Source organism: Pinus tabuliformis, chromosome 1_2 (assembly GCF_031772625.1).
Source record: "Pinus tabuliformis cultivar Carrire ecotype Pingquan chromosome 1_2, CPIR1, whole genome shotgun sequence".
NCBI classification, from domain to species: Eukaryota; Viridiplantae; Streptophyta; class Pinopsida; order Pinales; family Pinaceae; genus Pinus; species Pinus tabuliformis.
In genome coordinates, this window is record NC_142298.1 from 324,197,365 (window position 1) to 324,269,453 (window position 72,089).

Here is a 72,089-nt window from a genome sequence, read left to right on the forward strand (position 1 = left end):
CCAAACCAAACCATTAGGTTGTTACATCACTTAATCATGGCCATAGTAGCCATTAGCTTATGCCAAATAGGTCCAGGGTCTAGATAGTTCCCTGCTTGGCGCCAAGTATGCACCATTCAACCTTTTCATACAGCTTTTTTTTTTTTTTTTTTAATTCTTACTTGTTTTTCTGTTCATGTTTGTTTCCATATAGCATTCCATTCTACCTAGAACTTCACTTGACATGTTCTCCTTCATGCCAATCGAGCACTACCCTCCTTTAGGATTTTGTGGCCTTCCTTCCACTCCAATATCCTTATTCCAAGATCCACAATCATGTGATTCAAAATTTAAAGATCGAAAACCAATGTAAGAGGAAAACAAAGGTAATTATTTCAAAAGGACATGAAATTCACCACAATAATAGTTCACAAAACAAAAGGTAAAACAATGTTGTAAAAAGGACCAAGACCAAAACCAACATGATAGCCAAAAATAAAAACCAATATTGGCATGCACAATTCTAAAACAAAATGATATCAAATTGAGCAACACATTAATCCATAGCACACAAGTGTAAAATAAACAGTCCCCAAATTCACTCCATCTCAATGAGTTCAATATTCATTGCACTTCCAGCCAACATACACACTTATAAATAAAATAAGCTCAGGGCTGATTTACCAGGCTAGTAGCAACCATGAAGCCTTATGTTCCCCAAAAGTTCACATGGAATTTCCCAACACACCCCCCGCCCCCACACACACACATATATGAGTCAAGGAGTTTGAGGGAGTGCCCTCTCCTCCTTCTCAATATCTTGCATTGTTCTTGGGTGTCCCTATGGCTCGTAGGGGTAATTTGTTCTCTTTCTCTTCCCATGGAGATAGTCCCTTTTTCGATTCTCTTCTACACAACACTAACAGGAGAGTGTTCCCTTCTCCTTTTCAACCTCATGAGGCCTCCTACTACTACCATATTTCATTTTAGAGGATTCAGCTTGGTATTTCATTTTCCACAACTTCTTTTGCAGCTCATCATTCCAATCAACTGGTTCTTATTGTTTCTTGGTGATTTTTCTGAGCTCTTCCCTGCATATTTTTAGCTCATCTTCTAGGTCCTTGAGCTTGGCCTCTAAATTTCTGAGGGTTCTTTTCTTTTGGAGGGATATCCCTCTTTCTTGTTCTTGATGGGATTGGTTCATATCCTACTACACCATGCCTTGATACATGTTTCTTTTTCTGCCACTATGCCTTGTTATGTGTTGCCACATACACTCAGTTGTTAGTTCATAAAAGAAATTAACAATACATATGTTGTTTGTTATCCTTAATATGTTAGGCCAAGGATGGAATTTTGTAGCTGTGACACATCCTTAAGATCATCATCAACCACATGTCATAAACCAGGACACTGATTATCACATTCAAAATATTGTTTTCAAAACTTAGCAACACATGTGTATTAACATTGTTTATAATCATCATTATACCAAAGTAAGAGGTAGAGTTCAATCAATACTATTTAAAATCATCCTCCCAACTGAGGCCACATTACTATTTTTAATCAACTTCTTAGACACAAGAATAATTTTACCTTCTTATTAGGGTCAACAACAACCATCGCATGTGCAACTTTAAAGGACTGGTCAGAAAATATCAGGTTATATTGACATTTATCATAGTTGTCATGGATACATTATAGAACCTGCATGCACTCATGTTAGCACATTTCGTAACACTATCCTAGTCAGCGTGCACTCTGCTTATGAAAATGTTCAATAAATAACCATGATCCTTGTTGCTATAATAAATACACGCAACCAAGTATTTATCAATCACTTGGCTTCCTGAACAATGTACAACAACATACCTTTGATCTCTTGAGGCACCTATATCATATATGGGGCATTGGATTTTCCCGTCCACTTAGTGTATATATATATATATATATATATATATATATGAGGCCACATTACTATTTTTAATCAACTTCTTAGACACAAGAATAATTTTACCTTCTTATTAGGGTCAACAACAACCATCGCATGTGCAACTTCAAAGGACTGGTTAGAAAATATCAGGTTATATTGACATTTATCATAGTTGTCATGGATACATTATAGAACCTGCATGCACTCATGTTAGCACATTTCGTAACACTATCCTAGTTAGCGTGCACTCTGCTTATGAAAATGTTCAATAAATAACCATGATCCTTGTTGCTGTAATAAATACACGCAACCAAGTATTTATCAATCACTTGGCTTCCTGAACAATGTACAACAACATACCTTTGATCTCTTGAGGCACCTATATCATATATGGGGCATTGGATTTTCCCGTCCACTTAGTGTATCTATATATATATATATATATATATATATATATAGACATACTCAATAGTGGTAACCATGCCATGCAGCTCAAACATTCACAGAATCATGCAAGATTTCACATGTACACGTGTCTCAATTTGCTAGCATACATAAATACAAAATTTCATAAATACACATAATGCCAACAACATAGGGAGTTTTCGCAAGGTTACTTGCATCATATTATGGATTACATACATATTCGACCAAGCATAGAAGGCTCACCCAATGACCAACATTGATGATGCACTAAACAATCACATACTCAACATGCCACACAACTAGAGTACAATGTGAATGCATTAATCATGTATGGCATAATCAATTATAGCCTACTTTTAACACCTAAACATTTGTTTTATTGATTTTTTCTTTTTAAAGAATCAATATAAGACCCCCCCCCTTCAGGAGTGCCTATTGCTACTTGATCATGATAGAGTCCAATGATGGCTCTGACTTCCTACTTGTGATAAGCCCTTCTAAGCCTAGTGTTGAACTTGGATGCTCTGATACTGCTCTGTAACCTACCCAACCCCTTCTGCCACCTCAAGGGATGGGGTAAATATTTTTTTTCTTCTTCTTTCCCCTCATTTCTTACCATTCACCTAGGCGCTTAGCCTGTCTAACCATTTGCGGCCTAGATTATTTTCACTAATGACTCTACGCCATTGGTCTTGTTTCTACGTGAAATGACCATAGGCTAGACACAAGACCGAAGCTCCTAAGCATGATACTTTTCTATGCCCTTCATTATTACGCCAAGCCCCTTGTCACATTCTTCACGAAATGGCCAAGGGTCGGGCTTAACCCATAATCCCTTCCATCCCAGTGCAATCCTTCGCACCTCCTCTATAATTTGTTGGGGTCAATCTCTCAGGCTACGTGTCTTATGGGATCTGCCCCCTTGTACTATCATCTGTATTACCTGCTAGAATGATCATCCTCCCAGACCCAACGTTATTGTCTTGATGGTATCCCAAGCTACGCATTTGGTTAGCCACCAATTAAAAAAATTAAAAAAATGGTCAACAAATCCTCATCCACCTTAAGTTGAAATAAGAAGCCTTCCACAATTAATTCACAAGTCAAACTTGTAATTTCATGTTTACAAATCAAATTTATAATTTCATCAAATTCTTACAAAATTTAAGACTAAAAAATATCCCAAAAAAAACTCCACAACCTAACTAAAAAACCATTACTATAAAATCTTTTATCATTTTTTTAAATAGAAAAAACAACCTACAAATATATTAACCTTTTGTTCATTCTTCCTCATAATAATTAATTAAAAGCTAATATGAAAAACTAATATCATAATAATTAATTAAAAGCTAATATGAAAATAACAGGCAAATTTATCATCCTCTTGTTTTCTTTTTCCTTTTGTTAATTATTTAAAAATATTTCCTATCCATAATATTTGGTACCGTTATTATTGCAAATTTTTTAATATTTTCTGTTTTACCATCTAACATCTTTGTAACCTTATCATAATTACCTTTTTCTCCTCTAAATTAAAAACTAACAAAATATTGATATATTTAAATGTAGCTCTAATACATTTTGTTTAAATTTAATCATAATATATTTAAATTAAAAAATATTTATCTTATTTTTCATTCTCTTGTTTAGTTTGAAAATATATTTTTTATTTATAATATTTATTAATAATTTCTCATTTCTATTTTAAAATTAAGTAATTATTACTTTTAAATAAAAATAATATATATATTTATCTTTTTTTCATTCTCTAGTTTAGTTTGAAAATATATCTTTTATTTATAATATTTATTAATAATTTCTCATTTCTATTTTAAAATTAAATAATTATTATTTTTAAATAAAAACATTATAATATCATTTTAATTTTAATTTTAATTTTTACTATTATTTTAAATAATATTTTTTTAATAAAAATATTTTAATGTTAATATAAACTGTTCAACTAAAGCTCAAGTCACAAACGGCATATCCCATCATGAAGATATGCCTAAGTCAAGTAAAGACCACTTGAAGCTAATAAAAGCTTCAAATGTTGAATAGTTACTTAAAAACATTATTATTGATTTATAATGATTTACTTTTCTATATGGTTGATCTATTTAATTATATACTTTTTAATGGTGTTTTAATTAAATTAAATTGATTTAAACAAAGTTATCAAATTATCAATAATATTTCGATCTTTAAACTTATTATATAGAAAATGAAAATATAAAAATGAATATGATCAGAATTAATTTACTAAATGATTCTAGTTCTCCTATATTAAATGATTCAAGTATATCTATATATGAAAAGTAAAAATTAATATAATTTGTGTTTTTTAGACTCATATTATTATTGATGTTAAATGTGAGTGTCCACTTGTTTGCTCCATTAATTACTTATATCATGAAAAATAAAAAGTAAATTTGTTTGAAATTTCTTAGGAAGAGGGTTGAAGTTTAGTTGGTTACATCAGATAGAAAAATAGAATGCAAATTTGTGTGAATTTTTTTAAGAAGAAGGGTGAAGTCCAGTAGGTCAATTGAGGTAAAGGTCGGGTGAAAGATTGCATCCATGGTATTTATCAATAAAAAAAATAAAATACGTGTATGTTTTTTCTAAGTTAGATATTTTTATATTACTAGAATGTATGTATGTTTTATTTATGGTTAAAAATTAAAATTAAAATTGCATAGAATGTATGTATGTTTTATTTATTGTTAAAAATTAAAATTAAAATTGAATAAATAAAATAAGTTTGTTAATTGTATTTATCTTTGGTGTTTGGGGAAAATGATTATCATCCTTCTTACCCCAAATCAATTTTTGAAAGTGACTCGATGATATCATAACTTTGAGCCTTGAGAATGATTTGCTTTGTTATAGAGGAATGAAAATAAATAAATAAGTGGTCCCAATTTGGAGAGGAGGCTTCTCTCAACCCTTGAGTTGGAATTTATTAGCAAAATTGGTGAAAAATTCATATTTATAAGGAAATATGGTGTTGGATTCATTTTGATTAAGATCATTCTCCTATAGAGGGTTCCTATAACCTACCCAACCCCTTCTGTCACTTCTTCTTTCCTCTCATTCCTTTCCATTCACCTAAGCACTTAGCTTGTCTAACCCTTTGCAGGCTGAATTCTTTTTCCTAATGAGTCTATGTTGTCAATCTCGTTTCTACGCGAAACAACCATAGGCCAGACACAAGATTGGAGCTCTTAAGACTGACACTTTTTTTACCCTCCATTATTTTGCCGAGCCCCTAGTCACATTCTTCGGGAAATGGCCAAGGTTCAGGCTTAACCTGTAGCCCCTTCCATCCTGGTACAATTCTTCACACCTCCTCTATAACCTGTTGGGGTCAATCTCCCGAGTTACGTGTCTTGTGGGGTTTGTCCTCGTGTACTCTGGTCAGTGTTGTCTGCTAGCACGATCATCCTCCCTGTCTCGGTGTTACTATCCCGGTGGTATCCCAAGCTACATGTTTTGGTTAGACGCTGACCTCTCTACTCTAGGCTTAGCTGGACAGCAGGCCCCTATTCCATCTCCTCTTTGGCCTAATCACCTGTATGCCGCATGCTTCTGCCACTATCAGTCCATGACATCCCAACAACTTCCTTGCGACACTACTTTATTCCGCCTGACGGCGAAGTTGAGATGATCTGACTACGGGCCCATTTCTATCCAATAGGATCACCACTGAGATTACATGGATGGACTATATGGTTGATCAACATCATCCCGCTAGGTCCCTCCCAACGCACTCTAAAGCGCACTATGTATAAACTGCCAGGACTCCACCACCAGACTTGTGTGGAAGGTGGGGTCGTGTGACCTCCCTTCCCGTTGGCCTATCCTCCCACTCATGTCTGCCACCACATCCCTTCCTGCAAGTGTATCGTCAAGTGGCAAGACCCACATCATCCCATCAACTTACCTTCTCAGTGCTTACGATTAACTACCCACTTTATTCCTTCGGGACAAACCCATCTGGTTGACTCGAAAGGTAGGCCAACTTCCAACTAATAAGGTCGTAGTACTAAGGTAGGTCCTGCCATGCATCTGCTTGTGTCATCCTGTCGGGCCTTACTCGACGCCTTCGACTCTTTTGCACCAATAAACCTCCAGTTGAGATTTAGCAAGTTGATGTGGTATGTGAGCCAATCCCCAATGAATGACACCACAACAACAGAGCGGGCCCGACCACATATACCTCCAATGTCATTCCACTAGGCCTTTCCCAACAATTTTGCCTGTGCACCATTAAAAACCTATTGGGCTCTTCTTCCCAGGATGACCTATCCCATGGGCCTCGCCCAACACCATTTCCATTGGCTACCACTCTTTTCACTGCCATTGTGTCCCGACACCCAACACCCAACACATTTTCTTCATGCCTGTTTATTAACCATTGGGGTCATCCCTCCAGGTAATGACATCACTCCTGCTATGTGTCGACCTAATGATGTCATTGTCTACCTTCATTCAGGCCAATCAATTTATGTTACCTGCCATATCAGAGGAGAGAGAGAAAGAGTCGTTTGAGGTTGTAACCTACAATCAATCTTTGCTATAAACCAAACCACCCGATTCTAAAGTCTGGTTCCGACACCACTCCTAAGCGGATTGTGGTTTTGGAAGGGGTGTCGTCGGAGTAGCTCTCCAAAGTTGATCTACATGATCAATTAGGTGGAAAGCGACTTCCAGGACCTCAAATCCCGTCTATCTGACTGCCTCTACTGCCACCAAAATGTCGTCATGTGGCTCAACGCTTTCTATTGCCCCTTCTTCTCATCCCTTTGGGCTATGCATCCAGGCTTATGTGGGTTGTGGGGCAACCCACCCACCAATAACATAATCGTCGGGAACACATCATTTGGTGCGTCATCCCTGTGCTTCAATCTCAACCATCTATCACCTGCGCTTTTGGAAAGGTTTCGAGGTTAAACCTCCAGGCCACGTCAATACTCTCATGACTAATCGTGCGGTTTCCAGGCTAGCGTGTTAGCCAAATCATACAGTGTACGTCATCCCGACTATTCATATTACCAAACAACCAACCCCTCCGAGTTTTCTTCCGGCCACGTCTAGGGTTCGAGTCAGCGAAGGGATAAGGTTGCATGATCCTCCCTCTTAAGTACAGGACTCGATCCCTTCACGGTGCAACTAGTCTCATTTAGATCTCGACCATGGCTTGACTAGAGGACCTCAGTCCTACTTTATGTAACAAATCATAAGAGGATCTTTGTGATCGCTCCACAGAAAGACTCTATAACTGCACAAGGATTCTTCGACTAATCTACCTAATTGTGGCTCTATCTTAGAGGTCAGGTAGACCTTCGGGTCTTCTTCGCTAAAAAGTTAAGGATCTTCTAATGATAATTTAATGCACTTCATAGTGTTACCCCTCCTGAGCTTGGGTGTTAGATGCACTAAGTGGGTTCTAGCCCATGGGTCTTGCCTACCCTTGGGTAGGGAATTCCTCGCATGACAGTGTAAGCGATCATGCGCCCATTATTTACCATGGGCTTGGTGCAAGATTTCGAGAAGGTTCCACTTCACCAGCCACACACCGACAGTTCCATAATCCATGTCAGCCCTGCAGGTGGCTCCTTAGCATTGCTCAAAGGTTTCCATGGAATTTGGTTACTCACAAGGACATGTGGCCACTAATGTCAGAATCCCTGTGGTGGAAATGGAAGGTGTTGCAACTACAAGGTTGGAGGCCAAATGGTTAAGGGTTTCGGGCTTGATCGGCCCCAGGGAAACTACCCTTAACTATCATACACTACATGCCTACTGACACAACAACTCACAAGCAATTTCATCAAATGTATACAATTAGTGAATTTGGCCAACAAAGGATCTTACATGTAAATTGTACACTAATAAAAAGGGTCTTAGAACCCACTTCTTTTAATGGTTTCATTTGAACTGGTTTTGACCTTAAATATATCATTAAGTTCGTTCAATTTCGCAACTGTATTATTCCTGGGTGCAATTAAGCATTTTATTCATAGTAAGAGTCTGCCTCAGCTCTGTAGCTTAGGCATTATTGTTATGGGGTTCTTTTCATGTCTTAACATCAGATACTCTGTGGTTTCCCTTAATTAAGCTATTAAACATATTTTCATTCTAGTTCAAGCACCAACACACATGTACGCATATACATATATTCAACATACAAGTTAGGGAAATGTCCCTCCACGGTTGCACCACAGGTATATGCATAACAACACAATTGCAGTCCCATTTTTCCAAGTCCATTACAAACAACAATGAAAAATAATACATTAAATTAAATAAGTATTCACAAATACTTATCTTTAAGTCTGTAGGGAAACTAAGTCTAGGACTATGACTCTCCATCTAACCATAGACAAATTGTAGCAAAGCAACTTGCAACTGTCACTCCCGAGCTAGATTTTGAGGGTCTGAGGTGGTATTTCTAAAGGGAATACACACTAATCCTCCAGCTGAAAACAGGGACTCCAGAGTCTCCTCTTCCTCCACCCACTTGCTTCTCAACTGTTCACTAATTCACAAGGAGTTCCAGGACCAACTGCCTCACCCTGTAGCTATCCAATGAAGGAAAACAACACCTTAGTAAGTACTAGAAGTGTGTTTCTCTCCTGCAACTCAACTCTCCTTCTGTAGATTTTCAAGCCCCCTCCCTCCGCCCATTGAATTTTGAGTTCTAGTTCTATTTTTTTTTTGCTCTACTAGTTAGTCTCGTGTCTTGCTCTATCCCCCTGAATGAGTCTCCTCTCCTTCCGTTTTCTACCGCTGCACAGTTCCATGCCAACACCCCTATCTCTCATTAATTTTTTCTATCCTTTTAATGTTTTTTTCCTTGTTTTGGTTTCCATGCCAACATGGGCTTGCCCTTGGTATTCCAGCCCAATTAATTTCCAACAACAGTCTCATCCTGTGCATTTAAATCTCAATAACCAACCTTTAATGGTTGTCATATAGTTCAGATTTTCCTTCCTTCAACAAGCACACTGAGTTTCCCAAGAAATTTGACCTCCCTAGACCTCTTGGAATTAGTGTCCCTTACTCAACCCATTTAATCTTTGATAACTCAATTACATGATGAGATTACATGGCCAAATCGAGCCATTCATGGTTGATATGTTACAGACTCCTCCCCCTTGGGGGAACATCTTCCTTAGTGTTCTCTGTCTCTATACACAGAGAAACATGCTAATTAAGGAAATAACTACATACTGTCTTTAGAGCTTTATATTTACATCTCTTTACAACATTTACATATAATAGAAAAATGAGTGAAGCCACTCTTGAAAATGATTTTATAATTCCTCGTAAGTATCGTACTATGGATGATATAATGGAAAGAACATTTCCTGTTGATAGTTCATTATCAGGATATGCTCCTCGTTGGCATAATCTTGTTGTTCGATGCTCTTCTGAAAATGTTCATAACATTGGGGAAACATCTTGCAATCGGGAAGAACGCCATATTGATATTGTGGATGCAAATGTCCACCCTAACCCTTCCATGTGTCCAATTGCATGTTTTTATGGCCAAAGGTTGCAAAACATCCATGGTGGAGGTAATGATGACATTTTGTGTGATGATTTTGATGATAGTTTACTTAACCATTTGTTTGATAATTTGGATCCAATTGCTTGAAACATTAGATCTTCAAATCCCGCTTCTCAAAGTAATGTGGTCCCACCAAGAGAATCAGTCATCCCTGATATCATTTCGCATGGAACAATGGAGGTAACACAATTATATTTTGATTTTCACTGCAATAGTGGTTGTTCTATTACATTCCTATATTTACAAAGTTTTGTTTACTAAACTTATGTTATTTTATTCTCTTCAAATAGGATACAACTTGTTTTAATAGAGGTCTAGAAATTAACTCCCAAAGTGTTCCATCTACTAATATGAGAAGTGAAGATGAAGCATGTCATAATCTTCCTGTGCATTCTCCTGATCAAATTGCCAGACAAATGTAAATTTTCAATGTTTTGATTTGCTTTTCATTTTTTAAATTTCTAGTTGCTTGGACATTGAATTTTATGGCGTATTTTATTTTCTTTGAATAGGACACAAGTCATTTCAATAGAGGCATACAATTAACTTCGTAGATGTTCCATCTACTGATGTTAGAAGTGAAGAGGAACCATCTCATAGCGTTCATCCACATCGCCAAACAAATGTAAATGTTGAGTGCATTTGATATTTTTCTCATTTTTTCATTTACAGTTGCCTCGAAATTATATTTTGTAATCTTTGATAAAGAAACCATGATCTCATCTCATTAGGTTGGAGAATTGGAATCCAAAACATCAAGTAGTAAAACTAATGTAGGTGTTCAATGTATTTGATTTATTTTCAATTTTTGAATCTTTCTTTTTTGGACATTTAGTTTTATAACGCATTTTATTTTTTTGAAACAAGAAACAACTCATTTGAATAGAGGCATAGAAACTACAACAAAAAATGTTCCATCCACTAATATTAGAATCCAAGAGAAACCATCTCATAACCCTCATCCACATGAAGACACAAATGTAAATTCTGAATGCATTTGATTCTTTTTCATTTTCTTCATTTATAATTAGTTGGAAATTAAATTTTAAAGTCTTTTATGACAAAGAGACCTTTACATCCTCTCAGGTTTGCGAAATGCACACCATAAATTTGGAAAGATATTCTCATAGATCCATTCCACATGCTTCAAATTTGCAAAGGGAATCTCATGTTCTTGAAGATGAAGTAAATGCTAGAAGAAATTTTACTTATCCAAATGGTTTTCAACATGGTTCGCCGAGTAGAGATCATAGTCCTTTTGATGAAAACATGATTGCAGTGCATAAAAGGTTTCGAGCAAAGATAGATAGCTTGTCAGTTGTCCAAATCTGCCACATTTTCCAAGAATCATATCCCAAAATCCACGTTGTGAGACATTCTGAAGGACCTATTTGCAGACGATGTAATAGTGAAAGAGGAGCCCATCATTTTTGTCGATATAATAACACGAATCCTGGTGAGCAACCTCATATTTTAAGAGTTCTTAATCAAGTTGAAGAAATGATAATAGCACGTGTGAATCCTATTTTGCAAGTGACACATACTCGAGGTGGGAAATATAAGTATAGTGGTCATACAATTAGCTTTCCTCAAGATATTTCTACAATTGTACAAAGCCCTCCCCGACATGTTCAAGATATTGACTTTCTAATTGTGAGGGGACATGGCGCTCAGTCTAAATATTATGAATGTTATGTCAAAAGATCTTGAGTGATGGCTACAATTCTTTTCAAAATCCAACATGATCAATATTATTGAGATGTTGTAATTGATTATGATTCAGTGAATGCTCTGCCTGAAAGATCAACAGATGTCTCCTCCAGGCTTAAATTTGTTGATTGTGATATTGAAGAATCTGAGATCAATGAAACTAATAATGAAGGGTTTCCTGCTAAGCATTTGCCCTCTCATCCTTCTTCTTTTGTTGCTCTCCTACCAAACGAACGAAGAGAAGTGGAAGAAATTAGAGCATTTCTTGATAATGTTGATTCTTCACATGTTCAAGACACGGATTGGCCTAATATTGGAACCTCTCCAGTGAATGAATATAATAAAGAGGGGTTATTAGAAGTAGATTATCTATTCACAAATTTCACGAATTCATAATCTCTTCCCAAACCAAACACGAATCTTTCGATTCATTCGGCTCTCCTGCTCAGTCCTTTTTTATTCCCCAGGAACGTATACGTTCCCTTCACACCAAGCTTGCCCTTTACGTTCCGTTTACGGAAGATTAGAATCAATTTATAAAAGACCGAGATCTCCGAAGGGCTCTTCCAGCAAAAGGGATTTGCAATTATCAAGAAAGTTATGGAATTCCCAACATTGTTCCCCATTGGTGATGCTAATTGGTTGCAACCACGTATTTGTAGTGTTGAACTTCATGAGTATGCATTGCATCTTCTTAGGTACTATGATCAGAGATTTGGAAGCCATCCTCACTTTCGATATTACCTATTAAACATGATAATGTGGCATCGGAGCCAAGCAACTGCTGCAATTTTTGCAAAGAAACATTTACATGATAACTCACCTACAACAATTGAGGAGTTGCATCACCAACTATCTGATTTACCAGATAATAAGTTGGTTGAGCATCTTATGCAGTTTGGTTCTTCTCTGAGAGGTACAAGGGCATACTGGACTAAGTGTCGATCTGAATTAATGGACATGATTACTCAGTTAGGATGTCCATCTTTATTTTTTACTTTCAGTGCAGTTGACACAAAGTGTCCAGAGTTGCATAACCTCATGCCCATACATTCACATACTCGTTCTTCAAATGAGCATTGTATGAAAATTGAGAATGTTATCTAATAACCTTATATTGTTGTGACATTTATGCACCACAAATTCAATATTTTTCGAGAGGAAGTTATCCAAAAATATCTTAAAGCTAAAGACTTTTGGTACAGGTTTGTGTTCAATTTTTTTCTATACTTTTTCAACTTTTATTATGATTCTATTTATATTGTTTGTAGTAACTATATCTTCAATTTTTTTAGATATGAGTGGCAACATAGAGGTTTAGCACATATCCATGGTTTCCTATGGTTAGAAGGTGCTCTTGACACGCAAATACTTGATTGGTCAAATAGTTCTGATGTACAACCTGCAAAGATATTCTTTGACAAATATGTAACTGCATGGAATCCGCGTGACATACATCGTCGCAACATAATGGTTCCAGGAAGCCTCAATGATGACCCTTGCCTATTGAATACTTATCAGATTTTCTCTTCTAATCCTCATAATGATTACGAAGAATTGTTAAACAGTGTCCAAAGGCACACAAAGTGCACTGTAGATTCTTGTTTGCGCAAAAAGGGCAATATTCTAACGTGTCGGTACAATGCTCCATGGGATCTTTGTGATGAATCAAGATTGTTCATAGATGATCAAGGAAGAAAAAGATATGAGCCAACAATAAATGATGACAGGCTTAATGTACATAACATTGACCTTCTAACAATGTGGCGTGCAAATGTTGATTTCCAGCCAGTTCTTTCTCACTATGCTGTGTTGAAATACATTGCTAAGTATGCATCAAAAGCAGAAAAAAGGTCTGAAAGTTATCATCATATGTTAACTAGAATTTCAGATTCTATTAGCTCTGAGGATCATGCTTTATGTGCATATAGAAAGTTTCTTGTAGAAACGATTGTTGACCATGAAATTGGAGCACAAGAAACATGCCATATGTTACTTAAGCTACCTCTTGTTGTTTGTAGTCGGAAATTTACTTCCTTCAATGTTGGAAGAAAGGTTTTTAGGAAAATATCAAGGGATGGCTTGCAATGTTCATTTGAGAATACTTTTGTTTAACATTATCAGAAGAGACATTTTTTCCTTGAACATCTATCTTTGGTAGAAACAACAAGATCTTGGACATTTGATAGTAAGCATAAACACGATCCATGGAAGCCCAGAGATGTTCATGCTATTGTTCGGGTTTGGCCACGATTTTATTCTATTCCTAGTGAGGCTTCAGAGGAATTTGAAACCTTTTGCTGGACATAATTGCTATTGTATAAGCCATTTCGTGACATTCCTGCAGAAATTGGCCTTTCAGCTGAAATTATTCATGAAAATTGGAGGAATTTTCGATATCGAGCATGGCATGTTGATTGACATCCATCAATTATAGACAATATTGAAGATGAAGAAGATGGTGATTTTTCTAACCAGGAAATGAATCTTGAAGATGATTTTCAAGAATGGTAGATTTTCTCTCGCTTGGTTCCACCAAATGATGTGAATGTTTCTGATCTTCACACCCTTGGTCGAAGGGACTTTGATATATCCTTTGACTGAGAAAGTACAACTATTCTTGATGATGTTACAGAAGAAGCTATTAATTTTATAAGGAATGCAAAATCAATGGGTGATATTGTTGACCTTTCAAATAGAACATTTGCATCTCCGGATTCTTTGTCGGAAAAGCAACGATTTTCTTTTCAAATTATCTTAAGGCACTTTGCTGAATATGAGATTCGTGAAGCTCTTCTTATGATTATTCAGGGCACTGTGGGCACTGGGAAGTCTTTCCTTATCCATTGTATTTTTGAAGCTCTTTCTAATTCGTCAAGTAATGGAAGAAGCCCTTTGCTTCTTCTTGCCCCAACAGGAATAGTTGCTTTTAATATACATGCAAAAACAATACACTCAGCTCTAAAAATTCCAATTAAAGATATGCAGCCACTACAGGGGCAGTCACTTGCAGTATTCCAAGAAGAAATGTGACATGTTAGATATATATTGATTGATGAAATGAGCTTTCTAGGATCAAGGTTGTTTATGCAAATAGATGCTCGATTACGAGAAGCATTTCCAGAGAAAAAGAATTGTCCTTTTGGTGGCAGATCCATCCTCCTCATGGGTGACCATGCCAACTTCCTCCTGTGAGAGATAGGCCTTTGTATGCAGGTAATACAACAGGGAAAGTCTTGTGGAAAAAATTCAACATTGTTGTCACTCTTGACACAATATTTCGCCAACAAGGGAATAATGAGAAACAATCTTGTTTTTGTAGAGTCCTCAATAACATAAGAAATGTAGAACCTGTTCTTGAAGATTGGGAGTTTCTTATGTCACGGGCTGATATGAGGTTGCATCCTAGAGAAAGAGATTTATTTAATGCAGTAGTTCACATGTTTCCAACAAATAATTTGGTCTCCTTCCATAATAGGCATATGTTAAAATCATTAAATTCTCCAATTGCACGATGTGTTGCTGAGCATTCAAGGCGTTCATAAATCAGTGGTGTTGATGATGATCAATTGGACCGTGAAGTTTTGTTGTGTCGTGGTCAGCGTGTTATGTTGACATGTAATTTATGGGTTGAAGTTGGCTTGGTGAATGGTGCACTTGGTTATGTTAAGGATATATTCTATCTGCCTACCTCTAAGCCACCTCAACTTCCAATGTTCACAATTGTTGTTTTTTATAAGTATGTTGGTGTTCCATTTGATGCAAGAAATCCAAACATTGTCCCTATCACCCCAGTGATAACAGGAAATTGAAAAAAAATTCCTTTGAAGATGGCATGGGCTCTTACAATCCACAAGTCACAGGGATTGACTTTAGAACGAGCATTAGTTGATATCAGGAATAAAGAGCAGCAAGGCCTTACCTTCACAGCCATATCAAGAGTGAAATCAATAGATGGTTTACGCATTGCACCACCTTTTTCTTTTCAACGTTATGCCAAGATGAAAGATAGCGCATATGTTACAATTAGGAAGAAGGAAGAGGAGCGATTGAAGTCCATATCACTATGAAATACAACTAATAACATTGTGACCTTCTTTATAGTATGTTTTTTGAATTGCTTTTATTATCCTCTTGATTTACTTTTAATATAATAATCATTTTCATATATTTATTAGATTAATAAATTCATCATATTCATAGTAATATTTGAGAAAGTTGTTTACATCGTTTTTCATGTTGTTCATTTTACTTATTTAATTTTTTAAGTGCCTATTGCTCTTTTCTTTGCAACAGACCATTCAAACATAAACAATGAGTTATATGAACCAATCATTCCAAATCATTTCTATAACTGGTTCATATTGATATTAATATTGTGGATTCATATTACATCATGAAATGAAAAAATGGAGGTTTTGAATATTGGCCACGGTTTTATTCTATTTCTATAGTTTTTTCTATTGTATTTTGAAATGAGGCTTATATTTGTAGAAATTTTTATATCATTTGGTTCATGTAACACTAGATTGTTTTTTTCATGTAACACTATAACATTAATTTTTTTAACATAAATAAAAATGGGGTGTTATGTTTTATGTATATACATATATATATATATGTGTGTGTGTGTGTGTATGCTTATTTATTTGTGCATGTCTTTATTGATTTTGCTTTTGTTTTTGTGTCTTTCAAATGCAAATATGGACAATAATGATGTCATCTATTATTCCAAAACAATATGCGATATTGCTGGAGCTATAAGCTTTCTTTCCTATCTTCGGAACAAGTTTGATAGAAAACATGGGTTCCATCCTACATTTATTGATGATCATATTCGTGAGCTAGATCAAACAAAAACACACGTAAAATACTTGAAACATGTGCACCAGAGGGAGTCTAGGAGGAGAATAAGAAGGAATTGGTTGGAAAGTGTTAAGTATCGTGATCATTATCCTATTGATTTGAATTGGTGTTGCTTTTGTCATCGGTCTAGTTGTGTTTTGGAAGAGGCCGCTCCATAGATGACTTTTGAAACATTATTTGAATTTCAATTTTGTAGTGGAATTATTTGATATAAAGAAAAGAAAAAATATATGTTAAGACTCAATGTTCTTTCAGTGGTTGCAATGTTGGTTAAATTGATTATTTTAAACACTAATGTTGTTTTTATGTACAAAATTGTATATCTCTGGTCTTAAAATGTCCTATTATGTTGTTCTTCTTTAAATCCAATGTGTGCAATTTAGATGTGTTTTTTTCATTTATGTTGCTTTGCTCCAATGGCAGTGTTACTATTTTATATCTTTCTCTTGCATTTCTGATTGTTGTGGTCTTTTGTGTGGATCCCTTCACTTTGTTCACGTCTTTCATAAATGAAAATATTGTTTACATTTATAATATTATTGTTGGGATTTCATGTTCTAGGTGTTTATATCAATATTCTTGAGATTTATACTATTAATACATTCATGTATTGATATCAATGTATTTATGGCTTAAATTCTATTTATTGTTTATAATGTAGTGATATAAATGTGTTATTATTAATGTAATGATGATTTATCATGTTTTAATGCTTTATGGTTTGCAATGTGGTTCTTATATTGGTTTTGGTTTATGTTTTTTATTATTTTTTTGTGTTATAGAATTATTTATGTTTATAATATTGATGTCATGGATTTAGGGCTTAGGTTCGGTTTACTATTTCCTTGGGTTTATAATATTAAATGATTAGGTTTATTTGTTCTTTAAGTTTGTAATATTAATAATTCCTTCAGTTTATCATTTATTCCCTTTGTTTTATTAATCCCCAATATTAAGGTTTAAATAATAGTCCTAAGGTTTAATATTAATCCCTTAAATTTACAATGTTTATCACTTCAATTTATTAACGCACTACTTTCATAATATTAACAATCCCTAGGGTTTATTGATCCATTAGGTTTATAATATTCATAGTCACGTGGGTTGATCAATTGGTTGGGTTTAAAAAATTAATTCCTATTAATCCCTTCTGTTTTTAATATTGATCCCTTGCCCTTTTTGATCCCTTTGGTTTCTAATATTTTTCCATTGTGATTATTAATTCCCAATGGTTTATAATATCAAATTATTAGGTTTCTTCGTTCTTCAAATTTTTAATATTAATAATTCCTTGGGTTCATAATCCCTTGAGGTTTTATTGTTAATCCCTTGGGTTTATATTATTAGTCCCTTTTGTTTAATAATATTCCCTTAGGTTCATAATCCCTTGGGGTTTTAGTATTAATCCCTTGGGTTTATAATATCAATCGCTTGGGTTTATTATTCCCAAGTCGACCATGGTCCAACATGGAATTGTGATAAGGATTGTCTCAATATGAAAATCAATGATGGTCGATCATGTTTATTTTAATGTTTATAATATTTGTCTTAGGTTTTATATAAGTTGGGTTTATAATATTAGTCCCTTGGATTTAATATTATTCCCTTGGGTTCATAATCTCTTTGGGTTTTAGTATTAATTCCTTCATTTTATTATTCCTTTGGGTTTCTCATATCATTCCCTTGGGCTTATTATTCCCTTAAGTTTATAATATCGATCATGGTAAACCATTGTCAATCATAGCCAACCATGCTCAACCATGCTTGAATGTCACATTGTGTCAAGGATTGTCTCACCATGAAAATAAATAATAATCCCTTGGGTTTATTATTCCTTTGGGTTTATTATATCAATCCCTTGGGTTTATTATTCCCTTGGGTTTATATTATTAGTCCCTTTTGTTTAATAGTATTCCCTTTGGTTCATAATCCCTTGGGGTTTTAGTATTAATCCCTTGGGTTTATAATATCAATCGCTTGGGTTTATTATTCCTGAGTCAAACATGGTTTATTATGATGTCGACCATGGTCCAACATGGAATTGTGATAAGGATTGTCTCAATATGAAAATCAATGATGGTCCATCATGTTTATTTCAATGTTTATAATATTTGTCTTAGGGTTTATATACATTGGGTTTATAATATTAGTCCCTTGGGTTTAATATTATTCCCTTGGGTTCATAATCCCTTGGGGTTTTAGTATTAATCCCTTCGTTTTATTATTCCTTTGGGTTTCTCATATTAATCCCTTGGGTTTATTATTCCCTTAGGTTTATAATATCGATCATGGTAAACCATTGTCAATCATAGACAACCATGGTCAACCATGGTCAACCATGCTTGAATGTCACATTGTGACAAGGATTGTCTCACCATGAAAATAAATGATGTTTATTTTAGTGTTTGTAATATTTATATTTGGGTTTACGAATGTTGGGTTTATAATATTAGTCCCTTGGGTTTAATATTATTCCCTTGGGTTCATAATCCCTTGGGGTTTTAGTATTAATCCCTTGGGTTTATTATTCATTTGGGTTTATAATATCAATCCCTTGGGTTTATTACTACCTCATGTTTATAACATCAATCATGGTCAACCATGTTTGAATGTCACATTGTTACAAGGATTGTCTTACCATGAATAAATCATGTTTATTTTAGTCATTGTAATATTTATATTTGGGTTTACAAATGTTGGGTTTATAATATTAGTCCCTTGGGCTTAATATTATTCCCTTGGGTTCATAATCCCTTGGGGTTTTAGTATTAATCCCTTGGATTCATAATCCTCATAGGTGTTTTAGTATTAATCCCTTGGGTTTATTATCCATTTGGGTTTATAATGTAAATAAGTTGGGTTTACTATTCCCTTAGGTTTATAATATCAATCATGGTCAACCATTGTCAATCATAGCCAGCCATGGCCAACCATGTTTGAATGTTGCATTGTGACAAGGATTGTCTCACCATCAAAATAAACCATGTCTATTTTAGTGTTTGTAGTATTTATATTTGGGTTTATCAATATTGGGTTTATAATATTAGTCCCATGGGTTTAATATTATTCCCTTCGGTTCATAATCCCTTGGGGTTTTAATATTAATCCCTTAGTTTTATTATTCCTTTGGGTTTATAATATCAATCCCTTGGGTTTATTATTCCCTTAGGTTTATAATATCAATCATGGTCAACCATGGTTGAATCTCGCATTGTGACAAGGATTGTCTCACCATCAAAATAAATCATGTTTATTTTAGTGTTTGTAGTATTTATATTTGGGTTTACCAAATTTGGGTTTATAATATTAGTCCCATGGTTGAATGTTGCATTTTGACAAAGATTGTCTCACCATGAAAATAAACCATGTTTATTTTAGTGTTTGTAATATTTATATTTGGGTTTACCATATTAGTCCCATGGTTGAATGTCCCATTTTGACAAATATTGTCTCACCATGAAAATAAATCATGTTTATTTTGGTATTTGTAATATTTACATTTGGGTTTACGATTGTTGGGTCTATAATACTAGGCCCTTGGGTTTAATATTATTCCCTTGGGGTTTTAGTATCAATCCCTTGGGTTTATTATTCATTTGGGTTTTAATATCAATCCCTTAGGTTTATTATTCCAACAAGGTTTATAATATCAATCATGGTCAACCGTGGTTGAATGTCACATTGTGCAAAGATTGTCTCACAATGAAAATAAATCATGTTTATTTTAGACTTTGTAATATTTATATTTGGTTTTACGAATGTTGGGTTTATAATATTAGTCCCTTGGGTTTAATATTATTCCCTTGGGTTTTAGTAGGTTTATTATTCCCTTTGGTTTATAATATCAATTATTGTAAACCGTTGTCAATCATAGCCAAAGATGGTCAACCATGGTTGAATGTTGCATTGTGACAAGAATTGTCTCACCATCAAAATAAACCATGTTTATTTTAGTGTTTGTAGTATTTATATTTGGGTTTACCAATGTTGGGTTTATAATATTAGTCCCATGGTTGAATGTCACATTTTGACAAAGATTGTCGCACCATGAAAATAAAACATGTTTATTTTAGTGTTTGTAATATTTATATTTGGGTTTACAAATATTGGGTTTATAATATTAGTCCCTTGGACTTAATATTATTCCCTTGGGTTCATAATCCCTTGGGGTTTTAGTATTAATCCCTTGGGTTTATTATTCATTTGGGTTTATAATATCAAAACTTGGGGTTTTTTATTCCCTTTGGTTTATATTATCAATCATGGTAAACCATTGTCAATCATAGCCAAACATCGTCAACCATGGTTGAATGACGCATTATGACAAGAATTGTCTCACTGTCAAAATAAACCATGTTTATTTTAGTATTTGTAGTATTTATATTTGGGTTTACCAATGTTGGGTTTATAATATTAGTCCCTTGGTTGAATGTCGCATTTTGACAAAGATTGCCTCACCATGAAAATAAACCATGTTTATTTTAGTCTTTGCAATATTTATATTTGGGTTTACGAATGTTGGGTTTATAATATTAGTCCTTTGGGCTTAATATTATTCCCTTGGGGTTTTAGTATTAATCCCTTGGGTTTATTATTCATTTGGGTTTATAATATCAAAACTTTGGGTTTTTTATTCCCTTAGGTTTATGATATAAATCATAGCCAAACATGGTCAACCATGTTTGAATGTCGCATTGTGACAAGGATTGTCTCACCATTAAAATAAATTATGTTTATTTTAGTGTTTGCAGTATTGATATTTGGGTTTACCAATGTTGGGTTTATAATATGAGTCCCATGGGTTTAATATTATTCCATTCGGTTTATAATCCCTTAGGGTTTTAGTATTAATCCCTTCATTTTATTATTCCTTTGGGTTTAGAATATCAATCATGGTCAACCATTGTCAATCATAGCAAACCATGGTCAACCATGTTTGAATGTCGCATTGTGACAACGATTGTCTCACCATCAAAATAAAACATGTTTATTTTAGTGTTTGTAGTGTTTATATTTGGGTTTAACAATGTTGGGTTTATAATATTAGTGACATGGGTTTAATATTACTCCCTTGAGTTCATAATCCCTTGGGGTTTTTGTATTAATCCCTTAGTTTTATTATTCCTTGGGGTTTATAATATCAATCCCTTGGGTTTATTATTCCCTTAGGTTTATAATATCGATCATGGTCAACCATTGTCAATCATAGACAACCATGGTCAACCATGGTTGAATGTCACATTGTGACAAGGATTCTCTCACCATGAAAATAAACCATGTTTATTTTAGTCTTTTTAATATTTATATTAGGGTTTACCAATGTTGGGTTTATAATATTAGTCCCTTGGGTTTAATATTATTTCCTTGGGTTTATAATATTAGTCATTTCTTGTTTAATATTATTCCCATTGGTTCATAATCCCTTGGGTAATAATAAACAAAAGGGACTAATATTATAAACCCAATGTCTACAAACCCTAAGATAAATATTAAAAATACTAAAGCCTAAGAATAATAATAATAATATGAGTTTACATTATTATAATAATCATAAATATATAAATATATAAGAATATAATTGTTATTATTTATATAGTTATTAATTATCTTAAATAATTGGTATTTAATGTTATTATTATAATAATTGTTATTATTATAATAATATAATGATAAATATAATATTATTATTATTATTAGCACTAGTAGTATATAATATAATATAATTATTATAGTAATATAATAATAAATATATTTTATTATTTTTATAATTTTATATTATTATTATAATAATATAATAATAATTATATTATTATATTATTTTAATAATATAATGATAATCTATGAGCTATTTTTATTATTAATTAATATATATTAGGAATTTATATTATTATTATTATAATATTTATATAATAATATATATAAATGTCCTCGTTGTTGATATTCATATAGTTATTAATAATCTTAAATAGTTGGTGTTAAAAAAAATACCCATAATAATTATTAATGTAGTTGATATAAGCTTATCGGCCTATATCAACCACATTGGAAAATGTGATTGTATATATGTTTCATATACAATTATCAGGATTTATCAATTACATTACTAAATGTGGTTGTGCTAGTTTATGTTATGTGAGAACTTGAGAAAGCACATAAACAATGGATTTTTAATTTTTAATTACAGTCCTGTCAACCTCGCTGGCATTTGTTCTAGAATATTGGCATGGGTGGATCCGTTTCTTGGTGAACCTCAGACAAACCAGGTGTCCAGGTTATGCATTGTATATTCAATTATTTTTTTTCAACATGTATGTTTGATGGGGCTTCACAGGCAGGTATATGTGGTTGCGCAGTTTGGATCAAATTTTCTCTGCAGTCTTACTACAAATTGCACTGGCAGGGAGGCAATGGTATTAACACCAAGGTTGAAGTGCTGGCACTGTGGGGTTGTTCTGGTTCTGGTTCGCCAAACTAAAACATATTCGACACATCCACATCTATGGTGATTTCAAGTGGCTCATCAACGACAAGCTGGGGAGATCTAATTTTGGTCCAACATATTTCAAACGCTGGATGTATCATATTTTGTTGTTAAGACGAGTTTCACACTGTAAACTTTTAGCGTATTTTCCTGGAAGCTAATATGGAGGTCCATACTTGGTCTACATGCCCCAGCTCGTTATGCATTTTTGTTTTACTGTAATGGAAGAAGGTAATATGATCATCAACTAATGTCTTAGATATAGTTTTTGGTCTCCATGTTTTCTATATGGACTTACTTGAAACATATATGTTATCATAGTTTTGTTTGGAATTGTTTATCTTAGGGATGATCATGTTGTTTTTTTGTTTTTTTTATATGGAGATTTTGACATTATATTTTTACTGGTCTTAAAGAGGATGAGAGACAAATGATTATATATTTACTGATTTTTCATATACAGAGAAAAGGTGTTTTCTTCTCATATATAAAGAAAGGTGTTTTCTTCTCCTGGCAAACAAAAAAAAAAGAAAAAGAAGAAGGAAGATTTTAATTAAAATGATGATATAAAATTTAATTCAATTTTGATATTTTAAATTGATCATGAGATTTTAATAATATTTAAAAAAATATATTTTTATTTGTTTATTAAAAATTTAATATAAATATTTGAAAAATATTATTTTTATTATTTTTTAGGCCGACCTCCTTTCTAAGGAGAGCATACAACAAGTTATGGGAAGATGGAATATAAGAGAAACTGAAGAAGGAAGGATTCTGGGAACCGATCAACAACATTTCAATAGATAATGGTTCATATGTATGTTTTTGTTAATTTCACTATTTTCTCAAGTTGATGTGTTTTTTCTACTAGATATTTCGGAGGATACAAACAATATGAAAGCAAGTCCCATCACCAACTCCGACCTTTGGAGTTTTGGTGTTTGGAATCAATTTGCAAGTAGTACTACTGGTGTTCAAATATCAGGAGGTGTCACCCATAAGTCATTAGTGTTGGAAGATACAAGCAATATGAAAGCAAGTCCCATCACCAACTCCGACCTCTAGAGTTTTGGTGTTTGGAATCGATTTGCAAGTAGTCCCACCTCTGTTCAAATCTGAGGAGGCCTCACCCATATGCCCATAGTGTAGGAGGATACAAGCAATATGAAAGCAAGTCTCATCACCAACTCTTGCCTCGAGAGTTCTGGAGTTTTGATATAATATAATAAATTTTATTAAAAATAAATATTAAAAAAATATTAATAAATAAATATTACTAAAATTGAGAACTTTGAATTCCAGCTGGAAGATTGCCCAAAATAATTCCAAAACACTCACAGACAGAGTGAGCGCTGTTGCTAACATGTAATGTATGGAAGATAAAAAAATCTTGAAATAAAAACTGATTCCATGTATAAATGAATTCCAACCATAAATGTTGGTCTAAACTCCAATTGGTGTTTGAAGATGATTACTTCATTCGAAATCAAATGTTCCCAAAAAAAAAAAAGGCGAACGGGATTTATAAAAAACTGTTGAGGTACGTTTGGACAGTAGTGTATTGGACATCTGGGTAGAGCTCAGTCGCTTCTTTTCCATCGTCTCCAATCTCAAAATTAGAGAGGCAACCCTCGTAGAATATGTGGTAAAAATGCGTCATACCAATCTGCTCTGCCAAACTTCTCCCTGCATCCATTATCCATATTCACATTAATATGCTTGCATGGATAGTTTATCAATGGTAAAAATTATTACGTATAATTGGACATTTTATTAAATAATATATATTTCGAAAATTAAATTCATCATCAAATTCTACCTGAAAAGAAATACTACCATACTAACCTTTTAAGTATTAAATATTAAACCAGGGTAAGTGGTACTAATATTAAACAATGATAAGTGGTTAAGTGAAGACACAAATATATTATAATTTATTATATTTACCTTTCATCAATTTCAGGAAATCATCGCTTGACAGGTATGTTTTCTCTAAGGTTTTTCCTGTGTATTTCTCCCAAATCTGTATCACCTCTTTCTGAGACAGAATGTTAGCAGCAGGGCGAATGTAGAGGGTTTTGTTCAGAGTGCGTGGATCGTCCACGGTCCTTATTGCATAAGTTGCTACATCATCTTCGTCCACCCAAATAGCTGTAAAATAACATCTCATTATCATCTAACTGTAATATCACATCTAATTAACAAATAATGATATTTTTTCAATTGTAATTAATTGAAATATTTTCATAAATTCCCTAATATCTCATATTTTCATAAATGCCCTAATATCTCGGATCTAATGTCCAAGTGTTGAGGTTGATAAAACGACTTTGCATCAACCCCGACCTTCAAAATGCATTGGACGCAAGGGCCTAATTTTGTATGCGGAGTCATTGTAATTTTTATAAAAATTTTGATATCTATTTTGTTAGGTTTTACATAGTGAATGCAGTTATAAGTATAATTACCAAATTTATATTTAAATTTGATTTGATATAGTAAAAATTGATGAATTAAAATTTAATATGAAAAAAATTCAGGAGTATATATTTTGATTGTTGCTGACACATGTCTCAGATACTGCTGTTTTTTCCATATAATCTTTCGAACATTTCCCTGATGCTGTTATTGTATGACTGATGCTGTTTGATGCATCTCCGAATGCGTCCTTCCGGCGCCTTATATCCTCATTCTCCGAGATATTTCGATCTCAATGTATCTCAATGTAACATGATTCATATATTCCACAATATATTAATATGATGATTTTTTCCTACTGAAAAAAAAAATATATTTTTTAGAATACTTAAATTAATTTTAAGAATATTTTAAAAAATTGAAATAGAATATTATAATATTGAAAATCTCGAATGATTCTTAAAAATTGTTTTTGATGATAAAAGTAAAAATAATTATATACTAAAACAAATTGTATAGCTTTACATTAGAATTTTTGCATTCAAATAATAGATTATGAGAATTTTTGTATTCATCCATATACCCAATTAACTATATGATGCCCAATATAAAATAAACTTTGTACAAATTCCACATTGTGGTGAACAATATAAATCTCAAATCCCAAATTATCAACTAATTTTATGTTTAGAATGTGGTCATATATTATATGTGTATAAACATTCTCTCAAAATATACATTTATATTCCTAAATTAATATTCTTCATTTATGGAACTAAATTAAATTTAATTTTTTTAACAATTAACAATAATATCTATTATTTTTAACTACTAATTATTTATTAATATTTTGAAATTAAAAATTATTTTATATTACAAAATATTAATATTACATTTTGTTTTGTAAATTTAACAAGGCTACATTATCATATCATGCTATGACATGTTTGTCTAAAACGCGATTATCTGCCTTAACCCGATTTCAAAACTTTACGGTACATGTTCGTTCAACAGATTTCAAATTTGTACACCCATATAAGAATTTCTATCATAAAATTCCTATCTCATACAAAATGAGAACGGTACACCCACCCGAGCTTAAACCAAAAGTATTTGCATGGCTACTCCCCATCTAATCACTAAACCATATAAGAAAGAAAGATCAGTTACCTTTAGCATTCCCGTCTCCATAGATGCAAACTCGATCTGCAGGGGGTGTTACACGACCAAGCTGTGCCAACCCCCCTACGAAATACCCTGCAAAGCAGTTTGCAGATACGTAAGTGTACGGGATCCCCGCTGCTTCGATGGCGCGCCTGACCTCTCGTTTGTCAATGAAAGTGACATTTCCTGGTTCCATTGCATGTTCCATTCTGTCCGGATCTATGCCAAATTCAGATGGGAGAAATCTCTGCACACATTACTCACAAGTGTATAATTATTATTGCAAATAATCCCCACATATATATACATTAAGAACTTAAATTACAAGCTGATTTTGCCTTGATGTTGGGAGCTTCTTTAATGGCTTCCACCAGCTTCAGCTGCTGAAGAATTGCGTGACTGCGAATGTGGTTTCCAGCCATGGCGCAAATCACAACATCAACTTTCTTCAAAGCGGCCACAAGGCTCTCATGATTATCAAACGACCCCTGCCAGGTCAAATATTTGTATCAGGAAAAATGACTAACACCATAGAAGAGAAGACTCAAAATAATATTGCTTATTTGGTTTCAGGGTGAAGAGAGCATTGCCAAGACACTCTATGGGATAAGTCACTGATTCCATTCCATATCATAAGTTACCAGTTGCAAGATTTGAAAAAAAATACAAAATAATATTAGTATATATCACCTGTAAAAGATGGGCTCCGGCACTTTTGAAGGACAAGAGCATTTGGAGCTTTTCAATGTCAAGGCCAATGGCCTCTGGGCGAGAAAGAACATAAGTAGAATGACCAAGGGCCAAGCTGGCCCTTACAAACCTTCTGCCAATGTATCCCGTCCCTCCCACTATCAAAATCCTGGCCTTGCCCTCCTCCGCCATCGATGATAAACAATAAGTTACAGTCCACCGTTTGCGATTCAGCGTTCTTCCGTATATACATAATCGCAGGACCAGTCAATTCCATCAACATTGTCGGTAGGAAGTGGGGTGTAAGATGTATACTTCTCTTTTAAGTTTTGAACGTCCAACAACCCACGGCGAGGAACGCAGTTCCATGCTTTGACTTGAGCCTTACTCTGTGTGGCAGCTGTCCTGTCAACATCAGCGCCTTGTTAAGCCGAAGGCCTTTTTTTTATGGGGCGGCTTTGCCTCTAGCTAGATTGGGGGCCGCAACGTATGATTCCTAGATTTTTATTTTTTTTTGTTGGCGTTCAACGTGGATAAGCAGGTCTTGATTTCATGAGTTTCACATGCGCCATATTAATTTCTTTCGCCTGCTCCATTGTTGAGAACAACGATTTTAGGTCCGGCTAGTTAGAATATCTAGTTTTTGAGGATGTTTTCTTTTTAGCTTCGGGGAAGAGCACTTGCATGCACTCGAACCATTTTCCATAGTAACATTGGCTTATTTGTTCTCGTTCTCCGTCCAAAGCATCAATTAGCACAGAATTTTTATCAGTTACCATAGGGCTCAGTCCAAAGTAGATTCTCGTCTCTATCAATTAGTACACTCTCTATCAGTTAACACAGGGTTCAATGCAGATCCCACAACATTGGTTTCGATTGGAAACCACCCTTCCAATGGGAGCCTGCCCATCTTTCAATATCATAATCATGTATAAAAAGGAACCTACATGAGCCCAAGAACAAGAGAGAATTTGCTGGTGCCTTGGGTTTTTTCTTTTCACTAGTATGTAAAAATATTAGGATGTGTGGTTTGACGGTAAGTCACTTGGGTGAAGCTTGGGAGACCAAAGTTCAAATCTCATTGAGTACACTGACCTGCTGTGGTGGAAGCTAAAGGGGCGGTCGACACGTGAGTCGGTCGACACGTGAGTCCTGTTGTTATAGAGGCAAATCATAGGATCTTAGTATACCCTACTTGCAGGTGGTTGGTGTTATAGAGGCAAATCATAGGATCTTAGTATACCCTACTTGCAGGTGGTTGGTGTTATAGAGGCAAATCATAGGATCTTAGTATACCCTACTTGCAGGTGGTTGGTGTTATAGAGGCAAATCATAGGATCTTAGTATACCCTACTTGCAGGTGGTTGGTGTTATAGAGGCAAATCATAGGATCTTAGTATACCCTACTTGCAGGTGGTTGGATGTACTCCTGCTGTTATAGAGGCATCTACGAGGATTGATCCTAGGTCTCCCATAGATTAGGATTGGCAGTGACAATTCACCATGTCGTTAAAAAAAATTTAAAAAAATACTAATTAATAGCACCTCACAAAATTTTTTAATTATTTCCTATATTATTTACAAGGTTACATTTTTTTAATTAACATTTAGTAAAAAATTCAAAAAATCTTATTATGTCATTTATTTATTTATTTTTAATAAATTTAACAGGATCACAAATCTCTAAAGCATCCAAAATTCTAAGCTCTATGACTAATTTTTTATGTATAAAAATCCATGACGAGTGGCCTTTAAATTGGAAAAGGACGGCCAACTTACCATCAATTTGTTTTAGTCACCCGACGAAAGTGCAAATCACAATTAGGTGAGTTGCAGCTACTTTCAACTAAAACTTCGACTTGCAATAAATAGATAGATGATTGATACAAAAGTTATTTATTATTAATTTTTTTTTTTAATGTAATTTTTAAGGTGAGAATACACACTATTAAAAATTTATTGACAATTTTTTTTGAACATTGTAAATTTATTTATCATATAATTGATAATCATGGTAATATACAAAGGGGTTGTTTAATTATTCTGTGTTAGAGTTTTTAGTTTAAATTGGCCAAAACCATTTTTGACATATTTTATATTTTTAGGGTTTAAAATCTGTTTTTGAATACAAATAAAATCAACACTTCCAAAAATTCGTAGTACACTAAGACTAGTACAACCAGATTAAAAATATTAATGTTGTTGACTTTATAAATATAACCAAAACAAACTATTGCAACACCAAGAATGCCGTACTAATACACACATTTATTTGATTAACCATGTATAAAAATGTTATGGGTCAACTTTAACTTAAGAAAAATAAAAAGAATTATAAATGAATGATATAAATAATAATTAAGAACTTATCATGGAGGAACTTATTAGAATTGGAATAATCTCAAATCCCTAGGAAATTAGTGGGTGGGAAGCAACTTGGCATGAATATGATTTTTTAAATTTATTAAAAGTAATGGAGCATTTTGCTAAATAATTTTTTCTTATATAAAAATGAATGATATAAATAAATAATAATGCTGAACTTATCATAGAGGAACTTATTAGAATTGGAATAATCTCCAATCTCTAGAAAATTGGTGGGTGGGGAATCTAATTTTTTAAATTTATTAAAAGTCAGTGCAACCTAACAAACTTCTTTAATACACTACTTGATAAGCATTAAGACTAAGCATATGTTGAGCATATTCCCTTAAGAATCAATATAGGCTCCCAATAAAAATATAACAAAAAAGGGTCAACATATTCTCATCCACCTTAAATTAAAATAAGAAGCCTTGGCCAATTAGTTCATAAGTCAAACTTATAATTTCAAGTTTACAAATCAAACTTGTAATTTCAACAAATTCTTATAAAATTTCTAACAAGTTTCAAAAATATCCAAAAAAAAAACTCCACAACCTAACTACTATAACAGAAAAACATTAGACAAATGGTGGAGGATTTTGACTCATGTCATTGAAAATGGAAATGCATTTTCGGTTATTCATAATGCAGATTGTATTCTTCACATAGGTGCATTACGTGTGGATGTACTGATTTAGCGTTTCAGGCTTGAAAATGTTTGTTTTTTGATAATGCAGGAGATCTTCTGTATGTTTTTAAATAATTTTTAACATCATTGTAATTCAGATTTTGAGAAAAGACTGGAGAGATGGCGAGATGAGGGTTCCAATAGTAGGAGGACTCGAACCAGGGCAGCCTAGGCAGTCGGCCTAGGGTGCTGCAGACTAGGCCCATAGCAGGATGATGGAGACTAGGAGGTACGAGTCGGGTCAGCAGGTTTGCACAACGGGGCAGCGACTGGATGACTAGGTAGACGAGGACAGCTGGGGTTCATCCTGAAGGGCGATATTGGAACGTGGAGGCTTAACCTTAACCGAGCAAACAAATGGTATTAACCCTTGAGGAGAATGCGTTGGCAGCATTACCAGAATACCCGAGGCTGAACATAGCATATGCGGAAGGAATCAGACCATTAACGGTTGACTGTAAATGTTTACTGCAGGATAATTACCATGGTGAAACCTAGAGAGGCAGTCGACCTTGAACCTGCACCGGAAGACATCTTGTCGGTTTGGGGAAAGGAGGTAAATGCCCAAAATATTGACAAGTTTTTTGGGTCAGCTGGCAGTCATGCATCCGAGGAATTCGCTTTGGAAGGTTCATGGAGCAACAGAGCAGCAAAAGGGTTACTGGAGGAAAGCCTGGAGCTGGTCGGGCTGAATAGCCATGGAGAAAGGGTTTGTCAAGCTACAAGTCCTCAGGAGAAAGGTTTTCAGTTGACAGATAATCCTTTCATCGTTCAGGGAAGAAAGGAAAAACCCCTCCTTAATACTCCCTTTTTATCCGGAGGGCTTGAAGACATCATAAACTACAAAGCGAGTCATGGAATCTGGAGATCGGTTGGAGGAGGCCTTAAAGCCGATATTGCAGTAGCGGAGGGGGGAGGATCGCCGGCAATTACCAGACTAATTACCGCAAAAGGAACGTTCAGACCCAGCCTGGGAATTGGAGTGATTGCTGTAGGAACGGGTGAACCCTCAGAGCAAAGGGCTGAACGTGATGATCTAGCCTCTGGGTTGCCGAAAGAGGGTTCCGGATATGCTACAGGTATTGGAGATAGAACCCCATCAGAGAACCCAGGCAAGGGGAATCAAACCCTAGATAATTTTGAGCCCGGACAACAAGCAGAAGTAGCCAAGAGTGACCCAAAGCCACAAGATAGGGAGGAGGACTCTGGGCAGGAAAAGACCGGGGGAAACGAAAAAAATCAAAACCCCTAAAGAAGAAGAAGATTGAAGGGAACTTAGTTCTGGGTATGGATGTACAGGTAGAGGACGCTCTAGAGGTGGCGGAATGCACTCTGGTAGGGAGGGCTAGAGGCAAGAGTTACTCAGGAAAATTCTTAAAACATTGGGCGGAGCAACAGTGGAAGACGACACCGATTAAAAATTTCAAGGTAGCAGTCTTGGTGAAAGGGTGGTTTATGGTGAGATTTGAGAGCAAGGAAGAGGCGGATTGGGTTGCAGGGAAGAATTGGGCTTTTGGGAATCGCCCAGTCCTTTTCAAACGATGGACACCCTTATTTGATGCGAAAAGGGAGAAGGTAGATGAATTTCCTGTTTGGGTAAGGGCTCCTGGCCTACCCCCTTTTCTCTGGGTTGAATCGGTTTTCAGGTCGATTGGAAACCTTCTTGGCACATTTCTGGAGGCAGACATGTCCTTCCTTCATACTCACAACAGAGCTATGGCCCGGATCCTGGTCAGCCTAAATCCAAAAGAAGGTCTTGCGGAATCCATCAATCTGCAATACAGAGACTATGTTTTTGAGCAACCGCTGGACTACGAACATCTACCCTTTAGATGTCATAGATGCCATGAATACGGGCACCTAGCAAGAGACTGTCCGATGGGCATCCGCAGAAGAAGGACTTAGAAGAAATGCGATCAGGGGGAGATGGTAGTGGAGCTGGAAAAGGATCCTGGAACATAAGATACATTAGAGGAGGGTTTTATGGAAGCGGACTTTAACCTTAAAGAGGCCCGAGTGGAACAGGCCGGAGCAGCCCAGCCGGTGGAAGGTGAAGCAAATGAGGACCATCGCGGACCCGAGAATCCATCAAAGGAGCCTATCAAGGAATCAACAGTCATCCCGGTCAAAGGCACAAAGGGTATGCAAATAGACTCAAGTAACCAATCTTTATATTCAGATTCTAAAGATGCTTCCTTGATTTCTGGCTCACAAATGAATAATTGTAACAATGATGATCTCCTTAATATTGAAAACATCACTGTTGTTATACCCTCACTTGACCTGAACTGTGAAGATGTCCCTCTTGGATTAAAAGATCCTGCTCCCTCCACCCCGGCGTGTCATTACAATCTAAGATCCCTTGATAAAAAGCATGTAATCCCTGAACCGGTTGGTGGCTTAGGCCCATCCTCGTCTCAGGCTTTCAAAAGGAAGGCTAGAGGCAGGAAATCAAACCTGTCCAAAGCACAGGTAAAGGCAAAGTATGATGTGGCAGACGACAAACAAATTTCTATCCCTGGGGCGCTTAGAGCAGCAATTCCCCATGAGAATGTTATCAAATGATCTTTTTATCCTGGAACTGCAGGGGTTTAGCCAGTAAACCCAAAAAACTGGCACTAAAGGAGATAGTTAAGCGTTATAACCCGGATGTTCTTTTACTTCAAGAGACCCTAGGCAGAAGTATAGAAGTGGAGTTGACCCTTAGAGCTACTCTCCCAGGCTGGTTCTTCTTAGCAGTTGACTCTGTTGGACACTCGGGTGGAATGGCCATAGGCTTTAGGGAAGGAAGAATGCAGCTAATTAACCACTGGGGAATGGCCTATGTGTTAGGGATGGAGTTTCAATGCCTAGAATTTGGTCACCCTCTGTTGATTTTAAATATCTATGGGCCCTGCCAGGGAAGGGTATCCTTCTGGACCGATCTTCTGTCAAAATCTCTGTTAAAAAATCATAACCTGATAATAGGAGGAGACTTAAACTTCTCGGTGGGGAGTGCTGAAGCTTGGGGTCCTTCAGCCAGAGAAGACCCGCTCTCTGATTTTTTCTTGACCACCCTAAGCTCCCACAACCTGATTGATGTAAACCTTATCAAACTAAAGCCTACTTGGAGGAATAGAAGAGCAGGGGATGAAAGAATTGCTAAGAGATTGGACCGGTTCCTGTTGTGCGAAGATTTGGCAGCCAGAATTCCCATGTTCAGGCAATGGGTGGGCGAGGGAGGGAACTCAGATCATTTCCCTGTTCTTATGGAGCTCTCCAAACCTCCCCATAAACCAGCGGCCCCCTTTAAATTTAATGCATCCTGGCTTCAAGAGGAATCCTTCAATAGGCTCTTCAGGGAAACTTGGAGACACCCGGACAGAAACTCAAGGGAAAGCAAAGGCTTCCTTTTCATGGAAAACTTAAAGAGACTGAAAAAAGCTACCATGGAATGGGCAAAAGTAAGGAAACAAAAGCAGAATGAGGATATCTCCAAAATTGATGCAGAACTACGGGAGCTGGAAGACCCTGAGACGGATGGATATGCAACTCAGGAGTCCAAAGAAAGGATTCTACTGCTTGAAAAGCACAGGAACCAAATCTTGCTGGATAGAGAAGAGGAATGGAGGCTGAAGAGCAAGGCGATCTGGCTAAAAGTTGGGGACGAAAACACGAAATTTTTCCATAACTATGCAAGAGGGAGGAAGAACGCAAACACGATTTGGAAGCTAAAGGATGATGAGGGCAGAGAGGCCAACTCTTTTGAGTCTTTATCCAAATTGGGACGGAATCACTTTCAGAATTTGTTTACTGACCAAGGAGGGATAACATTAGCAGAAGTGATCAGAACTGCTCAATGCTTTCCCAGGTATGTAGAGGAGGAGGAAGCAGAGGACCTAATTAGAGAAGTTTCCAAGGAGGAGGTGGAAGGCATAATAAAATCAATGGCTAAAGATAAGAGCCCTGGCCCGGACGGGTGGACCATAGAACTCTTCCAGCATTTCTTTGAACAGATCGGAGCAGAACTATCTGAGGTTGTGGAAGAGTCGAGGAGGAAAGGTGAAATCTATTCCCCTTTCAATTCCACATTCATAGCACTTATTCCTAAAAAGGAGGATCTGGAATCCTTTGAAGATTTCAGGCCTATATCATTGTGCAACTGTATATACAAAATTATTGCAAAAGTGATAGTTGTCCGGTTAAAACCAATTCTGTCAAAATGCATTTCAAATGAACAGTTTGGGTTCCTAGATGGTCGACAAATTCATGAAGCCATTGGAGTGGCGCAGGAGACAATTCACAGTATCAGACAGACAAACAAGAAAGGAGCTGTGATTAAAATAGATTTGTCAAAAGCCTATGACAGGATCAGCTGGACATATCTGAGGATGCTGTTAACTCACCTAGGATTTAAGCTGGACTTCATCAACTGGGTAATGGGATGCATCACTAGTGTCAGTTTTGCAGTTTTAATAAACGGGGCAGCATCATCCTTTTTTAAAGGACAAAGGGGCCTAAGACAGGGATGCCCCTTGTTGCCTCTGCTCTTTCTGCTAGTGGCTGAGGGTCTAAGTCAACTGATTCTGGAAGCCAGAAGAGCAGGTTTGGTAAAAGGTTTGGAAGTTGCTGTAAACATGTTCATTTCTCATCTTCTATTTGTAGACGATATCTTATTATTTACAAATGGGAGTTTGAATGAAATTAAAGAACTTAAAAACATTCTTGATTTGTTCATGAAGGCCACAGGGATGCAAGTAAATCTTAGAAAATCTCAGCTCATTATGGAAGGTTTCAACAGACATGAGGAAAGCCTGATCACATCTATCTTGCCGTTTGATGTAAACAACATGGAAAACCCTTTTAAGTATTTGGGTTTCTGGCTGAAGCCAAATGCGTACAAAAAACAAGATTGGAACTGGCTGGTGGCAAAAATCGAAGCAAAAATCACACATTGGAGTTTCAAGTTGCTATCTAGAGCTAGTAGATTGACTCTAGTAAAATCTGTCTTGCAAGCCATGCCGGTTTTCTGGGCAACCTTGACCTGGGTTCCTAAAGGGATCCTACATAAGATCAGAAGAATATGTAACAGATTCCTGTGGTTTGGCTCAAAGGAGGACTCAGTCCTTCCCTAGGTTGCATGGGAGAAAGTGGCAAGGCCAAAGGAATGGGGAGGATGGGGAATTAAAAATCTGTATGACTTCAGTCTATCATTAGCAGCAAAATCTGGGTGGAATCTCATCAACTCAGAAAACCTATGGACAAGAGTGGTAAAGCGGAAATATGTAGATCCTGTTCCACTGGAAGAATGGATCAGGAACCCAAATAAGAAAGGAAGGAATGTTTCGGTGGTTTGGAAAGCTACTACAGAGGCATTTAAAATTATTGAACAAGGATTGGCTTGGCAGGTTGGAAATGGAGAAAATTTGAGAATAGGGAAAGACCCGTGGGTTGGCTGCAATGGACAGTTTGCTCTCTCCCTAGGTTTGATCAGAAATCTGGAATCAAAGGACATTCTCTATCTGAATCAGGTTGAGAAGATCGGCCAGTCCACAATCTGGGGGCAAGCATGGAAGTCTGGTGAAGAATTAGACCTCAGACCCTACTGGTGGAACGAGTGGAAGGCTTTCATTCAGGAACTAATCAGATCAAATGTAAGACTGAAAGACAGCCTGGACCGATTGGTATGGGCTCATGCGGAAACTGGGGCTTACTCTCCAAAGTTCGGGTACAAATTTTTAATGACAAAAAAAGGATGGGAAGAACCGGAATGGTGGGTCAAACAGTTATGGAAACTTAAATGCCCCAAAAAAGCCAGGCTTTTCTTCTGGTGTACTCTAAAAAGGAAAATCCCATCATGGGATATTCTCCAGTCCAGATTCAAGCAAGGACCGGGGAGATGTCCCTTATGTAAAGCTGATTCGGAGACGATAAACCACCTGTTCATAAAATGTCCCTTTGCCAAAAGAATATGGGGAGAGGTTCAAAACCTCTTACAAAAACTGCTGAGATGGAATGGTGATAACATATCTGTGGCCTTGGAAAAATGGTGGAGGCAGTATACAGAAGGAAATCTACGGAATTTGCCCCCCATCATTTGCTGGGGCGTTTGGATAGCAAGGAACAGGTGTATCTTTACAGACAAAGAAACCCCGGCTGAAATTATTGCTCTCCAATGTACTGCTATCCTATCCAATATCCCAGATTCAGAGGAGGCAAGGAATACTAAAAAGAGCAGAGAAGAACAAATCAAAGCAGGGACCCCATGGGCTTATTTCGATGGGGCCTCTCAGAACAACTCAGCAGGAGCAGGGATAATTATACACCTAAATGAAAATCATTCTTTAAAAGCTTCAGTGGGCCTAGGCAGCGGAACAAACAATTTTGCTGAACTTTCCGCTTTAAAACTTCTTCTTTGTTGGCTTATTCACAGGAACATCTTCACAGTTCAGATCTTTGGGGACTCCTTAAATGTTGTAAAGTGGGTTAATGGTCAAAGTAGATGCCAAAATTACATGCTGAGACCTCTATTAGAAGAAATCTTGAATTTAAAGCGTTCTTTTAATGATTTTTCAATTGGCCATATTTACAGGGACCGAAATGAATCAGCAGACAGGCTTTCTAAAGATGGTTTGCAGCAAACTATGGGCAGTTGGAAAATAGCTGAACAAGATCATGATCAGATCCGTGTGTCGGATCAGCCTCCCTATGTTTAGTCTTTGTTGTTATCATTATGTTTGTTTTTACTTTTGCTATACAAAACTGATGTAACCGGATGTATGTACAGTCTGTCTTTTGGCGAACTGTTGGCTCTTTTTTCCGTTCTTCCACGGTATCTAACTTCCATATGTGGGTTGTTTTCCTCATCGAGGAGACCCAGGAGTAGATACGCAATCTGGAACTTGGTCATTTTTGGTTTATATGGATGATTGTAGAAAGTAACTGGAATGGGTGCTGAATCTTTTGACCCAGATGTCCAGAGTCTCTTCCTTCCTAGTTTTGGTACAGAGAAGGCAGGCTCTTCTCTGGAACAGCTGTATGATTTGCTCATACAGCAAACTGAATGCATTTGCATATACTTGTAACTTTTTATCGATTATATAAAAAGTTCGTTTTTTTCTTTGGAAAAAAACAGAAAAACATTATTATAAAATCTTTTATATTTTTTTTAAAATAGAAAAAACAACCTACAAATTTTATCCTCAGATTCATTCTTCTCCATAATAATTAGTTAAAAAATAATATAAAAATAACATGACAAATTTATCATCCTTATCTATAATATTTGGTTCCATTATTATTGCAAAACTTTTAATATTCCTTCTCCATAATATTAGTTAAAAAATAATATAAACATAACTTGGCAAATTTATCATCCTTATCCATAATATTTGGTTCCATTATTATTGCAAAACTTTTAATATTTTCTATTTTACCAATTTTGTGACTTTATCGTAATTACCTTTTTTTTTCCTAACTTAAAGACTAACAAAATATTCATATATTTAAATGTAACCTTAATACATTTTGTTTAAATTTACACATAATGTATTTTAAATTATTTTTTATTTAAAAGAAATATTTATCTTATTATTCCTTCTCTTATTTAATTTAAAATTATATATTTTATTTATAATATTTATTTACATTTTAAAATTTAAATAATTTTTATTTTTAAATAAAAACATTTATAATATTATTTTAATTTATAATAAAATATTATTTATATTATTTCAATGTTAATATGAACTATTCAACCAAAGCCCAAGTCAGAAACGACATATCCCATCATGAAGATATGCCTAAATCAAGTAAATACTGCTTGAAACTAAAAAGCTTCAGATGTTGAAGAGTTAACAACATTATTATTGATTTAATAATGATTTATTTTTTTATATGGTTGATCTATTTAATTATATAGTTTTAAATGGTGTTTTTATTATAAATTTCATAAAAAAATAAATAAATTGATTTAAACAAAGTCATCAAATTAAAATGAGTATATAGAAAATGAATATGATGAAAATTAATTCTATCACTAAATGATTCAAGCTCTCATATATTAAATGATTCAAGTAGTATATAAAAAGTAAAAATTAGTACAATTTGTGTTCTTTTTCTGTAATTTGTGAGAGCTCAAAGTATCCATTTATTTGTTGTTTAAAAAAAAACTTTTACTTATATCATGAAAAATAGAATGTAAATTTATTTGAAATTTTTTAGGAAGAAGATTGAAGTCTAGTAGGCTAGTTGAGATAGAAAAATAGAATGTAAATTTGTTTTGGAAATTTCTTAGGAAGAAAGTTGAAATCTAGTAGGTCACTTGAGATAGAGGTTAGGTGAAAGATTGCATCCATTGTATTTACAAATAAAAAAATAAAATGCCTGCATGTTTCTTTCAAGTTAGATCTTTTTATATTAATAGAATTTATGCATATTTTTTTATCACTAAAAATTAAAAATAAAATAAAATAAATTTGTTAATTGTATTTATCGTAGGTGTTTGGGAAAATGATTATTATCCTTCTCATCCCAGTGCAATTTTTGAAAGTGACATGTTGATCTCATAACTTTGAGCCTTGAGAATTATTTGCTTTGTTATAAAGGAATGAAAATAAATAAATAAGTGGTCACAATTTGGAGAGGAACTTCTCTCAACCCTTGAGTTGGACTTTATTAGCAAAATTGGTGAAAAGTTCATATTTATAAGAAAATATGGTGTTGGATTCATTTTGATTAAGAGATTTGACCTATAGAGGGTTCCTGTAACCTACCCAGCCCCTTTTGTCACCTCGAGGGATGGGGTATTTTTTTTTCTTCTTCTTTCCTCTCATTCCTTTCCATTCACCTAGGCACTTAGCTTGTCTAACCCTTTCCAGGTTGAATTCTTTTCCCTTATGAATTTGTGCCATCGATCTCGTTTCTACGCAAAACAAGTATAAGCCAGACACAAGACCAAAGCTCCTAAGCCTGACACTTTTTTGTGCCCTTCATTATTCCGCCGAGCCCCTAGTCACATTCTTTGCGAAATGGCCAAGGGTTGGGCTTAACTCGTAGCCCCTTCCATCTTGGCACAATCCTTCATGCCTCCTCTTTAACCTGTTGGGGTCAATCTCCTAACCTATGTATCTCGTGGGGTCCGTCCCCTTGTACTCTAATCGATGTTGTCTTCCAACACGATCATCCTCCCTGTCCCGGTGTTATCGTCCTAGTGGTATCCCAAGCTACGTGTTTGGTTAGCTATCGACCTCTCTGCTCTGGGATTAGCTGGATAACGGGGCCCCATTCCATCTCCCCTTTGGCTTAATCACATGTTCGCCACATGTTTCTGCCACCGCCGATCCATGACATCCAGACAACTTCCTTGCAACACTCCTTTATTCTGCCTGGTTCCAGAGTTGAGTTGATTTGGCCGCCAGGGAAAATTTTAAGAACCCCCCCAAATTTATAAATATAATAAATGGGCGAATCTCCATGGTATATAGGAAAAATGGAAGGCGATTTTATCAATAATATAATATGTATATATAATTTTTTGGCGAATCTCTCACCAGGCATGGCGAATATTTTACTCAATTATAAAATCTTGTAAGATCTTGGCGAGTCTTTCACTAAATAATAAAACTTTGCAAAGTCCTAGTGAATCTTAGCATGGGCTACATGCTGGTTTAATTCCCCCATTTAAATAGGCTACATTCCAGGTGAATACCACGGGTCAATACCATGTGCCATTTTGGTGAATACCATGGGTCAATACCATGTGCCATTTTTATTTTTATTAATTCTAATATTAGGGTTAATAATGGTTTTTTGCATGGTATTAATAACAATCTAGTCCATGGTATTTATCCCATAGTATTTTGGCCATAGGTTTCACCTAAATATAACCCATTTTTGAGTGTTCGTAAATATAAGGTGACTTATGGAGTAAATATAAAAAAATGTTTTATTTGTTTACCATACCTCTCGTTTATTTATATTTTTATTAATTTACCATACCTCTTTTACAAATATGGTATTTGGCCCATAGGATTCACTTAAATAAAACCTCTTTCTTGAGCCTTCATAAATAGAACGAGGGTTACGGACTAAATATAAAAAGAGGTTTTATTTATTTACCATACCTCCACTTTACTTATATTTTTATTTGTTTACACCCTTACATGTATATAAGGTGACTTATGGAGTAAATATAAAAAATGTTTTATTTATTTACCATACCTCTCATTTATTTATATTTTTATTAATTTACCATACCTCTTTTATAAATATGGTATTTGGCCCATAGGATTCACTTAAATAAAACCTATTCTTGAAAATGGGCGAATGGATTCACTTAAATAAAACCTATTCTGGAAAATGGGCGAATGGAAGGTTGTAAGTCCTAATTTCAAGGGCTAAATTTACCTTTTTTACCCTCTCCCTTAAAATAAGGTGGGCTATTTGAGGTGATTTGTAAAAATGTACTATGATACAAAATATTCGCCCACTAAAAATTTAAAACCCCTTAATTTCGCCAAAGGGCGAACATTCGCCCCTAAAATTATCCTTGTTGGCCGCGGGCTCGTTTCCATCCAATAGCATCACCACCAAGCTTGTGTGGATGGCCTACGCAATCGACCAACATCATCCCCCTACGTCCCTCCCGGTGCACTCTGAAGCGCACTACGTACAAAATTCCAAGACTCCATTACCATGCTTGCATGGAAGGTGGGTCCATATGACCTCCCTTCTTGTTGGTATGTCCTCCCACTCATGTCTGCCACCGCAGCCATTCGTGCAAGTGTATCGTCGAGTGCCAAGACCCACGTCATCCCGTCAACCTAACTTCTCGGTGCTTACGATTAACTCCCCACTTTATTCCTCTGGGACGAACCCATCAAGCTAACTCGACAGGTGGGCCAACTGTCGACCAATAACATCGTAGTATTAAGGCAAGTACTGCCATGCATGCGCTTGCGTCATCTCGTTAGGCCTTACTCGACGCCTTCGACTCTCCGCACTAGTAAATTTTAGCGAGCCGATGTGGTATGTGGGCTAGTCCCAGCAAATGGCACCACCATAATAGATCAGGCTAGGCCACTTATACCTCTAACATCATCTCGCCAGGATTTGCTTAACGTTTTTTTCCTGTGCACCATTAACAACTAGTAAGGCTCTTCTTCCCGGGATGAGTTATCCTGTGAGCCCCGCTCGATGTCGTTTCCATTGTCTGCCATTCTGTTCACTACCATCGTGTCCTGCTACCCAAAACCCAACACATTTGCTTTATGCCTATTTATTAATCACTGGGGTCATTCCTTCGGGTAATGATGTCACTCTTGCTACGTGTCGACCTACTGATGTCATTCTCTGCCACCATTCGAGCCAATTAATTATTGTCCTATCGGAGGGGAGAGAGAGAGTCCTTCGAGGCTATAACCTACAATAAACCCCTGCTATAAACAAAACCACCTGATTCTAAAGTCTGGTTTCGACATCACTCCTAAGCGGATTTTGGTTTTCGAAGGGGTGTTGTCAGAGTAGCTCTCTGTCGTTGATCTGCACGATCAATTGGGTGGAAAACCTCTCCTGAGACCTCAAGGCCCGTCTATATAACTGCCTCTAGCACCACCAGAATGTCGCCACATGGAAAAATTCTTTATATTGGGCCTTCTTCTCATCTTTCTGGGCTATGCATCCAAGCTTATGTCATTTTCTGCGTCATCCATGTGCTTCAATCCTAGCTATCTATCACCTGCTCCTTTAGAAAGGTTCTGAGGTTAAAGCTCTGGGATACGCCAATAATCTCATGACCAATCATGAGGCTTCCAGGTCGGTGTGTCATCCAGCTTATCCAACTAACATCATCCCAACTAGTCATATTACCAAACAACCAAACCCTTCGGGTTTTCTTCCGACCACGTCTAGGGTTTGGGTCAGTGAAGGGATAAGGTTACCTGATCCTCCCTCTTAAGTACAAGACTTGATCCCTTCCCGTTGTGACTAGTCTCATTTCGATCTTGACCATGGCTCGACTAGAGGACCTCAGTCTTGCTTTATATAACAAATCAAAAGTGGATCTTTGTGATCGCTCCACAAACAGACTCTATCACTACAGAAGGCTTCTTCGACTAATCTACCTGTTGCGATTCTGTCTTAGAGGTCAGGTAGACCTTCGAGTCTTCTTCGCCGAAACTTCAATGCTCTTCTAACAATGATCTAATGCACTTCATGGTGTTACCCCTCCTGAGCTTGGGTGTTAGGTGCGCCAAGCGGGTTCTAGCCCATGGGCCTTCCCTATCCTCGGGTAGGGAATTCCTTGCATGACAACGTAGGCGATCATACACCCATTGTCTACCATGGGCTTGGAGTAGGATTTCGACAAGGTTCCACTTCAACAGCCACATGCTAACAGTTCCAGAATCCATGTATGCTCTACAAGCGGATCCTTAGCGTTTCTCAAAGGTTTTCGGTGCATTTGGTTACTTGCAGGGACCTGTGGCCATTAATGCCAGAGTTCCAGTGGTGGAAATGGAGGGTGTTGCAACTGCAAGGTTGAAGGCCAAATGGTTAGGTGTTAGGTTCAACTGACCCCAAGGAAACTATCCCTAATAATCATACAGATCATGCCTACCGACATAGTAGCTCGCAAGCAATTTTATCAAATGTATACAATGACCGACTCTTGCCAACAAAGGATCTTACATGTAAATTGTACATTAATAAAAATGGTCTCAGAACCCACTCCTTTTAATGGTTTCATTCAAACTGGATTTGACCTGAAATATATCATTAAGTTCATTCAATTTCGCTATTGTATTATTCCTAGGCATAATTAAGCATTTTATTCAGAGCAAGAGTCACCCTCAACTCTGTAGCTTAGGAATTATTGTTATGGGATTCTTTTCATGTCTCAACATCAAACACTTTGTGGTTGCCAATATTTAAGGTATTAAACATATTTGCTTTCTAGGTCAAGCACCAACACACATGTACATATATACATATATTCAACATACAAGTTAGGGAAACGTCTCTTCACAGTTACACCACAAGTACACAATTGTAGTCCCATTTTTCCAAATCCATTACAAACAATAATGAAAAATAATCCATTAAATGAAATCAATATTCACAAATAATTATATTTAAGTTTGTAGGGAACCTGAGTCGGGGACTATGACTCTCCACCTAACCATAGACAAATTGCAATGAAGCTACTTGCAACTGTAACCCTCGAGCCAGATTCTAAGGGTCTAAGGTGGTCTTTCTCAAGGGAATACACACCAATCCACCAACTGAAAATAGGGACTTCGGGGTCTCCTCTTCCTCCACCCACCTACTACTCAATTTTTCACTAATGCATAGGAAGTTACAGGACCAGATGCCTCAACCTATAGCTATCAATTGAAGGACAACAACACTTTAGTGAGAATCAGAGACTTGTTGCTCTCCTGCAACTTGACTCTCCTTCTACAGAATTTCGAGCCCCGTCCCTTTTCCTAATGAAGTCTGAGTTCTAGTTCTCTTTTTTTTCTACTAACCAGTCTTGTGTCTTCCTCTATCCCCTTGAATGAGTCTCCTCTCCTTCCGTTATCTGCTACTGTGCAATTCCCTGCTAGCACCCCTGTCTCTCATTAATTTTTATTGTCCTTTTACTATTTGTTTTTCCTTGTTGTGGTTTCCAAGCCAACATGGGCTTGTCCTTGGTATTGCAGCCCAATTAATTTCCAACAACAATCCCATCCTGTGCATTTAAATCTCAACAACCTACCTTTAATGGCTATCATATAGTTCATATTCTCCTTCCTTCAACAAACAAGCTGAGTTTCCCAAGCAACTTGACCTCCCCAGACCCTTTGGAATATGTGTCCATTACTCAACCCATTTAATATTTGATAATTCAATTACATGATGAGATTACATGGCCAAATCGAGTCATTCATGGCTGGGCTGTTACAGACCCCTCCCCCTTGGGGGAACATCATCCTTAGTGTTCTCTGTCTCTATACACAAAGAAACATGCTAATTAAGGATACAACTACAAATTGTCTTTGGAGCTTTATATTTATAAGTGTTTACATCATTTACATATATTCACATGTCACACATTCACAGTTGCATGCCCAACAACTAAGCAATTTTAAAAGAAAATTTCAATCAGATCAACCACTTTCTGTGGCTCTGTGCAATTTCCTGGTGCTTTTTCTACACCAAATTTGGCTTGGATTCTTTCCTTTGTTCTGGAGGGTAGTATGCCTCCAATATCCAATATTATCTTTCTTTGCACTCCTATTCCATCAATGACAATTTCTAGCTCATTGCTTCTCGATACAACCCCAATGTGCTTCTGATTCCAATCAGCCATGCTCATGACCAAGAATCCCAACTCATTTTCCGGCCTTCCCTTCTCTGCTTCTCAGTCCCTCGGGAAATCCGGTTACCCCTCTTCGTGTAGTCACTCACCTTCCAAGTTCAAGCATCCCCTTCTCTGCTTCTCAATCCCTTGGGTGATCCATCCCTTGGCAAGGCTTCCTCGCATCAGAAGGAGTTCAAATTCAAGGCACATCCTTGCCTTCAAAGTCACCATATGGTCATAGCATGCTTCATGGTAATCAATTGACATCATTGGTGTTAGTGTATCACAATGGCCCCATTCTTGAAATCTTTAATCATTGTGCCACTGCACATTTGATGTCTTTCAACTGCACTAATTATCTTGTAGCCAAGTCCCTCCACCCATCTGGGTGATTTCATGGTTTCCTGCATCATAATATATATGACTCCATAAGTTCCATCATTAAGGAAATGTAATAATTTTAAATCATACCTCATTAGTGGCTCATTTATAAGGTGAACTTGGAATTATCCTTTAATTCCTATCACAACAACCCAGGTTAGCTCACGGCCCAACCATCATAAATCAAATTATTGAATTTTAATTCACAAACAAAATCTTGAAAATCATGAAGTATTGATACTTATATTGGTTTACTTCTTGATGTTTTCTTTGCATACACATACCCAGTAACTGACCAAGCAAGCACCCAGTTCCTTCTCTTCACTTTGATCACGTACACACACCAAATCGGTTTCCTGTCGACAAGAATCTAGTGCCTTCTCTTAACTTTGATCATGTACACAAACCAGATCTGTTTCCCGCCGACAAGCATCCAATGCCTTCTCTTCACTTTGATCGTGTATACACACCAGATCAGTTTCCCATCGAAAAGAATCCATTTCCTTCTCTTCACTTTGACTTAAAATTTATTAAGTGACTCATTGACCTTAAGATGAGCACTTAAGCCCAATCACATTTAGACAATTATGGGCACTACCACCTGGGTAGTCTTCTGTCGACAAGAATATTGTTTTGGCCTAGGTGGTCCCATACCTGTCGGTGTGGAACTACACAATATAAGGCCCTAGACAGTCCCATACCTGTCTGTTTCTAACACTTTTACACATACACAACACATAGGCCTAGACAGTCCCACAATTTCCTTTCCTGACACATAAACACAACACACAGGCCCAAACAATCCCATACTTACATGTCCTGACACACAAACACAACACACAGACCCAGACAGTCCCATATCTACCTATCCTGAACACATTACACATCACACATTTATACACATGGTATGACACGACGCATGTAATACAACTTTGTTGAAAAGTGTAACTAGGTTTGGTCTTCATAATGACATGTAATTATGATATTATGTAATGTGATGGAAAGAAGAAAAATAAATTTATTGTATTGCTTGATTCATGGGTTTCATGAGCAAGAGATTTTATTTTTGAGTCAAGACTCCCATTGAGAGTATTTAGGAATTATTTTTTATCTAGTCATAAAATGCTAGAGTTATTGTCATGTAATGAAGTCATGTTACACTTTGTAATGGTCAATCTTGTCTATGTAAAGTATCCTCCAAGACCTTGTCACTTATCCTCTTTAATTTGGCCTACAATGATGGAAGAACATGCTAGAAGAAGTCGGCCTAACTACTTGATATCATGTTGGCCTAAACGACATGTGATGAAGTGTATATATAGCCACACTCGGCCTCACTTAGAGGCAAGAAACTCGACAAGCATTCGTTGAAGAAGAAGTGCGAAGAAGAGGATACCAAGAGAAGTGCGAAAAGGAATAAGGAGGTTTCTTCTGGGGTAACGAAGAAGGTTTCTTCTGGGGCAATGAAGAAGTTTTCTTCTAGGGTAGCGAAGGTGGTTTCTTCTGGGTTAGCAAAGGAGAGTTTTCTTCTGTGGTTAGGGAAGGAAGGATTCTTCTAGGATACTTTTTTGAGTAACCGAGATAGAGATATAGAGACAGAGATTCTCTAGAGGAAGCTAGTGAGATCATAGAGACCGAGTTTATCTAGGAGAAGTTGAGAAGAAACAATGTGAAGTATAGAGACCGAGTTTCTCTAGAAGGAGCTGAGGAGAGAATTTTGAGATTGAGAAGAAAGTTGAGAAAGGGAAGAGGCAGAGCATCAAGGTTAGTGACAAGATTCTTGTGAGGATACTAGAATCGAGGGTGTTCTTCATGGTCTTGGTACTCATCAACTGAAGATCTAGATGAATAATTTTGATCAAGTTTTGGCCTTGGTTGACAAGCCTACACACTATGTCACTTGTCTTTTATTGTGCATATTGGTAATTGTCTTGATTAAAAGAACATAATAATAACATAACGAAGAAAAGAATATAAGCTGAAGTAAAAGTATATCACAAGAAATTAGCAAGCAAAGAAATCGTTTAACTATTCATGCCCTATATTTCTCAACATGGAATCAGAGCTTAGGTGCTGAAGTCAATAAGGGGCATTCAAATAGGGATCGAAGCAAGTTAGAGAACACCAAGCAAGAAATCAAGGTCTACCAAAACCCTAGATCGAAGAAATATACTCTAGCAAAAGTCTTGAAATTATCTTTAAAAAGGAAGCAGGAAGAAAGATCAAAACCCTAGAAGCACTTCAGAGATCATCACTCATACATCACCAAAGAAGTGTAATCTCTCCAAATCTAAGTCTTGAAATTATCTTTAAAAAGGAAGCAGGAAGAAAGATTAAAACCCTAGAAGCACTTCAGAGATCATCACTCATACATCACCAAAGACACACGAGAATCGAGCTTCAAATAGGGATCGAAGCAAGTTAGAGAACACCAAGCAAGAAATCAAGGTCTACCAAAACCCTAGATCGAAGAAATATACTCTAGCAAAAGTCTTGAAATTATCTTTAAAAAGGAAGCAGGAAGAAAGATCAAAACCCTAGAAGCACTTCAGAGATCATCACTCATACATCACCAAAGAAGTGTAATCTCTCCAAATCTAAGGAAGGTTATATAGAGAGGTAATATTCTCTCTATTGAAGTAAGGATCTCATTTGGAAAAAAATCATCCTAAAGAAGGCAGTCTTCCCTCACTGAAGTAAGAACCTTCTTAAAAGGATCATCTGAAGCAACAAGTTCATCATTAAGTTGAGGATTCTATATTCACAAGTAAGTACCTTTTTATTATAATATAATTTATTAAAAATGACTTCATGTTTCAAGGAGAACCATAAGATGGTTGGGATATCAAACTTCCTTGTATGGAAAATAAGGATAGACGTAGTCAAAATAAATGAATTCATTGATCATGTCCATGGAAAGGTCTCCAATCCATCTGAAGAACAATCATTATCTGAATACATGGAAAGGGATCTAAAGGCTCAAAATATTCTTAAGGAATCTATTAAATATCCTCTCACTCCCTATGTAGCCGAGCTGGAGACATCTAAATAAAATATGATAAACCGATATAACTTTTCTCTGAAAGAACGATAGAAAATACCATATCACTTAGATCTAATATATATAAATTGAAGGTGTCAAAGGATGAAGGGATATCTTCATGCCTTTCAAAAGCATCTCAAATAAAAGGTCAATTGCAAGATCTTGGAGAGATGGTGTTTGATGAAGAAATGATCTCCATGCATTCACTGATGAACAAGGTAACCTCATATCTACTAAGGAAGAGGAAGCTATCCCATTCATCAAATTATGGTCTCTCTGCAAGGAAGAAGAAGACAAGTTGAAGAAAGAAAGCGCAAAATATTAGATAGAAGGGATCAATTAGTGACAAAAGGAAAAGGGAAATTTGGAAAGTTTGGTCCTTCAAAGAAAAATAAGAACATGGCTAAGATAAGATGCTATGGATGTCAAGAACTTTGGCACTATAAAAGAGATTTTCCTAAACATAAGAAGGAAAAGAGGAATAGGGAAGAAGACCATATTACCGAGGAAGTGAAAGAACCCGAGGCAAAGAAGCTTAAAAGGGAAGAAGTAAAATATCTCTACTATCACTAAGATGATATTCTTCACTAGAAGGTACTTTTCACTTGTAATTTACAGATAGGAAGCAATGTAAATAAGATAGGATGCATCATATTAGAAAATAACATCGTGGTAGAAGCATTAGAAGTAAGATTTATTAACATGGGAAGTAGAAAGGATGTATGGAATAAATTCTATTAATTACAAAGAATGGGAGCTCTTGGAAACCTCATTAAAATCTCAATTGATACTTATAGAAATAAGTAGAGGTCATCATCGACTAAGATCATCATACAATAGTCAATAAGGAAACTTTTTCCAAGTGAGGATATGAAAGATCTTCAAGTTTATCTAATGGAATCCTCATCAAAGGATTCACCGATCTAAAAGGAAAGCAAGTGTTTCATCAGGAATTCCAACTCATGGGATTCAAGGGATGATGGTACGATGACATACCAACAATGCAAGTCTAAAGGATAAATTTCTTTCGCTCAAATGAAGATACTATAGGAAGTCTAAATGACTGAAAGGAAAGATGAGGTATGTATGCTTACATAGGTTATTATGAAAGTCATGTCATATGGTTGAAAATAATATGGATCACTATTTCCATCTTGGGAAACATGATCAAAAGAAGAAGGGATCTCCTCCTCCGAAAGATTGCAGCAAAGCATAAGTCACACTAGATGAAATCAACATAATATGTTCTCATATGAATCATGAAGGAGCTGACTACAATTAAGGAACTCTGGTTGAAAGCTCCCAAGAATGAAGTATGTGAAAAAAAAAGGAAGAGATCGTGAAAATATGCAACAAAGGTAGAATGCATTCAACATGTGAGACCAAGAAGAGTTGACTAGAATATCTCCCAAAAAGATATGAAGATTCTGATAAGAGTCAGAAAAAGATGGAGAACCTTGACAATGAATATATTTGGGAGATGTGTCAACATGTATGTAGGATTCTGATACCTACAAGAAGATGTCATGAAGAAAGACCATCACGAAGGTAATTTTGATTTAAGTGTTCATTTCTTATTTTTGAACTAATATCTGGATGGGCTTATGTAGGACTGCCAAAGAGAAATTTGTGGATGAATTCCAAGAGGACCATATAGAAGGATGTAAGATCCTTCCGGAAAATATGGCATGAAAGAAAGAAGAATGACGTGAAGAAAAGCCATATGGAAAATTGATGGATCACTTTTTGATGAAATGAGGACATGAATAATTCATGGATGAAAGTGATGGATGGTATGTGCCCTATGAATAAGTCCCCGAAAGATGAAGACTCCATTACAAAGAATAAATTCATGACATCAAAGGAAGGAGCTCTTCAAGCAGTTGGTTGTTCCATGATATCCACATGAGGAGTTGTTGTAGGTCCCTAGTTAAGAGAGAGCCTGAAAATAAGTTTCTTACTTAGAAGAAACTTGAAATTCCTAATCCAAGAGGGAGCTTAGGTACATTCCTTTTCGTATGAATGAGTACATTCCTTTATTGGAACATGTCCTCCCTATTTGGGAGGGAGAGATAGACATGTCATTTTGGTCTTCTCCTGGGAAGACAAAATGGAGGATTGGGTAATCATCCGACATTTGATACTCTTTGAGGATGAGATAATGCATCCAATAGAAGAGTATTCGTGGATGACTTATATGATTTAAGGGTTTGGGAGTCCAAGATAAGAATAGCCCTCATTGGACACACCCTGAGTACCTGGGTAGGGGATTTTCCAAGAGATACAATGATGAGAGTGTCTATAAATCATTGGTCTCGCCAACATTGAGCTCAAATCTTGTGGAGAGATGGAGTTGTTAGTCAAGGCCTTTCTATGTAACAATGTTGGTTGATATGATGCTATACAAATGAGTTACCAATCCGAATTCTTCTTATGAGAAATTATTCATATTGAGAAATTCCAAGTACCATTATGAATACCTCCCTAGTTAAGAGGGAGTATTGAAAAGTGTAGCTCGGTTCAGTATTCATAATGACATGTAATCATGATTTTATGTAATGTGATGTAAAGAAGAAAAATAAATTTATTATATTGCTTGCTTCATGGGTTTCATGAGCAAGAGATTTTATTTTTGAGTCAAGACTCCCATTGGGAGTATTTAGGAATTATTTGTCATCTAGTCATAAAATGATAGAATCATTGTCATGTAATGAAGTCATGTTACACTTTGTAAAAGGTCAATCTTGTCTATGTAAAGTATCCTCCAAGACCTTATCACTTATCCTCTTCAAGTCGGCCTACAACGATGGAAGAACATGCTAGAAAAATTCGGCCTATGTACTTGAGATCATGTCGGCCTAAAGGTAATGTGATGAAGTGTATATATAACCACACTCGGCCTCACTTAGAGGCAAGCATTCTTTGAAGAAGAAGTGAAAAGAAGAGGATACCAAGAGAAGTGTGAAAAAGGATAAGGAGGGTTCTTTTGGGGTAGCAAAGAAGTTTCTTCTGGGGCAATGGAGAAGGTTTCTTATGGGGCAATGAAGGAGGTTTCTTCTGGGTCAACGAAGGAGAGTTTTCTTTCGGGGTTAGCGAAGGAAGGATTCTTCTCGGATACTTGTTCTGGGCAACCGAGAGAGAGATCTAGAGATCGATATTCTCTAGAGGTAGCCAATGAGATCATAGACACTGAGTTTCTCTAGGAGAAGTCGAGAAGAAACAATGTGAAGTATAGATACTGAGTTTCTCTAGAAGGAGCCTAGGAGAGTAATTCGAGATCAAGAAGAAGGCCAAGAAAGGGAAGAGGTAGATCATAAAGGTTAATGACAAGGTTCTTGGGAGGATACTAGATTCAAGGGTCTTTGTCATGTTCCTGGTACTCATCAATTTAAGATCTAGAAGAAAATTTTTTATCGAGTTTTCCACTCAAGGGGTGAGAGGTTTTGGCCCTGGCTGACAAGCCTACATACCATGTCTCTTGTCTTTTATTGTGCACACTGGAAATTATCTTGATGGAAAGAACACAATAATAACATAACGAAGAAAAGACTGTAAGCTAAGAAGTAAAATTATATCACAAGAAATTATCAAGCAGAGAAATTGTATAACTATTCGTGCCCTAGATTTCTCAACAAACTTTACCCCATTCCCACACACAAAACATGTACATGTACAACAAAATCACATCTACACATAACATATTACATTACACAATATCACAATATTCCAAAGACCACCTTGTCTCTCATGGCGTATTACCATATTTCTATTAATCCAAAGACCACCTTGTCTCTATGCATGTGAACTGGGCCATATTGCCTCATTTTTTCTTCCCACGTTCTTAAATTTGACATGGGCATGATGTAAGAGATATCTTCACATGATTATAATTTAACAAAATTCTTTTTTCTACCTAATAAATTCCTCATCGCAGTGGGAATTCTTTTCGTGTCATCCATGTTCACATCAAACAGGTCTACATAGTCCTCCTTCCACAAGAAGAGTCCTTGGAAAAACCCTGATAGAGAAAATGGCATTCCCATGGGTATAAACCTATACATCAATCAACATGAGCATGTACGCTATATACAACCATCCATTAGCATAATCATGGATGCACCATACAATTATCAATCAGCATAATCACATATGAAATATATAAGTATCCATCATCATAATCACATATGCAATATATAAGTATCCATCAACATAGTTATGAAATATGTAGTATATAATTACTCGTGTAGGTATAATCAAGGGTTAAGAGAACTCCCTTCTTGCCATTTTCTTGGATGAAAATATCTCTGTCCATTATTCTCATTAACCAAACCAAACCATTAGGTTGTTACATCACTTAATCATGGCCATAGTAGCCATTAGCTTATGCCAAATAGGTCCAGGGTTTAGATAGTTCCCTGCTTGGAGCCAAGTATGCACCATACAACCATTTCATACAACTTTTTTTTTTTTTTTTTAATTCTTACTTGTTTTTCTGTTCATGTTTGTTTCCATATAGCATTCCATTCTACCTAGAACTTCACTTGACATGTTCTCCTTCATGCCTATCGAGCACTACCCTCTTTCAGGATTTCGTGGCCTTCCTTCCACTCCAATATCCTTATTCCAAGATCCACAATCATGCGATTCAAAATTTAAAGATCGAAAACCAATGTAAGAGGAAAACAAAGGAAGTTATTTCAAAAGGACAAGAAATTCACCACAATAATAGTTCACAAAACAAAAGGTACAACAATGTCGTAAAAAGGACCAAGACCAAAACCAACATGATAGCTAAAAATAAAAACAAATATTGGCATGCACAAGTCTAAAACAAAATGATATCAAATTGAGCAACACATTAAGCCATAGCACACAAGTGTAAAATAAACAGTCCCCAAATTCATTCCATCTCCATGAGTTCAATATTCATTGCACTTCCAGCCAACATACACACTTATAAATAAAATCAGCTCAGGGCTGATTTACCAGGCTAGTAGCAACCATGAAGCCTTATGTTCCCCAAAAGTTCACATGGAATCTCCCAACACACCCCCCGCCCCCCCACACACACACATATGAGTCAAGGAGTTTGAGGGAGTGCCCTCTCCTCCTTCTCGATATCTTGCATTGTTGTTGGGTGTCCCTATGGCTCGTAGGGGTAATTTGTTCTCTTTCTCTTCCCATGGGGATAGTCCCTTTTTCGATGCTCTTCTCCACAACACCAACAGGAGAGTGTTCCCTTCTCCTTTTCAACCTCACGAGGCCTCCTACTACTACCATATTTCCTTTTAGAGGATTCAACTTGGTATTTCATTTTCCACAACTGCTTTTGTAACTCATCATTCCACTCAACTGGTTCTTGTTGTTTCTTGGTGATTTTTCTGAGTTCTTCCCTGCATATTTTTAGCTCATCTTCTAGGTCCTTGAGCTTGACCTCCAAATTTCTGAGGGTTCTTTTCTTTTGGAGGGATGTCCCTCTTTCTTGTTCTTGATGGGATTGGTTCATATCCTACTACACCATGCCTTGATACAAGTTTCTTTTGCTGCCACTATGCCTTGTTATGTGTTGCCACATACACTCAATTGTTAGTTCATAAAAGAAATTAACAATACATATGTTGTTTTTTATCCTTAATATGTTAGGCCAAGGATGGAATTTTGTAGCTGTGCCACATCCTTAAGATCATCATCAACCACATGTCATAAACCAAGACACTGATTATCACATTCAAAAAATTGTTTTCAAAACTTAGCAACACATGTGTATTAACATTGTTTATAATCATCATTATACCAAAGTAAGAGGTAGAGTTCAATCAATACTATTTAAAATCATCCTCCCAACTGAGGCCACATTACTACTTTTAATCAGCTTCTTAGACACAAGAATAATTTTACCTTCTTATTAGGGTCAACAACAACCATCGCATGTGCAACTTCAAAGGATTGGTTAGAAAATATCAGGTTATATTGACATTTATCATAGTTGTCATGGATACATTATAGAACCTGCATGCACTCATGTTAGCACATTTCGTAACACTATCCTAGTCAGCGTTCACTCTGCCTATGAAAATGTTCAATAAATAACCATGATCCTTGTTGCTATAATAAATACACGCAACCAAGTATTTATCAATCACTTGGCTTCCTGAACAATGTACAACAACATACCTTTGATCTCTTGAGGCACCTATATCATATATGGGGCATTGGATTTTCCCGTCTACTTAGTGTATATACATATATATATATATATATATATATATATATATATATATATATATATAGATATATATATATATATATATATATATATATATATAGGCATACTCAATGGTGGTAACCATGCCATGCAGCTCAAACAATCACAGAATCATGCAAGATTTCACATGTACACATGTCTCAATTAGCTAGCATACATAAATACAAAATTTCATAAATACACATAATGCCAACAACATAGGGAGTTTTCCCAAGGTTCCTTGCATCATATTAAGGGTCACATACATATTCGTCCAAGCATAGAAGGCTCACCAAATGACCAACAATGATGATGCACTAAACAATCACATACTCAACCATGCCACACAACTAGAGTACAATGTGAATGCATCAATCATGCATGGCATAATCATTTATAGCCTACTTTTAACACCTAAACATTTGTTTTATTAATTTTTTCTTTTTAAAGAATCAGTATAAGACCCTCCCCCTTCAGGAGTGCCTATTGCTACTTGATCATGATAGAGTTCAATAATGGCTCTGACTTCCTACTTGCGATAAGCCCTTCTAAGCCTAGTGTTGAACTTGGATGCTCTGCTACCGCTCTGTAACCTATCCAACCCCTTCTGCCATCTCAAGGGATGGGGTAAATATTTTTTTTTCTTCTTCTTTCCCCCAATTTCTTACCATTCACCTAGGCGCTTAGCCTGTCTAACCATTTGCGGCCTAAATTATTTTCACTAATGACTCTACGCCATCGGTCTTGTTTCTACCTGAAATGACCATAGGCCAGACACAAGACCGAAGCTCCTAAGCATGATACTTTTCTATGCCCTTCATTATTATGCCAAGCCCCTTGTCACATTCTTCACGAAATGGCCAAGGGTCGGGCTTAACCCATAATCCCTTCCATCTGAGTGCAATCCTTCACGCCTCCTCTATAATTTGTTGGGGTCAATCTCTCAGGCTACGTGTCTTATGGGATCTGCCCCCTTGTACTCTCATCTGTGTTACCTGCTAGAATGATCATCCTCCCAGTCCCAACGTTATTGTCTTGATGGTATCCCAAGCTACGCATTTGGTTAGCCACCAATTAAAAAAGAAAAGAAAAAAAAGGTCAACAAATCCTCATCCACCTTAAGTTGAAATAAGAAGCCTTCCACAATTAGTTCACAAGTCAAACTTGTAATTTCAAGTTTACAAATCAAATTTATAATTTCAGCAAATTCTTACAAAATTTAGGACTAGAAAATATCCCAAAAAAAACTCCACAACCTAACTAAAAACCATTACTATAAAATCTTTTATCATTTTTTTTAAATAGAAAAAACAACCTACAAATATATTATCCTTTTGTTCATTCTTCCCCATAATAATTAATTAAAAGCTAATATGAAAAACGAATATGAAAATAACAGGGCAAATTTATCATCCTCTTGTTTTCTTTTTCCTTTTCTTAATTATTTAAAAATATTTCCTATCCATAATATTTAGTACCGTTATTATTGCAAATTTTTTAATATTTTCTGTTTTACCATCTAGCATCTTTGTAACCTTATCATAATTACCTTTTTCTCCTCCAAATTAAAAACTAACAAAATATCAACATATTTAAATGTAGCTCTAATACATTTTGATTAAATTTAATCATAATATATTTAAATTATTTTTTAATTTAAAAAAATATTTATCTTGTTTTTCATTCTCTTGTTTAGTTTGAAAATATATTTTTTATTTAAAATATATATTAATAATTTCTCATTTCTATTTTAAAATTAAGTAATTATTATTTTTAAATAAAAATAATATTATATATTTATCTTATTTTTCATTCTCTGTTTAATTTGAAAATATATCTTTTATTTATAATATTTATTAATAATTTCTCATTTCTATTTTAAAATTAAATAATTATTATTTTTAAATATAAATTTATAATATTTATTAATAATTTCTCATTTCTATTTTAAAATTAAATAATTATTATTTTTAAATAAAAAATTTATAATATCATTTTAATTTTAATTTTTACTATTATTTTAAATAATGTTTTTTTAATAAAAATATTTTTAATGTTAATATAAACTATTCAACTAAAGCTCAAGTCACAAACGGCATATCCCATCATGAAGATATGCCTAAATCAAGTAAAGACCACTTGAAGCTAATAAAAGTTTCAAATGTTGAATAGTTATTGATTTATAATGATTTACTTTTCTATATGGTTGATCTATTTAATTATATAGTTTTTAATAGTGTTTTAATTAAATTAAATTGATTTAAACAAAGTTATCACATTATCAATAATATTTTGATCTTTAAACTTATTATATAGAAAATGAAAATATAAAAATGAATATGATTAGAATTAATTTTATTACTAAATGATTCTAGTTCTCCTATATTAAATGATTCAATTATATCTATATATGAAAAGTAAAAATTAATATAATTTGTGCTTTTTTAGACTCATATATTATTGATCTTAAATGTGAGTGTCCACTTGTTTGCTTCATTAAAAAAAATTACTCATATCATGAAAAATAAAAAGTAAATTTGTTTGAAATTTCTTAGGAAGAGGGTTGAATTTTAGTTGGTTACATCAGATAGAAAAATAGAATGTAAATTTGTGTGATTTTTTTTTAAGAAGAAGGGTGAAGTCCAGTAGGTCAATTGAGGTAGATGTCGGGTGAAAGATTGCATCCATGGTATTTACAAATAAAAAAAATAAAATACGTGTATGTTTTTTCTAAGTTAGATATTTTTATATTACTAGAATGTATGCATGTTTTATTTATGGTTAAAAATTAAAATTAAAATTGAATAGAATGTATGTATGTTTTATTTATTGTTAAAAATTAAAATTAAAATTGAATAAATAAAATAAGTTTGTTAATTGTATTTATCTTCGGTGTTTGGGGAAAATGATTATTATCCTTCTCACCCCAAATCAATTTTTGAAAGTGACCTGGTGATCTCATAACTTTGAGTCTTGAGAATGATTTGCTTTGTTATAGAGGAATGAAAATAAATAAATAAGTAGTCCCAATTTGGAGAGGAGGCTCCTCTCAACCCTTGAGTTGGAATTTATTAGCAAAATTGGTGAAAATTCATATTTATAAGGAAATATGGTGTTGGATTCATTTTGATTAAGATCATTCTCCTATAGAGGGTTCCTATAACCTACCCAACCCCTTCTGTCACCTTGAGGGATGGGGTAATTTTTTTTCCTTCTTCTTTCCTCTCATTCCATTCCATTCACCTAAGCACTTAGCTTGTCTAACCCTTTGCAGGCTGAATTCCTTTTCCTAATGAGTCTATGTTGTCAATCTCGTTTCTACGCGAAACAACCATAGGCCAGACACAAGATCGGAGCTCCTAAGACCGACACTTTTTTTTACCCTTCATTATTTTGCCGAGCCCCTAGTCACATTCTTCGGGAAATGGCCAAGGTTCAGGCTTAACCTGTAGCCCCTTCCATCCTGGCACAATTCTTCACACCTCCTCTATAACCTGTTGGGGTCAATCTCCCAAGCTACGTGTCTTGTGGGGTTTGTCCCCTTGTACTCTGGTCAGTGTTGTCTGCTAGCACGATCATCCTCCCTATCTCGGTGTTACTATCCCAGTGGTATCCCAAGCTACATGTTTTGGTTAGACACTGACCTCTCTACTCTGGGCTTAGCTGGACAGCGGGCCCCTATTCCATCTCCTCTTTGGCCTAATCACCTGTCTGCCGCATGCTTCTACCACTATCAGTCCATGACATCCCGACAACTTCCTTGTGACACTACTTTATTCTGCCTGACGGCGGAGTTGAGATGATCTGACTACGGGCCCATTTCTGTCTAATAGGATCACCGCTGGGATTACATGGATGGACTATGTGGTTGATCAACATCATCCCGCTAGGTCCCTCCCAACGCACTCTAAAGCGCACTATGTACAAACTGCCAGGACTCCACCACCGGGCTTGTGTGGAAGGTGGGGCCGTATGACCTCCCTTCCCATTGGCCTATCCTCCCACTCATGTCCACCACCACATCCATTCTTGCAAGTGTATCGTCAGGTGGCGAGACCCACATCATCCCACCAACTTACCTTCTCGGTGCTTACGATTAACTACCCACTTTATTTCTTCGGGACAAACCCATCGAGTTGACTCGAAAGGTAGGCCAACTTCCAACTAATAAGGTCTTAGTAATAAGGTAGGTCCTGCCATGCATCTGCTTGTGTCATCCTGTTGGGCCTTACTCGACGCCTTGGAATCTTTCACACCAATAAACCTCCAGTTGAGATTTAGCAAGTTGACGTGGTATGTGAGCCAATCCCCAATGAATGACACCACAACAACAAAGCGGGCCCGACCACGTATACCTCCAATGTCATCCCACTAGGTCTTTCCCAACAATTTTGCCTGTGCACCATTAACAACCTGTTGGGTTCTTCTTCCCGGGATGACCTATCCCATGGGCCTCGCCCAACACCATTTCCATTGGATACCACTCTGTTCACTGCCATTGTGTCCCGACACCCAACACCCAACACATTTTCTTCATGCCTGTTTATTAACCATTGGGGTCATCCCTCCAAGTAATGACATCACTCCTACTATGTGTCGACCTAATGATGTCATTGTCTACCTCCATTCAGGCCAATCAATTTATGTTACTTGCCATATCAGAGGAGAGAGAGAGAGAGTCGTAACCTACAATCAATCTCTGCTATAAACCAAACCACCCGATTCTAAAGTCTGGTTCCGACACCACTCCTAAGCGGATTGTGGTTTTGGAAGGGGTGTCGTCAGAGTAGCTCTCCAAAGTTGATCTACATGATCAATTGGGTGGAAAGCCACTTCCGGGACCTCAAGGCCTGTCTATCTGACTGCCTCTACCGCCACCAAAATGTCGTCATGTGGCTCAACGCTTTCTATTGCCCCTTCTTCTCATCCCTTTGGGCTATGCATCCAGGCTTATGTGGGTTGTGGGGCAACCCACCCACCAATAACATAATCGTCGGGAACAAATCATTTGGTGTGTCATCCTTGTGCTTCAATCCCAACCATCTATCACCTGCGCCTTTGGAAAGGTTTCGAGGTTAAACCTCCAGACCATGTCAATACTCTCATGACTAATCGTGGGGCTTCCAGGCTGGCGTGTTAGCCAAATAATACAGTGTACGTCATCTTGACTATTCATATTAGAAAACAACCAACCCCTCCGAGTTTTCTTCCGGCCACGTCTAGGGTTCGAGTCAGCGAAGGGATAAGGTTGCATGATCCTCCCTCTTAAGTATAGGACTCGATCCCTTCACGGTGCAACTAGTCTCATTTAGATCTCGATCATGGCTCGGCTAGAGGACCTCAGTCCTACTTTATGTAACAAATCATAAGAGGATCTTTGTGATCGCTCCACAGAAAGACTCTATAACTGCACAAGGATTCTCCGACTAATCTACCTAATTGTGGCTCTATCTTAGAGGTCAGGTAGACCTTCGGGTCTTCTTCGCTAAAAAGTTAAGGATCTTCTAATGACAATTTAATGCACTTCATAGTGTTACCCCTCCTGAGCTTGGGTGTTAGATGCACTAAGCGGGTTCTAGCCCATGGGTCTTGCCTACCCTTGGGTAGGGAATTCCTCGCATGACAGTGTAAGCGATCATGCCCCATTATTTACCATGGGCTTGGTGCAAGATTTTGAGAAGGTTCCACTTCACCAGCCACACGCCGATAGTTCCATAATCCATGTCAGCCCTGCAGGTGGCTCCTTAGCATTGCTCAAAGGTTTCCATGGAATTTGGTTACTCACAAGGACATGTGGCCATTAATGTCAGAGTCCCTGTAGTGGAAATGGAAGGTGTTGCAACTACAATGTTGGAGGCGAAATGGTTAAGGGTTTCGGGCTCGATCGGCCCCAGGGAAAGTACCCTTAACTATCATACACTGCATTCCTACCGACACAACAACTCGCAAGCAATTCCATCAAATGTATACAATGACTGAATTTGGCCAACAAAGGATCGTACATGTAAATTGTACACTAATAAAAAGGGTCTTAGAACCCACTTCTTTTAATGGTTTCATTTGAACTGGTTTTGACCTTAAATATATCATTAAGTTTGTTCAATTTCACTACTGTATTATTCCTGGGTGCAATTAAGCATTTTATTCATAGTAAGAGTCTACCTCGCTCTGTAGCTTAGGCATTATTGTTATGGGGTTCTTTTCATGTCTTAACATCATATACTCTGTGGTTTCCCTTAATTAAGCTATTAAACATATTTTCATTCTAGTTCAAGCACCAACACACATGTACACATATACATATATTCAACATACAAGTTAGGGAAATGTCCCTCCACAGTTGCACCACAGGTATATGCATAACGACACAATTGCAGTCCCATTTTTCCAAGTCCATTACAAAAAACAATGAAAAATAATACATTAAATTGAAGAAGTATTCACAAATACTTATCTTTAAGTCTGTAGGGAAACTGAGTCTAGGACTATGACTCTCCATCTAACCATAGACAAATTGTAGCAAAGCAACTTGCAACTGTCACTCCTGAGCTAGATTTTGAGGGTCTGAGGTGGTCTTTCTAAAGGGAATACACACCAATCCTCCAGCTGAAAACAGGGACTCCAGAGTCTCCTCTTCCTCCACCCACTTGCTTCTCAATTGCTCACTAATTCACAGGGAGTTCCAGGACCAACTGCCTCACCCTGTAGCTATCCAATGAAGGAAAACAACACCTTAGTAAGTACTAGAAGTGTGTTGCTCTCCTGCATCTCGACTCTCCTTATGTAGATTTTAAAGCCCCCTCCCTCTGCCCATTGAATTTTGAGTTCTAGTTCTATTTTTTTTTTCTACTAGTTAGTCTCGTGTCTTGCTCTATCCCCCTGAATGAGTCTTCTCTCCTTTCATTTTCTACTGCTGCACAGTTCCATGCCAACACCCCTATCTGTCATTAATTTTTTCTATCCTTTTAATGTTTTTTTTCCTTGTTTTGGTTTCCATGCCAACATGGGCTTGCCCTTGGTATTCCAGCCCAATTAATTTCCAACAACAATCCCATCCTGTGCATTTAAACCTCAATAACCAACCTTTAATGGTTGTCATATAGTTCAGATTTTCCTTCCTTCAACAAGCACATTGAGTTTCCCAAGAAATTTGACCTCCCCAGACCTCTTGGAATTTGTGTCCCTTACTCAACCCATTTAATCTTTGATAATTCAATTACATGATGAGATTACATGGCAAAATCGAGCCATTCATGGTTGATATGTTACAGACTCCTCCCCCTTTGGGGAACATCTTCCTTAGTGTTCTCTGTCTCTATACACAGAGAAACATGCTAATTAGGGAAATAACTACATAATGTCTTTAGAGCTTTATATTTACATCTCTTTACAACATTTACATATAATAGAAAAATGAGTGAAGCCACTCTTGAAAATGATTTTATAATTCCTTGTAAGTATCGTACTATGGATGATATAATGGAAAGAACATTTCTTGTTGATAGTTCATTATCAGGATATGCTCCTCGTCAGCATAATCTTGTTGTTCGATGCTCTTTTGAAAATGTTCATAACATTGGGGAAACATCTTGCAATCGGGAAGAATGCCATATCGATATTGTGGATGCAAATGTCCACCCTAACCCTTCCATGTGTCCAATTGCATGTTTTTATGGCCAAAGGTTGCAAAACATCCATGGTGGAGGTAATGATGACATTTTGTGTGATGATTTGGATGATAGTTTACTTGACCATTTGTTTGATAATTTGGATCCAGTTGCTTGAAACATTAGATCTTCAAATCCCGCTTCTCAAAGTAATGTGGTCCCACCAAGAGAATCAGTCATCCCTGATAGCATTTCGCATGGAACAATGGAGGTAACACAATTATATTTTGATTTTCGCTGCAATAGTGGTTGTTCTATTACATTCCTATATTTACAAAGTTTTGTTTACTAAAATTATGTTATTTTATTCTCTTCGAATAGGATACAACTTGTTTTAATAGAGGTCTAGAAATTAACTCCCAAAGTGTTCCATCTACTAATATGAGAAGTGAAGATGAAGCATGTCATAATCTTCCTGTGCATTCTCCTGATCAAATTGCCAGACTAATGTAAATTTTCAATGTTTTTGATTTGCTTTTCATTTTTTAAATTTCTAGTTGCTTGGACATTGAATTTTATGGCATATTTTATTTTCTTTGAATAGGACACAAGTCATTTCAATAGAGGCATACAATTAACTTCGTAGATGTTCCATCTACTGATGTTAGAAGTGAAGAGGAACCATCTCATAGCGTTCATCCACATCGCCAAACAAATGTAAATGTTGAGTGCATTTGATATTTTTCTCATTTTTTCATTTACAGTTGCCTGGAAATTGTGTTTTGTAACCTTTCATGGAGAAACCATGATCTCATCTCATTAGGTTGGAGAATTGGAATCCAAAACATCAAATTGTAAAACTAATGTAGATGTTCAATGTATTTGATTTATTTTCAATTTTTGAATCTTTCTTTTTTGGACATTTAGTTTTATAACGTATTTTATTTTTTTGAAATAGGAAACAACTCATTTGAATAGAGGCATAGAAACTACATCCAAAAATGTTCCATCCACTAATCTTAGAATCCAAGAGCAACCATCTCATAACCCTCATCCACATGAAGACACAAATGTAAATTTTGAATGCATTTGATTCTTTTTCATTTTCTTCATTTATAATTAGTTGGAAATTAAATTTTAAAGTCTTTTATGACAAAGAGACCTTTACATCCTCTCAGGTTCGCAAAATGCACACCATAAATTTGGAAAGATATTCTCATAGATCCATTCCACATGCTTCAAATTTGCAAAGGGAATCTCATGTTCTTGAAGATGAAGTAAATGCTAGAAGAAATTTTACTTATCCAAATGGTTTTCAACATGGTTCGCCCAGTAGAGATCATAGTCATTTTGATGAAAACATGATTACAGTGCATAAAAGGTTTCGAGCAAAGATAGATAGCTTGTCAATTGTCTAAATGTGCCACATTTGCCAAGAATCATATCCCAAAATCCATGTTGTGAGACATTCTAAAGGACCTATTTGCAGACGATGTAAGAGTGAAAGAGGAGCCCATCATTTTTGTCGATATAATAACATGAATCCTGGTGAGCAACCTCATATTTTAAGAGTTCTTAATCAAGTTGAAGAAATGATAATAGCACGTGTGAATCCTATTTTGCAAGTGACACATACTCGAGGTGGGAAATATAAGTATAGTGGTCATACAATTAGCTTTCCTCAAGATATTTCTACAATTGTACAAAGCCTTCCCTGACATGTTGAAGATATTGACTTTCTAATTGTGAGGAGACATGGTGCTCAGTCTAAATATTATGAATGTTATGTCAAAAGATCTTGAGTGATGGCTACAATTCTTTTCAAAATCCAACACGATCAATATTATTGAGATGTTGTAATTGATTATGATTCAGTGAATGCTCTGCCTGAAAGATCAACAGATGTCTCCTCCAGGCTTAAATTTGTTGATTGTGATATTGAAGAATCTGAGATCAATGAAACTAATAATGAAGGGTTTCTTGCTGAGCATTTTCCCTCTCATCCTTCTTCTTTTTTTGCTCGCCTACCAAACGAATGAAGAGAAGTGGAAGAAATTAGAGCATTTCTTGATAATGTTGATTCTTCACATGTTCAAGACATGGATTGGCCCAATATTGGAACCTCTCCAGTGAATGAATATAATACAGAGGGGTTATTAGATATGGCATTCCCAACATTGTTCCCCATTGGTGATGCTAATTGGTTGCAACCACATATTTGTAGTGTTGAACTTCATGAGTATGCATTGCATCTTCTTAGGTACTATGATCAGAGATTTGGAAGCCATCCTTGCTTTCGATATTACCTATTAAACATGATAATGTGGCATCGGAGCCAAGCAACTGCTGCAATTTTTGCAAAGAAACATTTACATGATAACTCACCTACAACAATTGAGGAGTTGCGTCACCAACTATCTGATTTACCAGATAATAAGTTGGCTGAGCATCTTATGCGGTTTGGTTCTTCTCTGAGAGGTACAAGGGCATACTGGACTAAGTGTCGATCTGAATTGATGGACATGATTACTCAGTTAGGATGTCCATCTTTATTTTTTACTTTCAGTGCAGTTGACACAAAGTGGCCAGAGTTGCATAACCTCATGCCCATACATTCACATTCTCGTTCTTCAAATGAGAATCGTATGAAAATTGAGAATGTTATCTAATAACCTCATATTTTTGCGACATTTATGCACCACAGATTCAATATTTTTCGAGAGGAAGTTATCCAAAAATATCTTAAAGCTAAAGACTTTTGGTATAGGTTTGTGTTCAATTTTTTTCTATACTTTTTCAACTTTTATTATGATTCTATTTATATTGTTTGTAGTAACTATATCTTCATATTTTTTTAGATATGAGTGGCAACATAGAGGTTTAGCACATATCCATGGTTTCCTATGGTTAGAAGGTGCTCTTGACATGGAAATACTTGATTGGTCAAATAGTTCTGATGTACAACTTGCAAAGATATTCTTTGACAAATATGTAACTGCATGGAATCTGCGTGACATACATCGTCGCAACATAATGGTTCCACGAAGCCTCAATGATGACCCTTGCCTATTGAATACTGGTCAAATTTTCTCTTCTAATCCTCATAATGATTACGAAGAATTGTTAAACCGTGTCCAAAGGCACACAAAGTGTATTGTAGATTCTTGTTTGCGCAAAAAGGGCACTATTCTAACATGTCGGTACAATGCTCCATGGGATCTTTGTGATGAATCAAGATTGTTCATAGATGATCAAGGAAGAAAAAAATATGAGCTAACAAGAAATGATGACAGGCTTAATGTACATAACATTGACCTTCTAACAATGTGGCGTGCAAATGTTGATTTCCAGCCAGTGCTTTCTCGCTATGCTGTGTTGAAATACATTGCTAAGTATGCATCAAAAGCAGAAAAAAGGTCTGAAAGTTATCATCATATGTTAACTAGAATTTCAAATTCTATTGGCTCTGAGGATCATGCTTTATGTGCATATAGAAAGTTTCTTGCAAAAATGATTGTTGACCATGAAATTGGATCACAAGAAAACATGCCATATGTTGCTTAAGCTACCTCTTGTTGTTTGTAGTTGGAAATTTATTTCCTTAAATGTTGGAAGAAAGGTTTTTAGGAAAATATCAAGGGATGGCTTGCAATGTTCATCTGAGAATACTTTTGTTCAACATTATCAGAAGAGACCTTTTTTCCTTGAACATCTATCTTTGATAGAAACAACAAGATCTTGGACATTTGATAGCAAGCATAAACAAGATCCATGGAAGCCTAGAGATGTTCATGCTATTGTTCGGGTTTGGCCATGATTTTATTCTATTCCTGGTGAGGCTTCAGAGGAATTTGAAACCTTTTGCTGGACATAATTGCTATTGTACAAGCCATTTCGTGACATTCCTGCAGAAATTGGCCTTTCAGCTGAAATTATTATTGAAAATTGGAGGAATTTTCGATATCGAGCATGGCATGTTGATTGACATCCATCAATTATAGACAATATTGAAGATGAAGAAGATGGTGATTTTTCTAACCAGGAAATGAATCTTGAAGATGATTTTCAAGAATGGCAGATTTTCTCTCGCTTGGTTCCACCAAATGATGTGAATGTTTCTGATCTTCACACCCTTGGTCGAAGGGACTTTGATATATCCTTTGACTGGGAAAGTACAACTATTTTTTATGATGTTGTAGAAGAAGCTATTAATTTTATAAGGAATGCAAAATCAACGGGTGATATTGTTGACCTTTCAAACAGAACATTTGCATCTCCAGATTCTTTGTCGGAAAAACAACGACTTGCTTTTGAAATTGTCTTAAGGCACTTTGCTGAATATGAGATTCGTGAAGCTCTTCTTATGATTATTCAGGGCATTGTGGACACTGGGAAGTCTTTCCTTATCCATTGTATTTTTGAAGCTCTTTCTAATTCGTCAAGTAATGGAAGAAGCCCTTTGCTTCTTCTTGCCCCAACAGGAATAGTTGCTTTTAATATACATGCAAAAACAATACACTCAGCTCTAAAAATTCCAATTAAAGATATGCAGCCACTACAGGGGTAGTCACTTGCAGTATTCCAAGAAGAAATGTGACATGTTAGATATATATTGATTGATGAAATGAGCTTTCTAGGATCAAGGTTGTTTATGCAAATAGATGCTCAATTACGAGAAGTATTTCCAGAGAAAAAGAATTGTCCTTTTGGTGGCAGATCCATCCTCCTTGTGGGTGACCATGGCCAACTGCCTGCTGTGAGAGATAGGCCTTTGTATGCAGGTAATACAGCAGGGAAAGTCTTGTGGAAAAAATTCAACATTGTTGTCACTCTTGACATAATCTTTCGCCAACAAGGGAATAATGAAAAACAATCTTGTTTTTGTAGAGTCCTCAATAAGATAAGAAATTTAGAACCTGTCCTTGAAGATTGGGAGTTTCTTATGTCACGGGCTGATATGAGGTTGCATCCTAGAGAAAGAGATTTATTTAATGCAGTAGTTCACATGTTTCCAACAAATAATTTGGTCTCCTTCCATAATAGGCATATGTTAAAATCATTAAATTCTCCAATTGCACGATGTGTTGCTGAGCATTCAAGGTGTTCATAAATCAATGGTGTTGATGATGATCAATTAGACCGTGAAGTTTTGTTGTGTCGTGGTCAACGTGTTATGTTGACATGTAATTTATGGGTTGAAGTTGGATTGGTGAATGGTGAACTTGGTTATGTTAAGGATATATTCTATCTGCCTACCTCTAAGCCACCTCAACTTCCAATGTTCACAATTGTTTTTTTTTATAAGTATGTTGGTGTTCCATTTGATGCAAGAAATCCAAACATTGTCCCTATCACCCCAGTGATAAGAGGAAATCGAAAACAAATTCCTTTGAAGATGGCATGGGCTCTTACAATCCACAAGTCACAGGGATTGACTTTAGAACGAGCATTAGTTGATATCAGGAATAAAGAGCAGCAAGGCCTTACCTTCACAGCCATATCAAGAGTGAAATCAATAAATGGTTTAATTGCACGGCCTTTTTCTTTTCAACGCCATGCCAAGATGAAAGATAGCGCATATGTTACAATTAGGAAGAAGGAAGAGGAGCGATTGAAGTCCATATCACTATGAAATACAACTAATAACATTGTGACCTTCTTTATAGTATGTTTTTTGAATTGCTTTTATTATCCTCTTGATTTACTTTTAATATAATAATCATTTTCATATATTTATTAGATTAATAAATTCATCATATTCATAGTAATATTTGAGAAAGTCGTTTACATCCTTTTTCATGTTGTTCATTTTACTAATTTAATTTTTTAAGTGCCTATTGCTCTTTTCTTTGCAACTGACCATTCAAACATAAACAATGAGTTATATGAACCAATCATTCCAAATCATTTCTATAACTGGTTCATATTGATATTAATATTGTGGATTCATATTACATCATGAAATGAAAAAATGGAGGTTTTGAATATTGGCCATGGTTTTATTCTATTTCTACAGTTTTTTCTATTGTATTTTGAAATGAGGCTTATATTTGTAGAAATTTTTATATCATTTGGTTCATGTAACACTAGATTGTTTTTTTTCATGTAACACTATAACATTAATTTTTTTAACATAAATAAAAATGGGGTGTTATGTTTTATGTATATACATATCTATATCTATATATATATATATATATGTGTGTGTGTGTGTGTGTGTGTGTGTGTATGCTTATTTATTTGTGCATGTCTTTATTGATTTTGCTTTTGTTTTTGTGTCTTTCAAATGCAAATATGGACAATAATGATGTCATCTATTATTCCAAAACAATACGCGATATTGCTGGAGCTATAAGCTTTCTTTCCTATCTTCGGAACAAGTTTGATAGAAAACATGGGTTCCATCCTACATTTATTGATGATCATATTCGTGAGCTAGATCAAACAAAAACACATGTAAAATACTTGAAACATGTGCACCAGAGGGAGTCTAGGAGGAGAACAAGAAGGAATTGGTTGGAAAGTGTTAAGTATCGTGATCATTATCCTGTTGATTTGAATTTGTGTTGCTTTTGTCATCGGTTTGGTTGTGTTTTGGAAGAGGCCGCTCCATAGATGACTTTTGAAACATTGTTTGAACTTCAATTTTGTAGTGGAATTATTTGATGTAAAGAAAACAAAAAATATATGTTAAGACTCAATGTTCTTTCTGTGGTTGCAATGTTGGTTAAATTGATTATTTTAAACACTAATGTTGTTTTTATGTACAAAATTGTATATCTCTGGTCTTAAAATGTCCTATTATGTTGTTCTTCTTTAAATCCAATGTGTGCAATTTAGATGTGTTTTTTTCATTTATGTTGCTTTGCTCCAATGGCAGTGTTACTATTTTATATCTTTCTCTTGCATTTCTGATTGTTGTGGTCTTTTGTGTGGATCCCTTCACTTTGTTCACGTCTTTCATAAATGAAAATATTGTTTACATTTATAATATTATTGTTGGGATTTCATGTTCTAGGTGTTTATATCAATATTCTTGAGATTTATACTATTAATACATTCATGTATTGATATCAATGTATTTATGGCTTAAATTTTATTTATTGTTTATAATGTAGTGATATAAATGTGTTATTATTAATGTAATGATGATTTATCATGTTTTAATGCTTTATGGTTTGTAATGCGATTCTTATATTGGTTTTGGTTTATGTTTTTTATTATTTTTTTGTGTTATAGAATTATTTATGTTTATAATATTGATGTCATGGATTTAGGGCTTAGGTTTGGTTTACTATTTCCTTGGGTTTATAATATTAAATGATTAGGTTTATTTGTTCTTTAAGTTTGTAATATTAATAATTCTTTCAGTTTATCATTTATTCCCTTTGTTTTATTAATCCCCAATATTAAGGTTTAAATAATAGTCCTAAGGTTTAATATTAATCCCTTACATTTACAATGTTTATCCCTTCAATTTATTAACGCACTACTTTCATAATATTAACAATCACTAGGGTTTATTGATCCATTAGGTTTATAATATTCATAGTCACGTGAGTTGATCAATTCGTTGGGTTTAAAAAATTAATTCCTATTAATCCCTTCTGTTTTTAATATTGATCCCTTGCCATTTTTTATCCCTTTGGTTTCTAATATTTTTCCATTGTGATTATTAATTCCCAATGGTTTATAATATCAAATTATTAGGTTTCTTCGTTCTTCAAATTTTTAATATTAATAATTCCTTGGGTTCATAATCCCTTGAGGTTTTATTGTTAATCCCTTGGGTTTATTATTACTTTGGGTTTATTATATCAATCCCTTGGGTTTATTATTCCCTTGGGTTTATATTATTAGTCCCTTTTGTTTAATAATATTCCCTTAGGTTCATAATCCCTTGGGGTTTTAGTATTAATCCCTTGGGTTTATAATATCAATCGCTTGGGTTTATTTTTCCGAGTCGACCATGGTCCAACATGGAATTGTGATAAGGATTGTCTCAATATGAAAATCAATGATGGTCGATCATGTTTATTTTAATGTTTATAACATTTGTCTTAAGGTTTATATAAGTTGGGTTTATAATATTAGTCCCTTGGATTTAATATTATTCCCTTGGGTTCATAATCCCTTTGGGTTTTAGTATTAATTCCTTCATTTTATTATTCCTTTGGGTTTCTCATATCAATCCCTTGGGCTTATTATTCCCTTAGACTTATAATATCGATCATGGTAAACCATTGTCAATCATAGCCAACCATGGTCAACCATGCTTGAATGTCACATTGTGCCAAGGATTGTCTCACCATGAAAATAAATAATAATCCCTTGGGTTTATTATTCCTTTGGGTTTATTATATCAATCCCTTGGGTTTATTATTCTCTTGGGTTTATATTATTAGTCCCTTTTGTTTAATAGTATTCCCTTTGGTTCATAATCCCTTGGGGTTTTAGTATTAATCCCTTGAGTTTATAATATCAATTGCTTGGGTTTATTATTTCTGAGTCAAACATGGTTTATTATGATGTCAACCATGGTCCAACATGGAATTGTGATAAGGGTTGTCTCAATATGAAAATTAATGATGGTCCATCATGTTTATTTCAATGTTTATAATATTTGTCTTAGGGTTTATATACATTTGGTTTATAATATTAGTCCCTTGGGTTTAATATTATTCCCTTGGGTTTATAATCCCTTGGGGTTTTAGTATTAATCCCTTCGTTTTATTATTCCTTTGGGTTTCTCATATTAATCCCTTGGGTTTATTATTCATTTGGGTTTATAATATCAATCCCTTGGGTTTATTACTACCTCATGTTTATAACATCAATCATGGTCAACCATGTTTGAATGTCACATTGTTACAAGGATTGTCTTACCATGAATAAATCATGTTTATTTTAGTCATTGTAATATTTATATTTGGGTTTACAAATGTTGGGTTTATAATATTAGTCCCTTGGGCTTAATATTATTCCCTTGGTTCATAATCCCTTGGGGTTTTAGTATTAATCCCTTGGGCTTAATATTATTCCCTTGGGTTCATAATCCTCATAGGTGTTTTAGTATTAATCCCTTGGGTTTATTATTCATTTGGGTTTATAATGTAAATAAGTTGGGTTTACTATTCCCTTAGATTTATAATATCAATTATGGTCAACCATTGGCAATCATAGCCAACCATGGTCAACCATGTTTGAATGTTGCATTGTGACAAGGATTGTCTCACCATCAAAATAAACCATGTTTATTTTAGTGTTTGTAGTATTTATATTTGGGTTTATAATATTAGTCCCATGGGTTTAATATTATTCCCTTCGGTTCATAATCCCTTGGGGTTTTAGTATTAATCCCTTAGTTTTATTATTCCTTTGGGTTTATAATATCAATCCCTTGGGTTTATTATTCCCTTAGGTTTATAATATCAATCATGGTCAACCATGGTTGAATCTCGCATTGTGACAAGGATTGTCTCACCATCAAAATAAATCATGTTTATTTTAGTGTTTGTAGTATTTATATTTGGGTTTACCAAATTTGGGTTTATAATATTAGTCCCATTGTTGGATGTTGCATTTTGACATTATTGTCTCACCGTGAAAATAAACCATGTTTATTTTAGTGTTTGTAATATTTATATTTGGGTTTACCATATTAGTCCCATGGTTGAATGTCCCATTTTGACAAATATTGTCTCACCATGAAAATAAATCATGTTTATTTTGGTCTTTGTAATATTTACATTTGGGTTTATGATTGTTGGGTCTATAATACTAGGCCCTTGGGTTTAATATTATTCCCTTGGGTTCATAATCCCTTGGGGTTTTAGTATTAATCCCTTGGGTTTATTATTCATTTGGGTTTTAATATCAATCCCTTGGGTTTATTATTCCAACAAGGTTTATAATATCAATCATGGTCAACCGTGGTTGAATGTCACATTGTGACAAAGATTGCCTCACCATGAAAATAAATCATGTTTATTTTAGACTTTGTAATATTTATATTTGGTTTTACGAATGTTGGGTTTATAATATTAGTCCTTTGGGTTTAATATTATTCCCTTGGGTTCATAATCCCTTGGGTTTATTATTCCCTTTGGTTTATAATATCAATTATTGTAAACCATTGTCAATCATAGCCAAACATGGTCAACCATGGTTGAATGTTGCATTGTGACAAG

General features: G+C 35.6%; 2 protein-coding genes across 2 annotated transcripts; one reads left to right on the forward strand and one right to left on the reverse strand.

The window, feature by feature from the left end:
• Positions 1 to 24,303: 24,303 nt before the first annotated feature.
• On the reverse strand, positions 24,304 to 27,461 carry LOC149205693 (bifunctional pinoresinol-lariciresinol reductase 2-like). The gene is made up of 5 exons (XM_089393527.1): positions 27,253 to 27,461; positions 26,901 to 27,050; positions 26,569 to 26,809; positions 24,928 to 25,131; positions 24,304 to 24,666 (listed from the first exon to the last, which is right to left on the reverse strand). The coding sequence occupies exons 1-5, from the start codon at positions 27,442 to 27,444 to the stop codon at positions 24,503 to 24,505; spliced, it is 951 nt and encodes a 316-aa protein (XP_089249653.1). The 5' UTR covers positions 27,445 to 27,461; the 3' UTR covers positions 24,304 to 24,502.
• Positions 27,462 to 31,591: 4,130 nt separating this feature from the next.
• Positions 31,592 to 32,209, forward strand: LOC149205694 (uncharacterized). The gene has a single exon (XM_089397480.1). The coding sequence runs from the start codon at positions 31,592 to 31,594 to the stop codon at positions 32,207 to 32,209; it is 618 nt and encodes a 205-aa protein (XP_089253606.1).
• The last annotated feature ends 39,880 nt before the right edge of the window (positions 32,210 to 72,089 follow it).

Coding starts and splice junctions, on each gene's coding strand:
- LOC149205693 (XM_089393527.1), bottom strand. CDS start 27,444: ATGGCGGAGGAGGGCAAGGCCAGGATTTTGATAGTGGGAGGGACGGGA. Junction 25,132..26,568: donor TGGAGACGGGAATGCTAAAG/GTAACTGATCTT, acceptor GTTATTTTACAG/CTATTTGGGTGGACGAAGAT. Junction 24,667..24,927: donor TTTCCTGAAATTGATGAAAG/GTAAATATAATA, acceptor TAATGGATGCAG/GGAGAAGTTTGGCAGAGCAG.
- LOC149205694 (XM_089397480.1), top strand. CDS start 31,592: ATGGATGTACAGGTAGAGGACGCTCTAGAGGTGGCGGAATGCACTCTG.